Consider the following 71,420-nt stretch of genomic DNA (forward strand, 5'->3'; position numbering starts at 1 on the left):
TCTTGATTAACTTACGGTTATTTTCAAATTCCAATAAACCTTCTACTTTTATTTAGTATGTACGTACCCAATCTGATTCAAAGCCAACTTGGTAAGAAAACTGCATTCTGATCAAACATTAATTCCTTGCTATCGGTACAATATAAAACTAGTACAAAAATGACACCACAACGCAAAAACACAGAGAGCTAATTAAACTATCTACCTACCCACCATTCACCCCCGTCTTTTTGGGGCTTTGGGTGGAAATGAAAGAATTAGTTAGATGGAATTGATAGTTGGAGACGATATATTTTTCATTGTGATCAGAATACAGATGATATATCACACATTTTTTTATAAGTAGTGAAAAATTTTACTTTTTAAGTTATTAACTTTTTAACACATATATCTCACTATTTGCTTAGTGATACTTGATGTACCATCCCGTGTTCCGATCACATTGAAAAATCTCTCGTTAAAGACAATGCATTTTGGCCGCATGTTGCAATAATTTATATTCAATTAATTAGTTGTGTAAAAAGGGGGAGACCACAAAAAAAACAACTTACATAGAGCGGATGCATATTTTATTATTGTGTTGTCTTGTGGCTTATGTTAATAATACAATTTTATGCAGAGAAAAATTCACAAATATTAGTTTTATTATTTGCACAAAATACTAGGATAATGATATTACCCATATTAGATAAGTACTCTTTCTTGAGAGCTTAGTTGCAAAGGGAGACCCAATGTTCATTGATAAAGAGAAGGTGAGGCGGCCAATAAAGGACTCCTTGAATTGAGAGAGAGAGAGAGAGAGAGAGAGAGAGAGAGAGAGAGATGGAGTACTACTCCACTTGCTCCTTGATTATTATTTCTAGCTGTTGTCAGATGATTCAGATCGTCTCTGTCGTCTATGGAGGAATATACCACATGGGTTTGCTCACCCACTTAACTGGTAAAAACAATGCAGGCTCAGGCTAAGGATGTTTGCATCTGTAAAGTCAATGCCTTCCAATCCATTACACAGAAATATGAGAGAGAGAGAGAGAGAGAGAGAGAGATTCTATGAACACTACGATGCAAGCTAGTACTGGGCACATCATATATGATCTCCTCCATGACAAAGTACCAAAATAATACAAGGTCTTGATTCAAAGTAAGCATTATTGGAGGCTATAGAGTATATAGTAATGGAATCCTATGAAAAGCTCATCCCTTGATAAATTACAGAAGTTACAAGTGCATGATTTTTCAGATCTGAGTTAAATTATTTCTCAATGTCCAAAGAAGAAGAAGAAAGAATATGATGAGGGATCAAGTGATAAACTTGAACATCGAGAGATAAACCTAAACTACATATGGAAATGGATAAAAAAGTGCAGAGCTAGCACTGATGATCACAAATTCACTATCACAACATACGGAGAGAAATTACACGCCATTATATTTGGCTTAAAAAGAAATATATAAATTGCTTCACATGCATAGAGATCTCAGCTAGCTGATGTTATATTATATGATCGTGACCTTCACTTGCTTGTACTCTAACTTTCTTCTTCATGATAATCTTACTACCAAGATCTGCAAGAACACCATCAACCGGAGGAAACAACGATTCGATCTCATCACTTGAAAAATCAAGAAAAATTCTGGGGTCAAGTATTGCTTTTCTCTTCTTTAGTGGAAGTGATTTGGGTTTTCTTGGTGCTGGTGGACATTGCAGGCCCCCTTTGATTTTGTGATCCAAAGATGTTGGAGTCTTCAACCCATATTCCACGTCCCCATCATCACCAATACCTTCTTGCTGGACTCTACAGAATTCTCCAGCTGAAGGAACTTTGACCTTCAACGATGACACAAACATGTCGAAATTATCTTCTTGCTTCTCCTCTGAGCTATGTAATTGGCCGTCTCCATCTTCTTCTTCGTCTTCACAACGAGCAATTTGGCATGCATGATTATTGAAATTCAATGCGGGTCTCACTAAGAAATTGAATTCCATGGGACTACGACCATGATTAGCACCATTTTTCTCAGAAACCAACATTTGCGAGTGAGAATTAGTACTAATTTTGGTCTCACCCCCCATGGATATTATTAATGGAATTGACTTGGAGAAGCTGTAGCACTTGGTGTAGACAAAGATTTAATTTCAATAAGAGAATGAATGAGATTTTAATAAAGAGGAACCAAAAGGTGGAAAAGTACAACGAAAACAAGGATTTTTAAAGAGAGTAATGAGCTAGAAAGCTGAATTAAAAGACAGTTGATTTTACAGATCAAATAGCAGCTTCAAAATATTATCACCACCAAATCTCCATGCACCTTTTCTACCAGCTTCTTTGGATTTTAGCCCTCAAGATGTCAAAACACAGAAAGAGAGGAAGAGAGAGAATTTGGAAGTCTTTCAAAACCTAAAATTCGGCGAAGGATCCAATGCAGCGAAAATACACCCCTCTACACACCCTCTCTATCTCTCTCTCTTTATGTTCCTTTAGGTGGGAGAGGGTGGGGTTACTTTCTCTCAACTAGTATCCATAACAATCACATGATGTGCTATTTCACATGTTATAATAAGAGTGAACAACATAAATGATATAGTTCAGTTCTAAGATATATTAATAAAAACAAATTCACGCTTTATTATTTAAATAGAATAATAACATTATGTAATTGTGTTTTAAGCACTCATACATTTTGATCAAGTCGAGTTAGACATTAAGTTAAATCATAAAATCTTCTGATCTGATATTTCCTACGAACCTTGACGCATCTAGGCACGTGGTTTACTAGCAATAACCCATGGTCCATCATCCAGCTTTAACGTGTATGTTCTGATTTTCTTGGAAAGGATTCTCTTCGGATCCCTTCATCTTAATTCACTGAATTAGTGAATCTGTGTTATTGAAATTTATAATAACTTCAGTCGTTTGATCAAATTTCAATGGCATGGATTCACTGATTTAGTGGATTAGGAAGAAGGGATCTGGAGAGGATCCCTTTCCGATTTTCTTGGCCTCTCTCGTTTTCTCACGGTAATTTGGAAGAATTTGTGGCGATTGTTTGTGTCGAAAGAAAAAGGAGCTTTTTCTTGGGTTTTCTTTTTCTAACCTGACTTCCCCAAGAATATTTCTTTTTCTCGATGGTTGCTTCTGAAAGCCGGTTAATCTTAAAATGTCTGGTCGCAAGAATGAATACATTAATATTTCTCTGTCTGTATGTATATTGTTCGAGACTCAGTGTGTGTATATATATGTTAAGGTAATGCTAGAGAAACTAAAATTTAAACAAAATTTTATAAACCAAATAATGTGGTTGTTGATGATTAAATTATTACTTAAGTATTAAAGTATTTATTTCCTATTTTTAATATTTTATTTTATTTTCAAATTTAATTTGAAATTTTGATTTTCCTAACGTTATCCTAATATATGAACTGTTTTATTATCTCCACCATGCTTGGCTAAACCAGCTCCACCTGCACGTTGTACAGGTATAACCACCAATTTGATCTTTCCCATTGGGCATTATATAACTAACGTTTAAAACTTATAAAACTTCAACGACCACCATGTTCTAGAATGGTTTAGAGAAAATTATCACTATTTAGTCTATTTCGGTTTATTAATATATTTGGTTTAAGCGGATGGTGATAATAGCATACATGCCTTTACTGACATGTAGTCCCTTACCTTTTTTTTTTTTTTTTAAATAGAAAATTTTGACATTACCCGGAGAGTTTATTGATAACGAAAATAGAAGTTGCGCTTAGTCAGCAAAACATAAACCTAATCCCTTGTAATTAAGGTTCTAAAAAACACTAGACGCTAGTTGGGCAGCATGCAAGGGCTTAGCGCCCAAGCGGCCGAGGCGGATTTATGTAAATGTATTATATATCTTGTAAATAAGTGTATGTTTACACTTAAAAAAAATACTTGTATGGATAATAAAATAATGATAAAATGCAAAAATAGAAGTAGAAGAATACACAGAGTACATCCATCCAACAAGTTCGATATTTAAAAAACAATAAGCATATAATCATAATGAGGAGTATTTTTGGATGATAAACTAAATTCTTTTTGTTCATGATATTTGCATTGGATTGGACATGACTTGACACGCCCTGATCCCGATGTACGGATAACAGCAGGATGATCACGTGGTAGCCAACACACGAGGGTGACACAAGCCATTTAATGAATGCATATGCCGAGAACATGTGAGACATGCATATAAATTTCGCTCGAACTACATAATATAATATTCAAATACAAACCTTACCAAAATAATATAATAATATTCAATCGCCAATAAAAAGATAGTGATAATGCATGGCATGTTCAGAGCATACATCTAATTCAGAATACAAGCGGAATGTGTGACTAAAAGTATTATTTCAAGTGATGTCAAAAGCAGAGAGGATGGCACGATATCACTGATAGGAGAATACCTCGTAGGTCGGGTCATATGCCTTATTCCTATGTCCTGAGGGGGCGCAAAACAAACATGAGTGGACTAAGTTGATATATAAGTAATACTGAAATAATTATTCATCAACATACTAAACCCCCAAAGTTTTATGAAAACTCTATAGTAATAGGTTTTTTCGAAAAACCCTAGCATGCCATAAAACCTTCGTAAAACATATATCATATAGTGTGCTTAAATAGTGGTATCAGTATCGCCCGAAGGCATAGAGAACTCTTCATTTTTCCAAAGGTATATAGAACACTTCATTCGCCCGTAGGCTCTTACAGTACCCAATCGAAGGCATATATAAGTATCAATTGCCCATAGGCTCTTACAGCACCCACCCAAAGACATATATAAGTATCATCGCCTGTAGGCACCAAACAAATGCCTGGCCGAAGCCAATATAAGTATCTTCCGGCCAAAGCCACCAACCTATGCCTGCCGAAGCCAATATAAGTATCTCCCGGTTGAAGCCACCAATCTTATACTCACGATCCCTGGAATGTTGGTTTGCGATGCTCTTCTATCCATCTAGTGCCGCATTCATATTCCTCTTAATCAACTAGATGTTAATATTAGTGATGTTAACAATTTATGGCCCCACTAACACTCGTTCACCGACCTCCGTCTAACATAACGGTGTTCGACACGTTTTCCCATACAATGTCTCAAATGTTATTATGCTGATACTGGAGTGATAGTTGTTGTTGTAGGAAAACTCGATCAATGACAAATAGATATCCCAACTACCCTTCCATTGGAGAACAGACACTCTCAACATGTCCTCTAAAGTCTGAATCATCCTCTAAAATCTGGAGGTGAATCTTGGATCTCTGCCTAAAACAATGGTGACGGGAACACCATGAAGTTTAACGATATTATCAATGAACAATTATGCCAACTTCTCCAACGTGTAAGTCTGTTGAACAGGCAAGAAATGAACAGTCTTCGTGAGTCGGTCCACAATCACCCAAATAACATCAAACCTGGATCGTGTGCTCGGAAAACCATACACAAAATCCATGGTGACTTTGTCTTCCTGAAGTTGTCGCCCTAGAAAGATATAGTTCGTTTGGGTAAATGTGGAAAGTTGAGTCCTCGATATGCTGGTCCCTACAAAATTACGAAGAGAATTGGTGTGGTTGCTTACAGGTTGGAACTACCACCAGAGTTATCGCAAATTCACAACGTTTTTCATGTTTTCATGCTGTGGAAGTATGTACCTGATCCTTCTCACGTTATTCAGCCGAAACTGTTAGAAGTGAGTCAGGATGCGAGCTATGTTGAGAAACCTGTGGCGATCTTCGACCAACAAGATAAAACTTTGAAGAACAAAGTCATTCTATTAGTGAAGGTGTTGTGAAGGTGTTGTGGAGAACTCTGCAGTCGAAGAAGCGACGTGGAAAATAAAAGAACTAATGAAGAGTCAGTATCTATATTTGTTTATTTGAGATTGTAATTTCAGGGACGAAATTCTTTTAAGGGGGTAGATTGTGAAACCCCGTCCTAAACTAATTGTAATTTCATGTAACAGGAATTATGAAATTACCTTTTTGTCCTCTATCCATTACCCAATCTAATTTCCTTTTTGAATTTCCTCCAAATTCTCCATCTCTCTTTACTCGCCATATGGCAGCTCCCCCACCCCCACCTTTCTTTTCCTCTTCTTTTCTTATTCCCTTCGAGTACTCTCCGTCAACTCTCACTCTCGGATTTCTCTCCCTCTCCCCGAGCTACATAAACCCACACACCCAAAAATCAAGACAATGACACGACGGCAGCACCACCCCTGCTCGATTCTCTCTCTCTCTCTCTCTCTCTCTCTTTCTCTCTCTTTTCTGTTCTGTGAAGCACAGAAAGCCCAAGAAACCCTCTGGCGACCCCGTGGCTTTCGAGCAAAAATCTGGTCGATTCCGGCCAGCTCACAAAGTGAAATAGGTACGAAACTCTTATTCTCGTCCTACACTTCAATTTGGTACTTAGATCGCACCCTAGGGTTGAGAATCGGAGTTGAAAGAAGCTCGAGAAGCTCTGGTTTTCCCTTACGTCGAAACCAGGTCGAAATGACCCAAACCAGGTAACTCTTAAGCCCAAACCCAACTCAACCCAAAACCTAAATGAAATCAGGCTTCCAACTACATTAAGCTTTGTAACGCCGTGGTTACGAGCAATCTCCATATAAGTACGACTTGGCCTGCTACTACCAGGAAAACAAGTATTATACCAGAACAAGGTCATATAGGTATATTCCCACCAGTAGGATCCATGATTCTGATAAGAGGTAAACAAGATTTAGAAGAACGAAGGATTATGGCTACAAGAAAGTTTATGATTACCAAATGGAAAAATGAAGTCTTAAGTATACTTTGATACCAATCTAACACGCCCTGATCGATCCTGATGTCTGGAGGACAACGGGATGGCCACGTGTTGGCCGACACCCGAGGGTGATGCAAGCCATTTAATGAATGCATGTCTCACATGTTCTTGGCATATGCATTCATTAAATGGCTTGCGTCACCCTCGGGTGTCAGCCAACACGTGGCCATCCCTCTGTCCTCCGGACATCGGGATTGGAGCGTGTCATGACTAAATTATTTAATCTTGTTGTATCTAGTTTATTTCTTTTCTTTGTTTGTATTCGTTCAAAAATGCTCTAATTCATTTCCAATTAGATGAAGTTGTAGTCAATCCATCCCTTGCGAATTAGGTACACCATTTTCATAAGTATACCACCATGAAACTAAAAAAGAAAAAAAAACACACAATTAATTAAAAACAAATACCAAATTGCCTAGTACCGACTAGGCGGCCGCCTAACCCTAGATCGATTTTTCAAAACGATTTGCATTAAATCGCAGCAGGCCTTCACTGCCTAAGCTGATTTTTAGAACACTGCTCATAATACAAGAAATAAGGATAAACCCAGTCAGTCCTTACTACTAGTGAATTATTTAGAATAATGAGCTAAAGAAAAATGAATTGTTTCATACTTGTTTTTTAACAAACGATATTAGCTACACCAAGGGGGTGGAGAGGTGGGCTGAGCCTCACAATAAGCTAGCAATAATGTGGTTCCAATTCCCTTTGGCGAGAATTGAACCTAAGACCTCTCAGTTATCAGTGAAGAAGAATATCACTAGGCTGTAGTATTAAGTGACAAATTGTTTCATGCTTTGGTTTTGATATTTGTATACATCATATAATAAGGACATTTGTTGAATCTTACATCGATCGGTTACATACTATCGATATAAATTTTAGTAGATAGTGACAATTGGTTCTATGCTGATGTTTCGGAGCTTTAGAGCTACTGCAAGTGCAACAGAGGCTTGGTCTATTGTGTAATGCATATCTGCATGGGTGCATGTGGACCATTTGGAATAACACGTCTCACTAATGGCCAGTAGATCCTTTAGGTATATGGTGAGTCCACCTACAGGTCTTAATACCGACACACATGATGTGTCTAATCATATCAAATTTTAATGTTGCTTTAAAATAAACGTTTTAGAAGATTTTTACACGGATATGCGACAGTTATTTTCTGGACAAGAGTACACCCGCTCATTCTTAAAAACATACACGTTCAAAATTCCATTATCAATTTTCTTCAACTCTGAATCTCATCTGTGGACATGTTTAATTGTTTCAAGATCTAGAGTCACCAATTAATATTAAATTTTATGTTTTTAGTCTAAAATTAGTTAATCGATTCATGTTTAGGTCTTAATCGGTTCACGTTTAGATCTTAAGTCTTTAAATTTTGGATCACAACTCTAAAGGGTGATTGGGTAGTCTTTATCTTTAAACAATCAAACATGTCAGTAAATAAGATAAGAGTCACATAATACTGATCAAAGTCAAATAATACTGATCAGAAGTGTGATAATTATCTCTAAACATTCATCCTTTAGTGTTATTTATATAGTCATACATAATTCTTTCTATTTAGACAGCCTCTTCTTCAAACTAACCCTTGTAATATAGTAGTCATGTGATCAGTTTTGTTATAAAAATATTGTTGTACACAAGAATTTGCACACGTCCTTTTAAGAGTACGTATCACACATTTGAAGTCTTGTATGATCTGGTTATTTAATCGTTATATATACGAAAGACAGAGAACTGCACATGTATATGGACATAACTAAGGTATAGTATACCTATACAATACATGTTCATGAATTTTCTTGTCTTTTAGTACGTAATTTTCAAGTGTAGTTAAAGTGATTAATCCAAATTATACACTAACCAAAAATCAAATGAATCATTGACAAAACTAGTGACACCACCCCTTACCCCCCACCGCCACCCACGACGTTGTGTTTTACTCAGATTCATGGGCCAATGACCTTCACTAATATTGTAGGCAGCAGCAGAGACATCCCACTTATTTTGCTGCATCAGAGGAGCCTGCCGTGGCTGCATTATATCCCTTGCTCGCCACGTGGGTCCCGCCAACCAACTGCAGGCCATCTTCAACGGTTCATCTGGAAGTAGTAGTTGACAAGTTGTGGTTGTGGTTGTGGAATGCATGGCATGGCCGCATGGCAAGCATGCACGCATGCGACTGTCGTTGTTTGCTTGTTAGGGGCTTTGGATTCCTCGTTCAATTGTCAAATTTGGATCCACTGCCGGCCCCCTGCTGGCAGATCCAATTCAGATCGATTTGGTAGAATTAATACTACTATTTAAATCAAACCTTTTTATTAGTAAAACCTAAAGTAAAACACATGTGTGTTTGTTTCTGATGGGATTATACTTGAGACGATAATTTAACGACACATATGTCTGCAAAGTAGGAGACCCCAATTGGATTGCTTGGATTTCACCGCATCTTAGGACATATGATAAAGTCAGTCCAAATTGGAGAGCCAGGCTCGTGGCTCAGGTTTTGGAGATTTCTAGTTTAGCTCCCATTTTTGTCCAATTAATTACATTCTTTTGTAAGCATAAGTTTGGTAATTCTTTAATTACTAGAATTCCTTCTCATAAGTGGTGAATTTAGGACTCTAATTTAGCGGGATCTTATGATAAATATTCAAGTGCGCGCAAAGTGCAAAAACAATTCAATTTTTTAATTTAGGTATTTAGTTAAGTACTTGATGGGTGTGTTGTTATCTGCCTGAATTTATGGACAACTTCTAAGGCTTGCAACTTGGGTATGTCGACCACTTCCATGCCTGATGTTGAGGCCCGAGCATCACTCGCCAAGGCATGTCCAAGGCTTCTTGAACATCAATTGTCAAGACATGCATTAATTTTTCCAGAGAGGCATTTTTTTTTTTTTTTTGGTGAATAGAGGGGGTGAAGACATCCCAGACGAACTAACACATAAGATTAATAATAATAGAACGGCCCATATGGACACCTACAAGTTCATCCGTTAGATGTTACATAAGTCATTAGTGAGGAAATTGAAAAGAATACAACCCAACGTCCAAATTGTAGCTCCATTTGATTAGCTGATCTGCAACATTGTTCATTTCCCTGAATATATGCTTTAGCTCACAATGCTCAATTCATCTCATCAAATCCCTGCAACTCTGCAAAAGGGTAGCAAGGGGATGAAAAGTATCTTACACATACTGATTCAACAATAAAATAGCAGAGAAAAAGTCCATCTCAATGATTAATTTAGATATACCTTTTTCCAGATAGGTATTTTATCGAACAATATGTGAGCATACTTAGGTCCCATATCAGGTGGCCATAAGGTCCTCTGACAACCTTTCTTCCATCTTTTGCTACTTCCATAAGATCTCGGGACCCAGTAGGATCCCATAGATCTACGCCTGGTCATCGTTGAAGGATAGTCCAAGATAACAATTGACATTTTAAACCACAAAAATCAAGTTTCTTGATGAATTGAGTTATTACTAGGATATTTGTCACGTATCAAGACAAATTTCAGATATCACATTTTATTGTATTTACAGAGAAGCAAATATATATAGCAAGCTGGCAATAGATGAATTTGTTGTGTGGACATAGTGATCATTCTTAAGTATGATTTGATAATTTTTTTTTTTATGATATTATTTCTCGATTATAATTTGATATGTATAATCGAAGATCTTATTTGTGGTTTTAATCAAAGGCATCTATGACAAGTTTAAGGTTCCATATCTATATCTCATCTTGCATCTTTGTTTAAGGTTCAATTGTAAGTTTATAAAAATATATATTCGCATGAATCTTATAACCTAAGGGACATGTCAATGTGGTCAAAACTAATTGTTCCACAAGTACAACAAAAGGTTTTTATTTTTATTTTTCTTGGGTTTGGTTTTGTTTAATTTAATTATGCGAATCTCACTAGTTGTATATAAACTACTTTATTAAGTACAAAATTATTATGGGATGGAAAGGATTAGCATGTTATGATAACGTGGGGTATTAAGCGAAAATATATAAAAAGTTGTGTACACACACTCTCATGGCACATAATTGCTTCTCATGCTCATGCCTAATCATTTTGCTTCCCCCCATCTCCGATCATCATGTCCCCATCTCTAACAATCATCTCTCCCACTGTTTTTCAACCCTTTTTCCTGTTACTTTTTGTATACTCTGTACTAATGTGAAGGTAGAAGAGTCTCACACGGGTGAAAATAGAAACTTTGCAAGGACTTATAAGAGGTTGAATTATTTTTCATCTTGTCAATTGGTTTTACGGTGGAATCTCAACTTTTCTCATGATATCATAGCAGGTTAGTCCCACATGTGAAGCCCAACGAGTCCCACTTGAGGGTGAGGGGGCGTGTAAAGATGCAAAGGTAAAAGAGTCCCACATCGTGAAAAGAGAAACCTTGCAAGAGCTTATAAAAGGATGGACAGTTCCCCATATAGCCAATTAATTTTATGGTAGAATCTCAACTTTCTTTATATCTTACATGTGAAACCCAAGGGCCACACGTGCTCCACGTCACCCAATTTGTATTATCTACGTGTTTGGCTTGAAAATTCGTCACACTTGAGAGTGAGGGGTGTGTAAAGATATGAAGGTAAAAGAGCCCCACGTCGTGAAAGGAGAAACCTTACAAGAGCTTGTAAGAGGTTGAACTATTCCCCATATTGCCAATTAATTTTATGGTAAAACCTTAACTTTCTTTACGCCCACACTCTAAGTTTTTTATTTCTATTTGAGCTAACTAAGAGGCCATTTGACTTCTTTTTTTTCTTTTTTCTCTAGCTAGCTGGACATTACTATAAGAGTAATGCTAAGGAGACTAAATTTGTAGACAAATTATTTGCAAATCAAATGATGTGTCACCAATATAAAATGAGCACATTTATCAAAATTTAGGTAATAATCTAATCATCAACTTCTATGTCATTTAGTTTACAAAATTTTGTCTATAAATTTAATCTCCATAACATTACTCTTACTATAATACAAGTTAATTTATAAGTGTTTTTGTTTTCAACCTAATGCCTATTCACATGCGTGTTGGCGGATGTTAAAAGGTTAGCATTCCTTGTAAAATAGAGACTTAGGAGTGGATTTCGTCAAACCATGAGAGCTTAAATATTGCCGAATTAATTATTTATTACCTTTTTTTTTTTCTTTTCCCATGTTTATTTCTTCTTTTCAAGGGAAGATAAGTACGGGTGGAGATTAATGTTTGTTTAAGCTAGTTAGTTTGTGGGGCTAAAAGTTGGGTTTTTTCAGCCAAACCCTAGCACTAGAAGCACATATATAGAAGTTGGCAGGCAGAAGGTTTTAAGGATCGGAGCCACATTGTACAACTTGTGTACCTTTCTCCAAGGCTAAATCGCACTTTCATTTTCCACTTTGGTCGCCATTAATTAGCCAAGTTTTGACAATTTATTCCTATAGTTTAGTTAGTTTAATTTCAGTCAAATCTTAACGTGCGATGGAGAAGCATTTAGCTTGAAACGAGCCCCAGGAAGATATGGAGATGTCAGCCAAGTGGTTTGAGATGCATTAGTAATGTCAATGGCTTTGCTTGTGATCCATTCTCAAATGTAGTGGTATTCATATTTATGGTTTCTCGCATGGATAAGGCTAACGCTCTTAAGGGTTGAGAGATAAAAATGAAAACTCAAAAGTTGAATGGTTCAAATCGTTGAAATATCATGCAGAGTGAACAACAGTTATAAACTTATAACATAGTCCATCAAATAAGAGCTTAGTTATTCGAGATTATGATGGGGTTATAATATAAATTTCATCTTAATCCTAGGTAATCGTTTGATTATGTCATTGTATGGTCTTCCCTATCATATGTGTGTGCCTATGTACCACACAACTCACATGATAAGTGAGGATACATTACAGGGGTTGAACAATGAATTTCATCTTCTTGGCTAGTGTATTTGAATGTATTTTTTGTGCTTATTTCACTCCTCCATAAGGAAATAGGTAAAATTACAGAGATCTAAAGTGTGATTTGGCACCTTTGAAATTATAAAAATTTAGAAAAAAAAAAAAACCTCGACAACTATTAAAAAAATAAAATAAAATAAACCCTATCATCTGTCCATTTGTAACACTCAGATTGATTCTCAGTTGTGGAATTTCTTTGGTGTTACAAATGAGGTTGGAATTTAGTATTAAGTTTGAAGTATTTTTCAATAAAATGTAATGTTATCAAGAGTTTACATATCTTTTATTTTCTTTAGAGTGAGAGGATCGAATAAAATAACATGAATCTCAGAGCCTAGTTGGCTCGAGTTTCTATTTGGGCTCAAAACCGACCCAACTCTGCTCTTGCCAAGCTAGGCCCTTGAACCAGATGAGTGGGCTTCAGTAACTGTGCTGTTGGACTTTCTTGTGTTCAAGCTGAGGTTTGGGTTAATTTTCCAAAGGCCCATATCACAAGCCCAAGGCCCAACATGTGGTCCGTACAAGAAAACAAAGTATCAGGAAAAAGCATAACTCACTGACACCTGGATTGACAAAGCATTTGAAACAGCCTGTAGTTTCAGGAGCCCCAGATCAGAGGGGCACGCGTCGCCACGAACGGGAATCTAGTTGAACAATCGGACGGCCAGGAGCGAGCGCTGGGAGAGCTGTGGATTTAAAAGGCGAATTTCAGGTGGGGTTTGAGGTCTGAATTTTGAACCCAAGGGCGCGCAATTGAGATCCGAGGGCTCCTCCGTCCACGCCAAATCCAAGGTCAGGTTTCTCTTCCCCCCTCATTTTCCGAGAAAATTTCGACATTTTCCTTGCAACCGAACAGAGCATGTTAATCTGTTAATCTAATTCGACATTGCCGATCTCGAGTTTCGTGTGGAATTATTCGGTTTTGGATGTAGGATCGTTTCATTTTTGTTCTAGATTTTGTGAGTTTTTTGGTTGGATGTAGGATCAGGTACATTGTGAATTTTTGATCGTGAATGTGCGGGAATGGGAATTATTTTGATGTTTCTCTTGCATTTGTGCGGTAGCTATTGGATTTTGAATGATATTATGGGAATATTACTATCTGATTTTGTTTATTGTATCTGGTTTGTTTGTGATTTGATTAAATGTTGAAGATTTGGTTTCAATGAAAGATTTGATTTTGTAATGCGAAACAACTGAGTTTTGAGATGGTTTGGATATCTATGACATGAAGGAGCCTCATGAATCGCATAGATTCAAGCATTTGTATTAACTCATAACTGCCTTTTGAATAAGTCAAGTTGATCAACATATAACCAGAAATGGAGTGTTAGCCGGATTGAATCTTCGGTGTGGTTCTTTGTTTTCCGGTCATATATTTATTCCTGCAATACTTCATTTTGATTTGTTCTCTAAATGATTGTGCAATTTTGAATTTCTTTTCTGTAATTTATAATTGATGGGAAATCTGTATAAGGTGGGTGTTTCGTCGGGTTATGGTGTGATCATCATGTTGAATGAATGAATGTACACCTTATGGTTATGGTGTTACTATTTATGTTGAATGCACCTTATGCCTGTGTATGTTTATGAAATTGATGGGCGTTTCGTCTTTAGTTTTTCTATTTCTCTATTGTTCATATCATGTCATACTGTTTGCAGTTAATACGTCTCTACAGCTGGTATTAGAAAATGGCCGACGCTGAGGATATTCAACCACTCGTCTGTGACAATGGAACAGGAATGGTTAAGGTATGTTTTTATCTCCAATCTTGCTGGCTATATCTGATTCTTCTCTGCTTTTGTAATGCTCATCTTGTAAAGGCATACATTATCTCAATGGAAATCTCAATTTAATAGATCATGATTATGTTGGATTCTCATATTTTAGGCTGGATTTGCTGGAGATGATGCTCCAAGGGCTGTCTTTCCTAGCATTGTCGGTCGCCCACGTTACACTGGTGTGATGGTTGGAACGGGTCAAAAGGATGCATATGTTGGGGATGAGGCTCAGTCGAAGCGTGGCATCTTGACTCTGAAATACCCCATTGAGCATGGTATTGTGAGCAATTGGGATGATATGGAGAAGATTTGGCATCAACACTCCTGCTATGTATGTCGCCATCCAGGCTGTTCTTTCCCTCTACGCCAGTGGTCGTACAACTGGTAAGCATTTTGAACAATTTCAGTTGATGTGGATTCAATGACTTGAACTAACTAATACATTATGCAATACGTCTGAGATGCTGTTAGAAGAGCTTAGCTTGCAAATTGATTTGAGATCATTATTGAAGTGATCGTAAGATATAGCAGGAGCAACTGTTTTCTGGAAGCATTCAAAAGAAAAGTTGAAGTGATTTTTAAAAGTTATGGAATGATAATTATGTGCATCTCCAATGTCATTTAGACAATGTCCTTTTTGGAACTTCTGTGCAGGTATTGTTCTCGACTCTGGAGATGGTGTCAGTCACACTGTCCCCATTTATGAGCGATATGCTCTTCCCCATGCCATCCTCCGTCTTGACTTAGCAGGTCGTGACCTCACCTCACCGATGCCCTTATGAAAATTTTGACTGAGCGTGGGTATTCCTTCACCACCACAGCTGAGCGAGAAATTGTCAGGGATATGAAGGAGAAGCTTGCATATATTGCCCTCGATTATGAGCATGAGCTTGAAACTTCCAATACAAGTTCTTCTGTTGAGAAGAGCTATGAGTTGCCTGATGGGCAGGTGATCACCATCGGTGCTGAGCGCTTCCGCTGCCCAGAAGTACTCTTCCAGCCATCCATGATTGGAATGGAAGATGCAGGCATTCACGAGACCACATTCAACTCTATCATGAAGTGTGATGGCCATATTAGGAAGGATTTGTATGGAAACATTGTCCTCAGTGGTGGTTCTACCATGTTCCCTGGCGTATGGTGGTTATATTATAAATATGTGGCAATTGGACCCTTTTGATTATTCAGAAAATGATGAAAGGCGAGTGGTGAGTCACAATCCGAAGAGAATGACGGAATAACATTGACGGTGGTCATAGTGACGGTTGACCTAGTATTCAAGAAGAAAGTCCTATGTGGACGTAGCACAACTTTGACATTTAATCATTTGATGTTATTTGTATTCATATGTCATTATGGTCACTCACACGAGCTTCACAGCTTATTCGGGTTTTGCTTTGCCTAGTGCACCATTCCCATGGCGTAGGGTTATTTTGTGAAGTAACAGGTAGTAGTTAGAGGACAAGATTGCAGGTGGTGTAGCTATTGTGAGTAGCGCACTTGAGAGTAGGTATTGCCACCCTTTGTTGTAAGTTATTTCCGTTGAAGCTTTGATGTGTATTATATGTATGATTATAAGTGACTATGTATTTTATATTGTACTGCTACTGTCCTACCGTCATCGCGTCGATTCCGAGCGTATCTTGGGGCATGACAACTAGGACCTATTTGATGAATAGTTAAAAGAAACTAGAAATTAGTTTTTGCATTAGTATGAGTTAAACACAAATAATATGAAATAAAAATCAGGAATTTCTTGTTGTATATTAGTTGGGGATGTCATAGTATGATCATCATTCAGAGTTGGAATTTGTTGTCTTTTTTTTCTTGTGCTATTAGACGTTGCCGAGCTAGATATCTTTGATATTCTTCAAGACTCAATGATTGACGTCATTATCTACACTAAGGGGAGAGGATGGGTTTAACCTCAAAATGGGCTAACAATAATATGGTTCAAATTCGCCTTTGGCAAAAATCGAACCTAAGACCTCTTATTTATAAGTGAAAAGGAATACCGCTAGAGAGTAATACTAAGTGGTATCACAAAATACTTTTGAAGTGTAATAATTATCAGTGCAAGAAAATGACGGGTCTATATACACTTGCCGGTTGATGTTAAGCCTTGGATATAATTTAGCTTTCATGTTTTTTCCAATCATAAATTAGCATCGTTTATAGAGTTTTAATTTTTATGTTAACTAGGTGAATGGAATTTTAAACTTTTTGTAATAATATTGTATAGTTTCTATCACAAATGACGGATGTGAGCTCGACATAATATAAAAAGTTTTTAGAAATGTGTAATACCCGTAATAAGAGGTTAAAAAGACTACCACATGACAGACATGCAAATAAACAGAAATGTATGAAAATAATGAAGCTTAATGTGCATTTGTATTTTGTCTATCAACATTTCAGACTCATACAAATAGATAGAAATATATGAAGCTTTCAACTAATTTTTGTTGTCTTTTCTACAAAGTAATATGCGACATTTTGCAATGTTAACATCTCCTATTGTTGAGCCACCGGTGCAAATATATCCACACCCATCTAGCTCAAGTGAGATATGTGTTTGTGAATACTTGTTTACATTATTGGGATGTTACTTGCCCATTCATTATAGTCATATAAGTTTATGTTTTACCTGTTGGTTGCACACTTAGCATTATGCACAAAAAGTCTAAGTCCTTTTGCACCAGTGAGATACGTTTTCTATGGAGTTAGCTTAATGTGAATGCCTCTAATTTATACATGGAGATTATATAACTGTCAAATATTTAAAAGTTAAGCATTTGGTTGGAGGCTTGGAGCATAATTCGTTTATTATTATTATTTTTTTTTAAGGATTATAAGGGAGTGGGAATATATGAAATGTGGGATAGAGTTGGATACTGGGTAGCTTTTTGAGCATTGGTTTGGAATGAGAATACAAAATGGAAATTTATGTTCATTTAGAAGCGTAACAGTGTAAATTGAACGAAATAAAAATCATATTTGTATTCTCAAGTCTAACTATTCAACAGAATGAAGAAAACAAAAGGCCAAAAGCAAAAAGCCACCTCTTCCGCTGTTATCACCTTCCATTTTCTTCAAGGCTCACTGCCAACAGAAAATCTATGGCAAGAATACACTTTCCCCACATTCCTTTTTCTTCTAGCCTCGACGATGGGTCTGCAAACAATGAGTGTGTAAAAGCATCAAAAGTTTTGTTAGTAACATGACTTGCATGAGTTTTCAAAAACTTGGATTTACAAGAATTGAAAGAGAACAAAAAATTAAAACATAGATTACTAAAAGAAAACATAAATGAAAGAAAACCGGTAACCATTGGAGTTGAGGATTCTAAAAACGAAAGAAATGAACCTAGGGATGCATATGAACTTGGAATTGGAACTTAAAGCATATACAAAAGAGCACAGGTTGCTATTACAATTTTGAGTCATTAAAGAAACCAAGTGAAAGCAACAATTCATACACAATTGAAAAACATCGTTTAAAAGGGGAAGACAATGAAAATTGTAAACATGAATTAGGAACCCAAATGATTTAGTTTATGTTTCCATCAATTATTTAGCTCGATTCCAAATGGTACTTAGCTTAATTATCAAACTAAGAAGCACCCAACACACACCACTCCATTACAACAACAAAACCTTCTCCCACCAAGTGGGGTCGGCTATATGAATCTTAAAACGTTATTGCGCTCAGTTTTGTGCCATGTCTTCTGTTAGATCTAAGTAGTCCGAATCTTTTCTTAGAGTCTATTTTCAAGTTTTCCTAGGTCTTCCTCCACTCCTTTGCCCTGGGCCTCTGTCTCGTACACGCATTTTCTAATCAGAGTATCTATAGATCTTCGTTTCACATCACTCCATTACATAAAAAAATTTAAAAAAAAAAAACGGTGAGAAATATTCAAAGAATCAATTCCAACTATCTCTGAATCACAATACACAATACACAGCACAGAGCACACCACTCGATTCCAACTAAAATATTGAGCATTCAAGGAATTTAAACTCATACATGATTACTAACTTCCTTTCCACTCAACTAAATATGTGGTAAACTGCAAAAAAAAAAAAAAAAAAAAAACCCAAAACTTTAAAGTTGTACTGAAAAACTGAAACATGCAAGGAAGGCATTTGAGATAGATGAAGAGAAGTTAAGGAACACTTTTGAGGCCGAAGATGAAGACAACACATTAGGATAACACACACACACACACACACACACACACACACACATATATATATATATATATCATGCTCATTCATTGTCGTTCATCTCATGCTTCTGAAAGTTAACATGCCAACTAACCTTTCATATTACATTTTGCAAGTAATTTTCAGCATAAATTGTAAAGAAAAGGATGTCAATGGAACGAAGACTCTTCTAATCAACTTCCAACCAAAATAGTGGGAGTGTAATTAAGTTGTTGAATGAGGTAGAAAACATCAGATAGTTCTTATAACTATTTGCATGTATAACATAAGAATTTGTATCATAAAATGCAAACACATTCAGAAAGTGGTAATGCTAAGGTTAGGGGAAATTTTGGAAGTAACTCGGTGCCAAAAGAAAAAAGCCACCTATTCTGCTATTCTCACATTTCCTTTTCTTCAAAGCTCACTGCCAACAGGACTTCTACGACAAGAATAGACTTTCTCAACTTTCCTTTTCTTCAAGCCCCGACGAATGGCTCTGCAACCAATGAGTCTGTACAACCATAAAAAATCATGAAAATTTTGTTGGTAACATGAATTGTATGTGCTTTAAAAACTTTAATCAGATTTACAAAAATTGGAAGATAACGAAAAAAGAACATGTGAATCACTACAAACAGTAATCAAAATTATTTATTACTCCAGCAAAATTTCAAAACACCAATTTTGTTTTTTTTTCTCTTCGTGCTGCTTCTAGTGACATGGGAATCAAATGAGGATGGTGCTATGTTATTGTCGCAGTGAATCTGAGAGTCAAAACTCATTCTCCGAAATTTTCTTCATCCTCTATCCCTCCCCTTCATCAAGATTAGTAGATCAGATGTTGATTTGAAATGTCGAATCTGACCAAATTACTTTTCTGGAAAACGATGGCGAAGAAGGCCACCGCTTCAGTAAAAAGGCCTTGGATTTTCTGGATCTGACATGTATTAAATTGTACAGATGGCAAGGTTCTAGTGGACAACGGTATAATTTCCCCACGAGCGTGAGGACGGATCAGGAGGGGGGAATATTTTGCCCTTCACCTATTTATTTAAAGGGAGAGAGAAAGATCCGCATCCATTTAATTCATTAATGCATATGCAGGTCAATCATTTTCACGTTGCTCGTCCGGGTACTAGCAGGGCTTCGAAAGTGAAACGATTGGCGGTCTTATCCTCCCTGTCTTCCCGTATCCATCACGTGCTGACTTTTCTTACCATAGGTACATTTTCTACCTTTTACTACATTGCATGCCTAGTTAAAGAATGGAGGGTGCGTTGTTTAAGCGTGTACGTGACTACGTGGAGCTTAAAGAATGGAGGGTTGCATGGCACATGTAATGCTTATAAATTTGTATTTGTCCCACTGTAAAACCAATTGGTAATATGAAAAGTAGTCAAATCCCTTATAAGTTCTTATAAGGTTTCTTATTTCATCAACCTTCACATTCTCACAGTGCAAGTTTAGCTGATTATACTCTATCTTTTTTTTGGTTCTTTTAATCGCAGTTGAACGTGAAATACCATTGTCCGGATGATCCAAAGTACTTCAACATCAACTGAAACATCTACTTTACCATTACCCTTGTTTTTGTTTATTGTAATCCTCTGTGTACATATTCTCAAATATGCATATATCGTTGGTCATTTCATCTCAAATGACACTAGCCCTGTTCTACTTTTGCTATAAGTTCGTTTCTTTTCTCTCTTTCTTGAAAAGTCCCTCTCAGTTTGTTTCTTTTCAACGTCCCTCAAAGTTTTTTTCTTTTCTCTCTTTCTTGTTTGCTTCTTTTCTCTCTTTCATTTCGTTTCCCAGTCTGCCGCTCTCGTAGTTGAAGAATGCTGTCCAAGTGTTTCGAGTTTGATGGCATGGCATATGTAATATGTTGTATTACATATGTTTGTGACTTGTGAGCGAGTGAGTTTGGGAATGTTGAAATATTATATAGCTTCATGCATGCATGCATCTACTTGATGTTAATTTTGAAAGAAAATTAACCCCATTAGTTATTAATTATTAATTATTAATTCAATGTTTATAGAGTTACACTATGATTTAATAGTATAGGAATAGGATATAAGCTAGTTAGCTACTTAACAACTTCAATCAATGTGCGAGGCAACCTTGGTAAATATGAACCCACGCTTTACATATTTAGCACATCATAATATAAAAAGAAATGATCACTTGCAAAATCCCCACTATACATTTTCTTCCAACACACTCTCTATCTATTTATTTTTTACCTAACTAGTTTATACATCCCAATGCTTTTAGTGACAAATTAAACCCACAAACGTGCAAAATTTCGATATTTATCCTTTGATTTTTCTTCTTGTACAATGTAAAGTGGGGGTAATTGCAGTCATTAGAGCATCTCCAAAGGAGATGTCAAAATTGCCACATAGGCATACAATAGTTAAAAATGGCAGCAAACTCTCTTCAAACGAGCCTCTAGTTTCTTAGGTAGTGCTGAGTCATTTAAAGGCAAAACCTTTTGCTGTCAAATTTATTAAATGATATTTTAATAAATTAATATAATATATAATAAATGTTGTTATATTTTTCAAATATTTGATTGGTTGCTTTAATCAATGGACTTCATAAAAAGATAAAAAATTTATTAAATGACATTATTATTTGACATATCAAGTGAAACAAAATATTGTAAAAAATATTAAATTACCACATAAATTATCAACTATCATTTTATTGTTTAAAATTTAATATCTCTTTTAAATATGCTTTTACGCCTCCGAGCGCAACTGCAGCAATGGCAAACGTTCTTGTCATCTATTGGCCCGATTGTCCCCATCAAAATCCACGAGCCAAACGTTCTTGTCATCTTTTGGCCCGATTGTCCCCATCAAAATCCACGGGCCAAACGTTCTTGTCATCTTTTACCCTGATTGTCCCCATAAAAATCCATAGGTTCAGAAAGCCTGTTCTTTTCAATCGTGCGACGCCAAAAGTGATCTGAACCGACCCATTAATATGACTCGACCCCACTCCTTTGCTTTATTCTTGGGAAGGGATTCGGAGGAAATTCCTTCCTCATAATACACTAAATCAGAAAATTTGTGCTAATAAAAATTGATTAAACGGCTGAAGTTATTATAATTTTTAAAATGAATTCTTATTTATAATCGTTAGATCAAATTTTAACGGTAACGATCCTCTAATTTGATAGAGTACGAGGAAAGGATCAGGAGAGATGATTCCTTTCCTTTACCTATATATATCAACCTGATCCGTCCCCCTCCCTTCTTCCTCTTATTACAACCCAACTACATAGAGAGAGATAAGCTTCCTCTGAAACTGCAGGTGGTGTTTCAATGGAGGCAAAGGATGAGATTCATGACTTACTAACTCTGATGAACCCACCACCACCTCCTCCTCCTCCTTATCCTCGTCATCCCAACTCTTCTCTCTTCTCTCCTTGTCCCTCCCACTTCCCTTTCAATAACCTGCCCCCCTCTATCTGGCCTTCGTCCCACCAAATTCCTACCCATTCTCAGCCCCCTGCCACCCCCCACGCCTGCCGCGCTTCTTCTTCAACCGCAGCTGCAACTCGCAGCTTCCAATGCTTTTACTGCTCCCGCAAATTCAACAGCTACCAAGCCCTCGGCGGCCACCAAAGCGCCCACAAGTCGGAGAGAGCCGCTGCTCGCAGGTCTTTTGTAGGCGCCCACAAGTCGGAGAGAGCCGCTCCTCGCCATCCTCATCATGTCCCTACTTTCAACGTCCCACCTGCCCCTTCTCAGTATCAGATCATGCCCATCAACGTGCCACGTCAGCCTCATGACGTTGATGACCATGCTCAACATTATTCGTATGGGCCTCACCAATACCATCAGCTCCAGCAGAGCCACCACCAGCAGCAGCCAGAGGCAGCCGTACGCGACAGCAGCAGCAGCTTTTTAATAGAGACGGGGCATATTATGCAGCAGGACAACGAGCCACCTAAGTACTCTTGGGCGATGGACCTCTCCAACATCAGCACTACTAACTACCACCCCCACCACCTCATCCCCGCCGCCGCCTCCACTTACTCTCTTCCCCAGATGATTCACGGCCCCACCACCATTCAACTGCCTCAACCCCTCTTCTCATCTGCACCTCCTTCTTCCCACACCCATCAATATTATCATGGCCATCCTCAGAATGCCACCGCCGCTCATTCTCCTGTTGACAACGACACTCCTCACAGCCTTGACCTCTCCCTCCACCTTTAATCATCATTTCTAATTTACGCTCGCTGTCAGTGCTCTCTCCTAAAATCCGTCACCCTAGCCCTTTTCCTAGTTTTTTTCATTTATCAGAGAAGACCAAAAAAATAAAAGGATCCGCTCCGGACCTTAGTGTCCGGAGCCTATATATCAATTAATTTGGATCATTGATTGGTGTGCAAAAGAAGTCAGAGTTGTTGATTGTGTGTGGTGGATCAAAAAAATGAATTAATGGAAACCATTGGTTTTCATTTGTGCGGCCCAAATTAATTGATTCGTTGGCTCCGAACACTTAGATCCGAAGCAAATCCAATTCCCCCCAAAAAAAAAAACTTAATTGCTTTTGGAAATGGAAAGTGGATAAGTACGTGCTTATGTGTCCTTTCTTGTGTGTGTTTTTTTTTTTTTCTTTTATTTCGTTATGGAAAATTGAAATGTTGATTTGTTGATGAGTGAGAAATGCTGGGCTAAAGTTGATATGTTGATGAGTTTGATTTCTTGTTCAATCAAATTTTCAAGTTTTATGCTCTGCATTAATCTCTCTCGCTTTTGTAGTACTGAACTGATCATCTCTTTGTCTGTCTGTGGGATTTTATGGATATAATCTTAGATGATGATGATCATGCATGTCAAAATTAAATTTTCATCCCAAAAACAACAATGTGTTGTGAAAACAGGGAAGATATGAATCGATGTAATTTATGAGACCATCGAGATGGGATTAGATCATGGATGATATAATGTTTTATATTACGAAACTACCCTTCTGAATTCTGGAAAAATGCCCTGCAATGTGCGGCCCGCGCGATCGATTACGAATTTACGATATTGCTCATCATCCATGTAATTCTAAATTTTTTTATATTTTGTAAACTACACCTTGTTATAATTATTTATTATTGTGATTCAATATATGGATTACTTGTTGAGATATATAATATCGACAAGCATAGAATAGTGGGTTTTCAAAACCCTAATCGCGCAGAAACCACAGCTCTAAACCGCGCCACCGAGCCGCGAGGCCACCGTCGTCCAAAACCCTAAGCCCTAGCGAACGACGGGTCATTTTCAACATTTCAAGTTAGGAGTCGTTGCTGTTTTGCGTACAAGGATCAAGGATTGCTACAAATTATATAGTACTTCAGGAAATTGTATTTAAGTCCTAAAGGAATAAGGAAAAGAAAAGAAGAAAAGGAAAGTTTCCAATCTAGGGTTTTGAAGCTACAGGGTACACCGGTGCGTGTGTGGGTAAGTCAACATATTAACATTCCGAATTACGTAAGGATAATACCACATTATATCATCAATTTCACACTCTATGCACTTTTACATGATCAATTTCACAATCTATGCACCTTCGCAAAATTAGTTTCAAAATCCCAACAATCCTGCAAGATCATATTCAAAATTCCAGCAATTATGCACAATCAGTTTCAAAATTTGAGCACCTCTACAAAATTAGTTTTAAAATTCTAGCATTTTTGCAAGATCAGTTTCAAAATTCTAGCAGTTCTGCAAGATTTGTTTCAAAATTCAAACACTTTTTGTAAGATGTGTTTGAAAATTTTCAGCACTTATGCATATCAATTTTGAAATCCCACCATTTGTGCAAAATTAATTTCAAAAATCTCACACTTCTGCAAGATCATCTTTAAAATTCCAATATTTTACAAGACCAGTTTCAAAATTCCAGCACTTCTGCAACATTAATTTCAAAATCTAAGCACTTCTCCAAGATTAGTTTCAATATTTTCATCATTAATTCAAGATCAGTTTCAAAGTTCCAGCATTTCTGCAAAACCATTATCACAGCACCAGCACCACACCATCCTCATCTTGTTTCCACCTCTAGCCTCCCTTGGAACTTCCTTTAGCAGCAAAACGCGTCAATCCGCCAACCCAAAATCCCATAATCCAATGCCATTTTCTCAATCTTGTCCATAAGCTATGTATCTCTAGATTTTGTACTACTGCAACAAGTCACTTGCACTTGTAGCAACCATCAAGCAATGAAGGTCAGGGTAATAAAAAAAAAACAAATTAAAAAGTTAATTACAGCTGTGATGACGCTCTCAATCTCCACAACCATTCAAATTCAATGGAAATTGAAATTTAAGCCCCAAACGAGAAGTGACTTGCCCCAAAGGAGAGGAGCACTCCTCTTGCCCTTCCTCCACCAACACAACTTTGTCGTGCTCCTCCTGATCCTTTGTGCTTCAGGCTGTGGTGGTTGGTGCAAAAGCCGAGAAGAGAGAGATGAAACGGAACATAGAAATGGGGACGAAGAGAGACGATGGGGGAGAAATGGGGTAGGGGTTTAAAAGTCTTTTTCTAAAATTATAACATGTTATTAATACTTTTGAGATTTTTATTAAAATACGGATAGGAAAACAGGACAATGGGGTGAGATTATTAGCACTCTTTAACAAATTGTTTATGAAGATAAAACCAACGATAACTAAACTGATCACCAACTAACAGGTTTTGGTCACTTATGCTATTAGTTTGAGGCTTAGATGTTGTATCATTGTTGGTTCAGTGTGTAGTTTGGGACCAAACTGCACCATGCTCACTCCTAGCTCCCCTTTGCATGACATGTATACCACGCAAACTAGACAATCCTTTTTTCTAAAAAAATTCTAAAAAAACAAATTATTATTGTTATTGAGGGGATGAGAGGGTTCTAGACAATTACAATAATTTTTGTAAGTCTTGCCTGCAGTGCAGAACCAACACCAACAGCAGGACCCATGGCCCTCCTTCTTGCCTCAGATCTCTCAACAGCAACATCAGACCTTGTGTTGATCAACCTTCTGATCTGCTTACTATAATATCGACAAGCATAGAATAGTGGGTTTTCAAAACCCTAATCGCGCAGAAACCACAGCTCTAAACCGCGCCACCGAGCCGCGAGGCCACCGTCATCCAAAACCCTAAGCCCTAGCGAACGACGTGTCATTTTCAACATTTTTCCTTCCTTCAAACTTGGCCGCCGCCACCCTCTCCCCTCGGCTGAAATCGAGGGGCCACAAGGTTGCAAGTTGATCGCTGGAATTCGAGATCTTCTCTCCGCTAGATTCAACTACACTTGATGAGGATGGCGATTTGAGATTTCATTTTAACAATGCTGAAGTTTCCAACGTGTTCACAAGATCGTAGAAAGAAAATTAATCATCGAATCTTGGATGAAATAGATGAAATCTGGATAAAGATGTTCAAGACTACACTTTATCACTTGTAAATAGATGCTTTCTTAGTCAATATCAAATGATGAGCAGAAATAAATAAACAGACCTGAAAGTATCAGCGTTTGAGCTTTTTCAGCGTGGAGAAGTGAATTGGCATATGGAGATGCTGATCTAATCATTTGTAGCTTCCACAGAAGTGTAATTCTCTAGGTAGATATCAGCAAGAACCTGTGGCTTCAACCATTAATTCTCTCGGCTAGATTCAACTACACTTGATGAGATATAAGTACGCAGAAAAACATGAAAGATCAGAAGAGAACCAATCCTCTTCAAGTGACTTCAAGAGTACTCTTCCCTTTGTCAAAGACTTCAAGAGTATTGATTATACTAGTTATAACATATAATGGCAATGCTACATGACAGAACCTGGAAAGCAATGCTAATTTAGGCTTATTTTGGGATTTCAATTCTCTGATATTATTCTTTTCACCAAGGAGGCAAATATATATATTACAGACCTTATTTACAATATAAGAATATGGAATAATATTTACTCTAGTTATACAGACTAAACAGGGAACAAAATCCCCCTAATTACACATAAAAGTCAACTCACTCTAACACTCCCCCTCAAGTTGGTGTGTGAATATCGTTGGTGCCCAACTTTCCAAGTGAGTTGTAGAAGGCTTGACTTGCAACAGCTTTTGTCAGGATGTCTAACAACTGATCTTCAAACTTTACAAAAGGAAATTGAATAATATTCCCATCCAACTTCTTCGTAATAAAATGTCTACCACTTCCACATGTTTAGTCTGATCATGCTAAATTGGATTATGCGAAATAGCAATGGTCGCTTTATTGTCACAAAACGGATTTGATGCAGACGTCGATGAGTACCCAAGTTCTGCAATTCTCCAAAGCCATAATATTTCACATCCTCCTTTCGCCATACCTTTGTATTCCGCTTCTACACTTAACAAAGCAACCACTTTTTGCTTCTTACTCCTCCAAGTCACTAAATTGTCTCCTATAAATGTAAAGTACCTCGAAGTAGACTGTCAATCAGTAATGTTCCCTGCCCAATCCGCATCAGTATAACCAACCACTTGAAAATGCCCATTCTTTGAAAACATGATGCCTCTACCTGGTGTAGAATTCAAGCAGCCAAGGTTCATTCAACCCACACCCAGTGAGCTTCACTCAAGAATGCATAAACTAGCTTATAACACTTATTGCATAGACAATGTCGGGTCTAGTGTGAGACAAGTAGGTTAGTCACCCAACCAACCTCTGATAGCAATCTTTGTTAGTTAAGATTTGGTCAAGGTACATGGTAACAAGATGGTTTTGAACTGTAGGAGTGTCAACTGGTATACAGTCAAGTATTCTGGTTTTTGTCAACAAATCCAAAACATATTTCCTTTGAGATAGAAATATACCTTATTTCGATCGAACCACTTCTATACCCAAAAAAATACTCAGGTACAATGACCATGGTCTAGAATTTCACTTTGAAACCATTCATACGCATAGATGTATGCTTACATGGCAACGTATACAGCTTTCTAAGTTATATAATATTTCAATTATGTTTGTTCATATTTTGAAAGTAAAAAACGTAAAAGGAATACAAATTGTAGGAAATTTATTCCAACTAAATTCTTCATAAACTTTCTATTTCAATGAACTGACTCTTACCAAAGTTAGATATGGACCATGATCAGTGTTCTAAAAATCGGCCTAGGTGCCGGAAGGCAGGCAATCGCCGCACTTAACTCCTAATCGGCAACAACATCAGAGAGTAGATTAGGCGGGCGTTGGACAAGATTAGGCGGGAGTAGGCGGAGATATGCAAGTCTGGGCGGGGCTAGGCGAAGCTGGGTGAAGACTAATCGTGCTTATATGAAGACGCCAGAATCTGCAATTTTTTTTGTTGCAGAGTCGGCTCTGCGAAGAAGAAGACTGTTCCTAACTTGATTTGCACAATTCAATTAAGATGGTCCCACCATCTTTTATCTATAGCTGCAACGTTTTCTTTGAAATGGTCCCCACCATTTTTTTTTTCTCTTTTCATTACGTTTTCTTTTATACTCTTTTCCGTTACTTTTCATTCTTTTTATTTTTTATTTTTTTGTTGTAATGTTTTATTATTATTTTTTAAAGATCATACCATACGTATTTTTATTATGTACCTAAAAATTCTATCCATGAATTTCATTCAATTATAATTTTTTATAAGTGTCAATATGCACTTATTTACAAGATATACAAGAAATTTACCTAAATCCGCCTGACCCTCCTAGATACCGTCTAGCCGCCCTACTAGCGCCTAACATTTTTTAGAACCTTGACCATGAGGAAGAATGAAACTTTTTTTATTTTACTTTTCTTGATTTTGTTTACCTCTTTACTATTCAAGGATCAAAGAGAAAACAATTTGGTTATTACATGGATACACATTGGGAAACAACATAATAGTTAATTCCAATTGAAATGAAATCTTTAGGATAAATCAATGCAATTTAGGAGGACTCAATGAAAGGACATCAATTCAAATCATGGTCTTAGAACCAGAAAAAAAGAAAGAAAAGGGGTCTGAATCTTCAATTGAATTGAATCAAAATAAAATTCCAATCCAAACTCAAGTGCGAGCATGCATTGAATTAATTCTGCTACCTATAAATTAACTTCAACTTTTGAATTATATTGCCTTTAGGCTGCATTGATGGAACTTTCAAAGGATTTTGTAGTTATAAATTCGATGTATATGAAAAACAATAAAGCACTATAGAATTATGTCGTGTGGCTCATGATATCCATGTTAATTTCTGAGGCTATTTAAATTTTTTATTTTTTTTTATTTTGTTTATTTCTCATACGTTCAAATCGAAGTAGACTTTCTTACGCCGGAAGGTCACCTTAGTATGCAGCCCAAATTCTCCCAAGTCGAGACAAGGGAAGACTGATTTGAACTCAAAAGTCATAGAGAAGAAGGAAGTAGAGAATACGGCCGGAGTAGACATTGTACATACAACGTCTGTAGATCAGAAAACTGAAATTAGAAGCGAAGTCTCTAATTTTGTGGATCCATTGCTTCATTCCTTGTTGAAAAGAGCTTCAACAATGAGGAATCCCGAAGCAGCGATGGGAAGGAGCGCAAGTGTGCTGATGCATGCTATGGAACCGACAGGAAACATGTACATGGTTGTTCAAGGGTCAATCAAAACAGTAATGATGCGCTTCGCTATACTCTCCATCTCTGTTTCATATGCCCTTTTCCTAAAAAAAGTTCTAGGTCAGTCCAGAGGTGCAAATCAGATCCCCTATCTACACCACAAAGAACAGGCTTAGACATGGATGGGGAGCGCAGATTCTACCTGTACAGTGACTTGGGCTTGTGTTCCCTCAATGTCAGGAAAACTAATGAAAATTGCTTGAAAACTTTGAGTTTTAACGATAAGGACAAAATAAAGAATAAAATGAATAGTATCAGGATTGACTTTTTAGTATAAAAATATGGTTTTTCATTAAAATAAACAGTACCAGTAGTTTTTCGTTAAAGTTCCTGCCACTTAGCCGCTGATGAGGGAAAGGTAATGTCCATATTTACAATTGGTCATGCATACGCATCACACTCACATATCAAAACGAAAGTTCGCTTGATGAACTTGATTTTTTTTTAGTTGCATTGCTGCGCAAATATGAATGCTTATAAATTTGCATTTGTCTTTTCTTTGATTCTTTTTATCGCAGCTGAACGTGGAATACTATTTCCCGAATGATCCAAAAACTTCAACATCAACTGAAACGGCATTTTACCTTGTTTTTGTTTACTGTGTTCCACTGTGGACATATTCTCATATATACATATATTGTTGGTCATTTCATCTCAAATGACACTAACCCTGTTCTACCTTTGTCCAGATCATTTAGACTTTCATTTGGTTGGTTGGTGGTGATGGTGACTGATATTTTGCAATTCGGAAATTAATTTGGGCCGGGCCATAAGTGTATTATGTGGTCATTTGCGCTAACTTTGCTCTTTTTGGAGGGAAACCACATACGGTGTTTAAATTTGTGGGGCCCATCAATCACATATACATACAACAATAATAAAATAATAATTGGCGCAAAAGTGACGAGGGGATGGGAAAGAGAGGGAGACAATACAACTTAAAATTCATAAACCATTAGAAAATTCATTTTCTTGTTTTTCTTATTAAGTTGTCAAATATTTTAAACTTTTTATGTAAATTATACAATCTTGTAGCTACTATGCATTTAGTCCTCGTAGGTTCTCAAAATAAGGACTTTAGAAGAGCAGGACTTCCTATTTGAAGTGTATAATTAATAATTTCTTTTCATTTTGGTTAAGGGATCATCTGCGGAGTTGTGAAAATGGTAAAAATAAAAAATAGAAACATTTAGACACACCATTGAACTTCCTGTTGTTTCCAGAAAAATTACCCCTTTGCCGAAATGGCCTATTTCCATAGCTTACATAACCTGATCCACCTTGATATCTCTGTGTGTTTGAACTTGCTCCATGTTCAAAATTCTGAAAACCTCATTGAAACCTATTTGAACCTGATCCATCACCTTGTACATACATAGCTGCCATATAATTATTCAAAGAATGCATTCTTAATTCCATACTGGCTTCTGCTCCAAGTAATTGTGCCCAAAAATCCTTCAATGGCATAGTAGTGTATCGTGCAGATTCACAGTCTTGATCATCTCATATTCAGTAGGTAATACAGACAAAATTGCAACCATGTAATCATTATCTGAGACCTTTTCCCCCCGCAGACACCAACTGATCTTTGATTCCTTTCAGTTTAAGCATGAATTTATCCGCAGATTCACTGCCCATTGTGCAGTGTTGAACTCAGTTTTCAACTGATTAATACGAACCATAGACATTGAGGCAAACCGCTCTTGCAAACAACTCCATGCTTCTTGCGAAGTTTTGGAGAATCATCAGACAATGTGGCTACGAGTAAACTCAACAGAGCAAGATCATTTTTCACCCAATCCTTGTATGCAACTGTGAGTTCTTTTGTGATTCCAGATTTTGTAATAATCACAAACTTGGGTGGACATGGTGATTCCCCAGTAAAGAACTCAAACAAATCGCAACCTCTGAGCACAGACTGAAATTTATAACTCCACTTATTAAAGTTATCATCTTCAAGTTTCACAGTAAGCATTTCTAGTAATCCTTCGATTTTAACAGATTCAGCCATGGTGATATATCAAAGAAATAGACTTTCAATGAAATGAAAACAAGAAATCACAGAAGAAACTTTGCAATTGATATCAATCAAACCAACCCAACTGAATTCAAGAACTGCTCTTCGGCCTCGACCTTTGAGGATTACAGATTTCCAATAAAAATTTATCAAACCTCTCAGAGGAATGGCATTGGCCTTCTGTTCCTCAATTCTCGACACATATAACTTGGCATCGGCCTTGAGTTATATCAAATTACACATAAACTTTTCACTAACACATTAAAGAAAACAGAAGGTATGCACCAGAAAACCCAGAAATTGTAGAACATGATGAAAGAAGTGATTGCAACCCAATGAACAGAAGATCACCAATTACCAATCGAATTCCTAGAAAGCACAGTGGAAAACAGGCACCGAGAACCTTCCGGCGAGTGATGCCATGACAACAACACTGAATGTTGCAGAAAAAGTAAAGAATGCAGAAGAACAATCTCAGGAAGAAGAAGAAATTAAGAGAGAGAGAGCTTTCAAGATTGTATTTGATTGACTTGAATGAATTACACTCTAGCTTTTGCAATGTTATAGCTGGAAAACTAAAGCTTGGCACCTAAGTTAGCTAAGCTAACCGACTCAACATTATCCAACCATTTCTAACTGACAACGGCTCCAACTAACTCCTGCTGACATGGCTAACTAACTTTGCTGACTTGGCTTAACTGATGTGGCAACATTATCCAACAGTGATTTCGCCAAACCATGAGAGCTTAAATATTGCCGAATTAATTATTTATTACCCTTTTTCTCCTTTATCATGTATGTTTCTTCTTTTCAAGGGCAAAGTGCGGGTGGAGTTTAATGTTGCTTAAGTTAGTTATAAAGTTTGTGAGGCATTAATTAGCTAAATTTTGACAATATTAGCTAAATTTTGATCAGTAGTTGGTTCATTTTCCACTTTGATCGCCATTAATTAGCTAAATTTTGACAATATTATTCCCATAGTTTAATTAGTTTAATTTCAATCAAATCCTAACCTGCGATGGAGAAGCATTTAGCTTGGAACGAGCCCCAGCAAGACTCATGGAGATGTCAGCCAACTTGTTTGAGATGAAACATTAGTAACGTCAATGGCTTTGCTTGTGATCCATTCTCAAATGTAGTGGTAATCAATATTGATGTGTATGGTTCCAGCATGGATAGGGCTAACGCGCATAAGGGTTGAGACATGAAAATAAAAACTTAAAAGTTGAATGGTTTAAATCGTTGAAATATCACGTAGAGTGAACATTAATTATAAATTTATAACGGAGTCCATCAAATAAGAGCTTCAGTAACTGTGTCGTTGGACTTTCTTGTGTCCAAGTTGAGATTTGGGTTAATTTTCCAAAGGCCCATAAAACAAGCCGAAGGCCCAACATGTGGTCCATACAAGAAAACAAAGTATCAGGAAAAAGCATAACTCACTGACACCTGGATTGACAAAGCATTTGAAACAGCCTGTAGCTTCGGGAGCCCCAGATCAGAGGGGCACGCGTCGCCACGAACGCGAATCTAGTTGAACAATCGGACGGCCAGGAGTGAGCGCTGGGAGAGCTGTGGATTTAAAAAGCGAATTTCAGGTGCTGTTTGAGGTCTGAATTTTGAACCCAAGGGCGCGCAGTTGAGATCCGAGGGCTCCTCCGTCCACGCCAAATCCAAGGTCAGGTTTCTCTTCCCCCCTCATTTTCCGAGAAAATTTCGACATTCTCCTTGCAACCGAACAGAGCATGCTGATCTGTTAATCTAATTCGACATTGCCGATCTCGAGTTTCGTGTGGAATTATTCGGTTTTGGATGTAGGATCGTTTCATTTTTGTTCTAGATTTTGTTAGTTTTTTTTTGTTGAATGTAGGATCATTGTGAATTTGTGATCTGAATCCGCGGGAATTTAAATTTTGATGCTTCTTTTGCATTTGTGCGGTAGCTATTCGATTTTGAATGATATTATGGGAGTATTACTGTCTGATTTTGTTTATTGTATCTGGTTTGTTTGTGATTTGATTAAATGTTGAAGATTTGGTTTCAATGAAAGATTTGATTTTGTAATGCGAAACAATGGAGTTTTGAGATGGTTTGGATATCTATGACATGAAGGAGCCTCATGAATCGCGTAGATTCAAGCATTTGTATTAACTCATAACTGCCTTTTGAATAAGTCAAGTTGATCAACATATAACCAGAAATGGAGTGTTATCCGGATTGAATCTTCGGTGTGGTTCTTTGTTTTCCGGTCATATATTTATACCTGCAATACTTCATTTTGATTTGTTCTGTAAATGATTGTGCAATTTTGATTTTTTTTTGCTGTAATTTATAATTGATGGGAAATCTGTATAAGGTGGGTGTTTCGTTGGGTTATGGTATGATCATTATGTTGAATGAATGAATGTACACCTTATGGTTATGGTGTTACTATTTGTGTTGAATACACCTTATGCCTGTGTATGTTTATGAAATTGATGGGCGTTTCGTCTTTAGTTTTTCTATTTCTCTATTGTTCATATCATGTCCTACTGTTTTGCAGTTAATACGTCTCTACAGCTGGTATTAGAAAATGGCCGACGCTGAGGATATTCAACCACTCGTCTGTGACAATGGAACAGGAATGGTTAAGGTATGTTTTTATCTCCAAATCTTGCTGGCTATATCTTATTCTTCTCAGCTTTTGTAATGCTCATCTTGTAAAGGCATACATTATCTCAATGGAAATCTCAATTTAATAGATCATGATTATGTTGGATTCTGATATTTTAGGCTGGATTTGCTGGAGATGATGCTCCAAGGGCTGTCTTTCCTAGCATTGTCGGCCGCCCACGTCACACTGGTGTGATGGTTGGAATGGGTCAAAAGGACGCATATGTTGGGGATGAGGCTCAGTCGAAGCGAGGTATCTTGACTCTGAAATACCCCATTGAGCATGGTATTGTGAGCAATTGGGATGATATGGAGAAGATTTGGCATCACACGTTCTACAATGAACTTCGTGTGGCCCCAGAAGAACATCCAGTTCTGCTCACTGAAGCACCTCTGAACCCGAAGGCTAATCGTGAGAAAATGACCCAAATCATGTTTGAGACATTCAACACTCCTGCTATGTATGTTGCCATCCAGGCTGTTCTCTCCCTCTATGCCAGTGGTCGTACAACTGGTAAGCATTTTGAACAATTTCAGCCTGTTGTGGATTTGAGTTGATGTGGATTCAATGACTTGAACTAACTAATACATTATGCAATACGTCTGAGATGCTGTTAGTTAGCCTTTAGAAGAGCTTAGCTTTGCAAATTGATTTGAGATCATTATTGAAGTGATCGTAATATATAGCAGGTGTAACTGTTTTCTGGAAGCATTCAGAAGAAAAGTTGAAGTGATTTTTAAAAGTTGCGGAATGATAATTATGTGCATCTCCAATGTCATTTAGACAATTTCCTTTTTGGAACTTCTGTGCAGGTATTGTTCTTGACTCTGGAGATGGTGTCAGTCACACTGTCCCCATTTATGAGGGATATGCTCTTCCCCATGCCATCCTCCGTCTTGACTTAGCAGGTCGTGACCTCACCGATGCCCTTATGAAAATTTTGACCGAGCGTGGCTATTCCTTCACCACCACAGCTGAGCGAGAAATTGTCAGGGATATGAAGGAGAAGCTTGCATACATTGCCCTTGATTATGAGCAGGAGCTTGAAACTTCCAAGACAAGTTCTTCTGTTGAGAAGAGCTATGAGTTGCCTGATGGGCAGGTGATCACTATTGGTGCTGAGCGCTTCCGCTGCCCAGAAGTACTCTTCCAGCCATCCATGATTGGAATGGAAGCTGCAGGCATTCATGAGACGACATACAACTCTATCATGAAGTGTGATGTCGATATTAGGAAGGATTTGTATGGAAACATTGTCCTTAGTGGTGGTTCTACCATGTTCCCTGGCATTGCTGACAGAATGAGCAAGGAAATCACAGCTTTGGCACCTAGCAGCATGAAAATCAAGGTTGTTGCTCCACCCGAGAGGAAGTACAGTGTCTGGATCGGTGGATCCATCCTTGCATCTCTTAGCACTTTCCAGCAGGTATGTAAATTTAACATACGTGACACCGATTACGATTACATATCACTTGGCATGTCATCTTAGAAATGTGCATTATCTTTATCATCGGGAAAGCCACCCTTTTGTTCAATATTTTGGTTAACCCTGCTCGCATTAACAAATCATATGATATGCTGTTTTCCCCGATCTCTCTCTCCCAAAACCAAATAGCGATTTCTTCATTTTCTTGTGTAATGGAGTGTTATTGTTTATACTTGGAACTCAGATGTGGATCGCCAAGGCAGAGTACGACGAATCTGGCCCATCAATCGTACACAGGAAGTGTTTCTAATGTGTGATGGGAGCACTAGAAGCGTGATGTCTTGCCTGGTTTCGGAATAGCAATTGCAGCTCGCAAGTTTTTACTCTACCGTTGCCTCTCTCAACTTTCTGTGTCCAGTGTTGGTTGAAACAATGAACTACGAGACGCGGAGGTTATGGCGGAGAGTTGAACTCTTTAGCTGTTATTTTCTGTATTAACCGTTGAACAGTGTTCGTTCGATGCTAAAACCTCTGCCATTTATAAATTCTTGTTCCTCCCACCTCCTTTCTGAGTGAAAATCTAATTTTCCGTCAAATTCTTAAGGGCCTCTCTGTTTATTTAATAAATTAATGTTTCTCTATTTTTCTCAAGGGCCTCCTAAGTTTGATGTAAATGTTTCTTTTGCTTTCATTTGATCCTAATATTTCCTTCAGAATCTGCTCGCCTTGACGTGACTTCAAACCCTAGTTGGTGATACGGGTTGGACTTAAGTTATGAATTGTGCTTGAGTTAGTTGCTCATGCGCGAGCGGGAAGCATCCCGTTGTTTATGCATGTTGTGCTTACAGTGTGTCACTAGGTTTTTTATTTTTTCTTAAAAAGGAGACTAGCTGGTAGTTTCTATTAACTACATCGTAAAAGATGAAATGGTACAGAGGAAGAGAAAAAATTGGTAGAGAGAAACAAGAGACTGTATTAATTGATTAGAGAAAATGTATACAATTGAACTTAAAGAAAATGATAGCTATACAATCCCTTATATAGCTGTATCTCCTAATTACAATGATACCCTTCTAACTATATTAACAAACTCAACCATTAGAATAATGCCATGTGGCATTTCTGTTATATTAGTTATTCATAGTAGTCTATCATTTCATAAGTAAGAAGACTCACAGAGACATCTCAGCCTTTCTTGGTCATTATCGTGTGATTTACCACCGTCAACAATCAAACTCAAAACGTACCGTATAAAATACAACCTTATAATTCGTTCTCTACCATTGAACCGTCGTGTGGTGGTTCATCACTCGTTTGAGCTTGTTAATTGGCATGTGGGGTTGCCCTTGTCAAAGTAGAGACATTTTGGTAGAGCTCTCTTCCTAAAGCAACTTACTAGCGCGGAATCTGCTGATATCAAAATACAAGAGTGATCTCATGCCTTTTATAAGGGATGCACCGTAGAAATGACGTGGTCATTGGTCATTACCTAACTTTATCTGGCAAAAATCCTTTCAGAATTATTGATTAGTGTGATCAATCTCAAAATATATGAAAGAAAAAGAAACGTGATTAATCACTACCGTTGATCAAATGTGTTCATACCAATAATCATTTTAAACCTTCACGAAAAATCCAGTTTTCAAAATAATTAGCGACATTCACGCACAAAATAAGAGACTTAAGAAGGTGGGCCATTGGTTTTACTTTGGTGCCTTGGGATATTAGCCGTTATAACCCTTTAAATATTATGCATGTAAAGCATTTTCAGTCCATGAAAATGGTTAGGTAACCTTAAAAGTCTCACTCATAAGAAATTTAGAAAGAAATGAATCGTATGATATTGACAATTGCTTTGCATTTTACGGCTAGACAAATTTTTTTGTATCTGAAATACAAGATGATATATCACGTGTTATAAAATTATTAAACGCTAAATTTGATATGTCTCATATTTGAATATATTTTGTTAATATTTCTCTACTTATATCATGACACGTAGTTTACCGATTTGTGTTCTTTGGTACATTGAAAGACTAAATGCTCCAACGGCTGCAATACAGATTTAACTTATTAGAAAAAATTTCAAAAAAAATTAGGAAATAAGTATCAAGGAATGAGTCGTTTTCTTTGTTATAACTTCCAAACACTATAATTGACTAATACTAGCACATGGGAAATTAAGCAACTACTTGGATTTTCATGTGTGACGACAATTGCACTGACATCTCCATTTCAAACTTTTCAGGTTGCAAATCATAACTCAAAAGGAAACTAAAGAAGATTAGGGATCATAAGATGAAGGAAGACGATAATGTGAAATCTAATCCATTGTTGGATAACTATTTCGGTTTCAGTTTTTAGATTTTAAATTCATTGTTTTAAATAAAAACTTGTTTGGTAATTATTTTTAATTTCAAAAAATGAAAACTAAGATGCCAAAATTTGAAAACTTAAGAAAATATTTTTCACTTTTTTTGAATAAAACTGAAAATTTGAAAGCAGTTAACAAATAAAATTTTAGTTTTTAATTTTCATAATAAAAATAAAAAAATAAAAACAAAAAACAAAGTGTTTATCAACACCCTTTACATTTTCCAGAAACCTCATATGGACGATGTTATTTCTTTCAAACTTGGCAACTTGTAGTCTTTTACTAAAAAGAGAAAAGAGGGAAGAAAGTGTAAGTCCATTTGGTGTAAGGTGTTTCCACGTGTTCCTAAACGGTCTCATTGCATGAGAAAATGCACAAAAACAATTGAATTATGCAATGTTTTCTTACAAAAATTTGGGTTCCTCTTAAAAAATTCTTATTCACACTTTAAATTAGTCATCTTGTATTTTTGGTTTTCTGATATCTTTTTACTAGCGATGTAAAATGATTATTTTGAATTGTTAATAATGCCTCCTAATTTCATTTGATTTGTTATTTATCTTTGTTTTGTTTTTGGACAATATTCCTTTAACATTGATCTATTTAAACTGCATTAAAGAGAGTACTAAATACATACATGCCTTAGCTATCACATCTTGAAATTTAATTTATTCAACTACTAATGTAGTTTGTTTGAATTCATATAATTTTCATTGAGAATAATTACGTCGCAAAAGTAATATTAGTAGCTACACTTCTGTTAAGTAATAACCTTTTCATATAGTAAAACTGATTTGATCATAAAATTATGAATATAGAGGTTTTATGGCGTCAAGTCATCATATCCGTTATGCCATGGGCGACACACATACTACAATGGTCAGGACAAGGGTCGCAATCCCCCGAAGGTGAGTTTAACTCCAAACTGTTAAGTAATAACCTCTTCATATAGTAAAACTGATTTGATCATAAGATTATGAATATAGAGGTTTTATGACGTCAAGTCATCATATTCGTTATGCCTTGGGCGACACACATACTACAATGATCAGGACAAGGGTCGCAATCCTCCGAAGGTGAGTTTAACTCCAAAAATTCAAAAGAATAAAAAAGATGCCATGAAGATGCCCTCATGGTTTTTTCTTGTGTTTTTATTTTTTAACAATCTTGACCGAAAACAGAGGAAAAATTAAAATCTAATTCCTCCCTCCACCGTCAACATTTTCGAGTGTCACTATCAAGTCAGCACCAATGGTCAAGCCTCCTTTGGAAACAAAGAACTCCAACAAATCCATACAAATTCCACGAATTCTCACTCCTGTAATCATCAATTCCAATCCCCACATGCGCCCCTCCCACTTGCTTCCCAACAGCACCAACACCCGCAAACCTCAGACCCCAACTCCGCCACCACCGGCGGAGCTGCGTCCACCTCACCCTTCCATTTCCATGGAGCTCGTACAGCCTTCGCACCCGCACCATGGCTCGGTGGCTGTATCCCTTTCTGGGTTCTCTTCTCCGGTGAGTTTCCGACGTGGGTTTGACCGGCCGGCGACTTCCTCCACTCGGTCGCCTGAGATTTTTGAAGAAGACGGTGGTGGTGGTGGTGACAAGGTGCACGTGGCGGTTGGGAAGTCTGTGGAGAAAGCTCTGAGCTTGCTTCGTTGGACTTTCAAGCACTTTGGGTGTAAAGAAATTTGTCTTCTTCATGTTCATAAGCCTTCTCAGCACATTCCAACTCTCTGTAAGCTTCTCTCTCTCTGGTAAAATGGTTCCAAGTTATTCACTTATGGCGAAAAGCTTCTAATATTTCTTGATTCTATGAGTTTCTCGTTGAAATTATTTTACTTGTATGGTTTTTGAGGAATTGTACTTCAAAAATGTTATGAATATATGTGTTATGAATGGAAAGTCAATCATCTTCTGTCTGCTGCCCTCCATTTTGCATCCGAGAAAAGAAAGGGGTTCTTATGATCTACCATTTTCAGTTCTTATTTCAGGCGTCTGCTAAGTGATCTGAGACCTTTTTCTTCTTTTTATTCTTCTTTACTTCTTCTTTGATTTGTTTGAAATTGTATATAAATCATGATTACATCGATTGTGCAGTAGGAAAACTGCCCGCAAGTCAGGCAAATGCCGAGGTGGTGTCGGCTTTCAGGAAGGAGGAGAAGGAGCGGAAAATGAAGCTGTTGCAAAATTATTTGAGGGCTTGCTCTATAGCAAAGGTGTTTGCTTTGTTTTTCTTTTATGATTTCTTAAATCAATCTTTACGTTTTGTGTTTACTTTCATAGCATGTATAAAGTTACGCAGTTCGTTAGGGAAGAATTGAACATAGTTGCCCTCATTTGATGTTCTTCATATTTGGCAAAACCTTTTAGTTCACTTATTCAGCTCTCTAGTTTTTTGCTTCATGAACAAAGTTTTTGTTGCTTTACATATTATCTTTTGCTCCATCGGTGCTGAAAACAGTATGCCTTGATAGTTCAGCTTCGATGTTAAATTTTTCTGAAAAACTAAGAGGCAAATTCCACATTTCTTAAAGGGTAGTGCTATCCACACACCCTTTTTTACTTCTCACACACCCTTTTCAATTTCTGGCAGTCGGATCGAACGAATTGAAGATGAATGGCCAAAAATTAACAAGGGTGTGTCGGAGGTAAAATTGGGTGTGTGAATAGCACTATCCTTCTTAAAGTGATAATTGCATGATAACTGATTCGAAATTGCATATATCGTGCATAAATAAATTATTCGAAAGAAGTATATTAGTGTAACCATTTACTTTACAGGTTAAAGCAAGCATTGATATGGTTGAAGCTGATGAAATTCAGAAAGGAATTGTAGAGTTGGTCAACAAAAATGGTGTTAGGAAGCTTGTTATGGGAGCTGTACCAGAAAAGTAAGTGGTGCATAAATTGGATAAGTTTCCACTTGAAGTCTAATCTTTGCTTATGAAAGTTAACCTACTTATAAAAAAGCACAATTAGGTCGTATACTGTGGTCTGCATAAAATTGCTAATCACTCAGACACGAACTTGGCTGTCCAGCTTATTTGTACTGCAATAAAAAAAAGGGGATATCGAAGAGCTTCCTCAAACATTGGTAAACATGTATTTGGGAACTGATTATGCTATGGTCCAGTGGTCGTCCCTCCTCCCTTAGGGTAGGCAAATGAGGCCTACAAATATTCACCCTCAGCAAAAGCCCTGACTTCAGTCCAACCATGAATGCATCATCTTAGAAAAGAAAATAAAACTATGTTTACTTAAACCCCAATGCGTAACCTTGTTTCAAGTGCTTTAATACAAAATGCCAAGTATAAATAACCGTGGACATGTGGGGCTCAAGTGTTTTTTGTTGACTTAAGATGTATATATATCCAAAATCTTTGTCTTGTGAGTACTTTTGTTTCGTTTTTTGTTTTTCTGTACACATATCGAATTATTATTCTGTCAAGTTTTATGTATTAGCTATTAAGGGACGTATTTAAGAATTCACCTTGTGCTCCCAAACTCTCAAGGCCGGTTCTTACCAAGGGAGTGGTCCACGGGTCAACTCCTACCCCACTAAGTAGGAGTTGAACACACCCTGGGGGAGCAAGTAAATTGACTAAGCAATAAACAAAATGAAATGTAGTTGTGAAGTTTTATTTTCTGAAGTTTTCTTTCTCGGTTAGGCAATGAAATTTACGTTTTCATGGTTTTGTTCTCATGAAACTTGAATGCTGTATCTTTTGCAAATACATAATTCGTTATATTTTTATTAATATTGCATAGTAGCTGAGTTGTCTTTCTAATATTGTAATATAGTTGCCTGAAGGTGAAAAAGAGCTCCAGCAAGGCAAATTACGCAGCCAAATGTGCTCCATTGTTCTGTGAAATATGGTTTATCAACAAAGGGAAACATATCTGGACGAGAGATGCTTCAGAAGGCCAAAGTTTTCCAACCTCATGTAGGCAACTGCAGGTTGCATCTGCAGAAAGTTTGAGGTCTAGATCGTTTGAAAATAGAGAGAATACGAACCTCCGCGAAGCATCGCCAACTTTAGCTTGTCCTACAGATACGTGCTTACCCTACAATATTCATACTTCAACGAGTACAAGTACTAGCTCTGGTTCTGGATATATTTCTGCTGAGGGAAGGACGTCTTCAGATTCTGATTTAACCATTGAGGAACAGAGCTTATATCGTATGCTTACGGAAGCTACAACAGAAGCTGAGACCTCAAGGGACAAGGCGTTTGCAGAGCTATCGAAGTGCAAAAGTTTAGAATCTGAAGCAATGAATGCTATCAACAAGGTAACTGCGAGTTGATGTTGCCTCTTAAGGACTAACATTTTGGTTTGTGATTCCTAGAAGTTACGGTACATGATCCATTTCAAGAGTGTTACACTCAAAATAAATTTGTTTGATGTAATCAAGGGAACTTCCTGAGTACTTTCAAGTTTATGACTATGAGTGTGAAGATAAATATAAATTTGTGTTACGCATTGAAGGGAACTTCTCAATACTTTCAGAAGATTAGTAAGCACAAATTGCTGATTAAGAATTTCTTGGCAAAGAAGATATTTGAAACATTTTATATGTGGGTTATTACGACATATCTAATGATCTTGAAAACTATGTTGTAATGAAATAATTTATTCATGAATCTGGTGAGTTACTCCTAACTCACAATTGTTTTTCTCCGTTTCAGGTCAAGGCATTTGAGTTAGCCCGTGCCCGAGAAGTTAAACTTAGAAAAGAGGCTGAGGATGCCCTGAGAACCACGATTGAGGAAGAACAAAAACTCTTGGAAGAGAAGGAAGAAATTAGTGGTGAGATAAGGAGGGTCATGAGAAATATTGCCCTTCTAGACATCCGAGCACAGGAAGCAAGTCGAAGGGTTGATGAAGCTTCCGGGGAAGTGAAGCAAATTCAGGCTTCGATTGCAACTCTTTGGCAGGAAAAACAGAGTATTCAAAGACAGAAGATGGAAGGCCTTCGCTGGATTGAGCGGTGGAGAAATCATCGACAAGCTGGAGCCGCAAACTGCAATGGGCTCATTGGGTTTGTTGAAGAACTGCCCAAGTTAGCAGAATTCTCATTGTCAGATTTGCAGACTGCAACATGCAATTTTTCTGACAGCTTTAAAATCGGGCAGGGGGGATATGGTTGTGTTTATAAGGGAGAAATGCTGGGCAGAACTGTTGCCATAAGGAAGTTGCATCCACATAACATGCAAGAACAAGCCGAGTTTCAGCAAGAGGTCTCTCTCTCAATTATATGTCAAGCTGATACAGTGATTAATGTCAACGGCACTTCAAAAGATGCTCATATTTGTTTTTCTCTGTGCATTGCTTGCAGGTGCAAGTTCTTGGAAAATTACAGCATCGTCATCTTGTGACCTTGCTTGGTGTGTGTCCAGAAGCATGGTCGCTTGTATACGAGTACCTATCAAACGGGAGCCTGCAAGACCATCTTTTTAGGAAAAGCAATATATCTCCAATGACATGGAAGACCCGAACACGGATAATTGCTGAAATCTCTAGTGCCCTTTGCTTCTTGCACTCATCTAAACCTGAGAAGATTGTCCATGGTGATTTGAAGCCGCAAAACATACTACTAGATTCTGAACTCAGATGCAAGATCTGTGATTTCGGGATTTGCAGGCTGGTAACTGAAGACAATCTTTACACGCGAAGTTTCCCCCGGGGGGCTGAGCCAAAGGGTGCTTTTCCTTACACAGATCCAGAGGTGCAGAGAATCGGAGTCCTGACGCCCAAGTCTGATATTTATTCCTTTGGGCTGATCATTCTGCAGTTAGTCACCAGACGGCCGCCAGTTGGCATAGCTGGTGAGGTGCGCAAGGCAGTTTTAGGTGGAAAGTTGGCTTCAATCCTGGATTCTTCCGCTGGAGAATGGCCTATATCTGTGGCAACGCGATTGGTGGATCTTGGTTTGCAATGCTGTGAATTGAATATTAGGGAAAGACCAGAGCTTACACCAGCTTTAGTGAGGGAATTGGAGCAGTTGCATGCCTCGGAAGAGCGACCAGTGCCATCTTTTTTCTTGTGTCCGATCCTTCAGGTGAGTTATACTAATTACCCTCGTTTGCTAATGTTCCTAATTCTATTAATCCTCGGATTCAATTGATTTTCTGTTTATTAATTCATGAAGGTGCCGTGAGGCCTTAAAACCGAAATTTTGTTTGACATGCCTTAGGAACTTATCACAAGAAATATTGAGATCAATGATTTAGACTCAGGACTAAGCTAGTCAATTGTAACTTTTGCACCAAAAAGCTCCAAGCTTTTAACTTGAATATAAGAGCTAGGGTGTCAAACAACTTTCAACTTAATGGCTGACGCACATTGTTCGTCGTTTTCAGGAAATAATGCATGACCCTCAATTGGCAGCTGATGGCTTCACTTACGAAGGTGAAGCTTTGCGTGGATGGTTACAAAATTGTCGCGAAACTTCTCCGATGACCAATTTGAAATTGAGTCACTTGCATCTCACTCCCAACCACGCCCTGCGGCTTGCTATTCAAGATTGGCTTTGCAAGACTTGAAATCTCAGTCCTTTCATGTAAGTATGTCGTCGCTATGTCATTCATATCGACATTCACACGTGTAGATTTTTGTTGTAACGATTGTATATCATGCAATGATTGGGAAAGTGCTTGTTTTATAAAAGCTACCAAAATTTGAAAGCATTGTAAAGTTAACGAGATACAATCACACTATGCAAATAGCCAGATTAGTTTTCTAATGTTACGACTGTATTAGCTAAGCATGCTCCAAGACATGGTTTAATTGTAAGTTTACTAAATTGGGAAACATCAAGATGGAGTATATTTACTCATAATCTCAACCGTTCACTGGTGTAAAAAAATATGCGGGTTCGGGTTGCACACTATCAACGCTATTTGTAAATAACATACTCTTCGAGTTGCACACTTTAAACGATTAGACTAATAGTGTATACAATACTTGAATTCTCGATGTAGATATTACAGCTGGTTCTCGTCCTTCAGAGATTACGAGCGTAATAGGAGCATCAGTTGACAAATGGTCTTTTTTATACGAGTGCATTAACTTGCAGCAAGCAATGAAGCAGCACTTGGATTGTGTGTTTCATTGAAGGGGTGTTCATTCTCAGCTGAAACTTCAAATCCAGACACATCTTTCTCACCTCCCAAAAGTGGGTTAGACTCTCCCTTGCAGTTACACCTCTCTAACTCTTCCTTCTTTGGAACCAAGTTTTCTTTAAAACTAAAAGTTTCGGGTTTCTCTGCTTCGTCCTTGACGGCCTCAATGATCGCAAAGCTTCCGTTGCTCCGCTTTGATTCTTCAACTTTCTTAGTAAAATCTTCGACGTCAGATGATGGAAACTGATTCTCTTGGTTTTCATCGTCGCTGGAGAGAAATTGAGAATTCGACCTTCCATACGTTTGAAATGATGATTCTCCAAGAATTCCTTGTAATGAAGAACCAGATGATCTTTGGCAGAAGCTTCCAAACCCTTGGATCCCTCTTGTTAGCTTCCTAGCTCTGTCTCTCTCCTCTTTGAGAAGAGGCCCTTTCTCTAGCAGTTTCAAAATTCTCCCCGACTTCTTTCTAAGAGCAAGGCCCCAGTTGAATCTGCATCATAAATATTTAGACATCTCACAAATTACTCCTTCTCAAAGTCATGCTGCACTCCTCCCATTCAAAAATGAACGAGAAGATGTTCAGAACGACTATGTTTTGGAGTGTCAATAGCAGTTCTCGGAAATGATACCAGAATTACGTACCCTTTCTCATCTATATGCTGAAAGCTTCCCATCTGTTCAATAACATCTTTGTCTACCTCAAACTCAACTGCAACACTTTCCGGTCCATGAGTAAGTAAATGCTCAACTACAATCAGAGAATTGTAGGATACCCTCCAGTTCTTTCTGTCAAAATTCACTAATCTGATACACAATTACAAAAACATAGATTAATCACCAAAGTTACATAAATACTAAATCTCAAGTGAGCGTAAAAGATAGTGATTTCTACACTCATTTTTCTCCTCATACAATCCTCCCTGTTTTTCTAGCCGCCGGATTGAATAAATCAAACAGTAAAAGATGGGAGGAGAAAACCGTACCAAACAAAACAGAAAGAGAAAGTGAAAAAAAGTAAAAACAGATACCTTTTGTGCAAAATCTCCACAATTCTTGTGTAATCATCCAGTTCAAAAGCAGCCTTTGAAATTGAACCCAAGGTCCTTGTGTCTAGTGACAATGGATTCCCATTTGTAGCTTCTTCAGTCAATCTTCACACATTAAACACCGATGAAAAAGTTCATCACATCAGAATCCAGAGTCACAAGGAGTTCCATGACCAAAACCAGACCAACAAAAAACCACCAAATCCCATCTCACAAAGTTCAGCTAATAAATCAGAAAAACGAGAGGAGGCGGATATTCTAATCTTATCTAAACTATGAGGAGACGGATTCAAACTTGGCTGCAGAAGGGAAGCGGGAGCACGCTGCTCTAGCCAACTTAGCTATGCACCAGAGAAAAGATTGATTGAAACTTACAATTGAGCTGGTGTAACATCTGTGAGGACTAGTCTTGCAGTCTTGATCTTCTCCTTGAAGAAGAAAGAAGCTTGTTTCTTGAACTCATGAAATGAAGGTGCTCCATCGTTGCTGCTGCTATTGTTGCTTAAGATCGACATTTCTGAGTTTCCGAGTTGAGAAACATGAGAGGAAAGAGAGAAGAAGAAGAAGAAGAAGAAGAAGAAAGTCCTGTAGACCAGTTTGGCGTTAGATTAGATACAACACCTATTTTCTAACAAATAAAGGGCGGTGAGACTTCCTTTCCATATGTAATCATATTGGAAGAATGAGACACCAAAGTCAATTGTTTAAGTTAATTAATTGGGGAGAGTGTTTTTTTGGGGGAGAAGATTTCAAAGTTGAAAAGTTTGAGTGATGTAGCAACCGACGTGAGGAGGCTTTGAAACTTCCAACTTGAAAGCAAATGTTGTTTAAATTAATTTTGAAGACGTGTGTTTTGTTAAGTTGGATAGAGCCGTGTACTCTGCTCACTGCACTCAAATTTAAATTTCTTTTCCGTAGGCAAGGTTTTAAAAGACACTAGGTTATAGTTAGGCGGTGAGCTGGGGTCTGGCGGCTAGGCGGGACCAAGGCGGATTTAAGTAGATTTATTATATGTTGTATAAATAAGTCTATTTATACTTAAAAAAACACATATAATTATATTGGGATACATAAATTGCAAAATAAAATGATATATATGTTATAAAGTATTAGAACATGTTGAAAACAAGGGGAACAAGCATATAATGATCTTTCATCTAAGTATTCATTAAGTCTTACATTTTATTGAAAAATCAAAGTGCAAAATGAAAGCTATCAATTTTTTGTCTAAGTGAAAGTCGTGACCTAGGCAGTTTATGAGGGCGGGTCTAGACACATTTTCCTAATTTTCGAACGCCTAGGGACTAATTGGGACGGTGACCAACCACCTAGCGCCTAGGCGGAGATTTTTAGAACAGTGCCTGTTAGTAAAATGAGTGGAGTTGCCCTAACAAGGATGTGAAGTCACCATCTGATTTGTCTACGGACAAGGATTGTCTCCCCTCCCACTTCCAGTGCCCTCCCGTGCCCTCCTATTTATGTGGTCACGATTAAGTCACGTCAACATTTTATATTACTATTCATTTTTGTCTTATTATCTCTATAAAAAAAACAATATAAAATGTTGTCGTGGCTTAACCGTGATCATACAAAACAAGAGGATACGGAAGGGCACGAAAAGTGAGAGGGCAGACAACCCTTGTCCTTTGTCTACATGCATTAGTGCAGAACGGTCGGTGTTTTGGTTTGAATTTGAAGTGGACCGCAAAGAAATTTGAATCTTGTGGGCAATTTTGCCCCATATTTAACGGTGTAGCTGTACACCTCTTGCACTTGCCACTTTCATGCACTGTGTGACAATAACGTTGCTAAAATATCATTTGAACTCCGGCTTACCACTTCTATTTAATTGACAAATCATAGGTTGCTTATGGTTGGGAATTGAAGATTAGGAACATCTGATCTGTCGATTAGTATAAAGTTGACATCGTCAAAGTGACCAATCGATGGCTACAGAGCTGATTATTCTCCTGAACTTTTGTAATTAGCTAATTTTTCCGACATTAAATTTGAAATTTTTCATCCAATTTTCTACCTATTTTTGGTCACATGACAAATATTTGAAGGCAATAAAGTAATTTTATCCTTAATGCAGACATCAGATTATTTTTTTTCCTTCTTATTCTCTTTCGCTAGTTTACTTGGCACACTTTCTGTTTGAATTAGTCATGAGAGTCCAATTAGCAGAGGTTAAGTGTTGGCTTAGCGCCCAATCTACCAAAAAGAAAATATGTTTTTGCCCTCGTATAGTTGTCATACATTTGTCCATGTGACAAAATGGATAGAAAATATGATGAAAATTTTCAAAATCTACCGTAGGGAAAAATTAGCTATTTATAAAAGCTCAAGAAGTAATCAGCTAAAATTACAACTCAAGAAGAAATTGATAATTTCATACAAATTAAGGAGCAAATCGACAAATAAAAAGTCAAATCTCAAGCAATGTCCATGAATTAGTTATAATATTTATAATTTGAATAAATTCGTTTGATGACACTAGCAATGACTTGTTTTTTTTCTTCTGAAACTCACTAGCAATGACTTTAGCAATGTGGAAGTCCCAATGACTACTCAGTACTTGGAAGGAGTCACCAATAAATACGTCATTTGCAATGACTATACAGTGCAGTGCATTTCTAATTGTCAGTTTATTTCTTCCTATTTTTTTAATATAACGATGTTAATTATACAAGGTGATGGAGTATTGATGTTAAATTACATTTTGACCAAATGAAAAGAGAAATATCACATTCATAAAAATCAAACTCAAGATGTCCTATTTACAAATGAAAAGAGAAATATCACTAGTCTCTAGTACTAATTGACATTTTCTTCTCATTGAACATGACCTTATTATGTCACTTGGTACGATCTGGTGGTATTCCTCTTTAATCTCTTCACTTGTAAGTAAGAGGTCTTTGATTTGATTCTCTCAAAGACGAATTTGAATCACATAATTACTAGTCTATTGTGATGTTTGGCTCACACTCCACCCCTTTTTCGCAAAAACACTTGCATCCCACATCTTTAATGTAAAGAATATCATTTATTACGAAAAAAAAAAAACTTATTATCATGTTAAAGCCCAAACCAACCCAATGTAATGTACGACACACAAAGTTCAGACGGAGCCCATTTTCTTGATTGGGCCGGTTCAAGTTTCCAAGCCCCCATGCTCACTAGGAACCTCGACTGACCGCCATTATTCCTAAATTTCCAAAATCTTTCCTCTTGTTGTGGGGCGTAAAGCAAAAAACCTTTCAATTGGCCGCACAAAAGCTCTGCACTTCTGTCCTCTCAACGAAGAAAGTGAATGGGATAGGCTGAAATTGCACTAACTTAACTGCAGCGGTGGATTCAGAATAGGGTTATTAGTTGTCGACGACTTTTACAACTTTATAAATATTATATGTGTAGTTGATCTTATAAACAGTAGGGTAAACTAAATTACATCTACTTACTTTTTATATTTGTTTGCCATCCATTTTTTTGTTCTTTCTCTTTTCTTCTGTGCGAGTCTAAATGCCTCGGTTGACAAGTTTTGGTAGTCTTCAACGTTACTGTGCAGTTTTTTATAGTCATCATTGACTAGACTTACATATCATAATAGTTGTTGACATACGTCGGCAAGAATCGACATGTTCGTACTAGCTACTCAACGAAATAGTCCAATAAAGTTTTTTCAATTGAAATTATGACCCATTATTTAAAAATCTTAACTCAACCGCTGCAACCGAAGAAATATTCAGAAGATTTGCAGTTTGAAACTTCAATGACACAGATATATGGTGATGGGTAGCCTTATTACATCATTCATTAGGGAGCGAGTCTCTGTCTGATTCTGGCATCCACCTTTCCCCAACTGCGTTGTATTTTGCATTTACTATGGATTTCAGAAGTGGATAGCGGTTAGGAGAACTATAATTTCTAATTAAAGCTCCAAACCTATGAGCAAAAGTCCTGCATGTCTTGGCGCTCTCCATTTGCTGCGTGGCATCACCAAAATACATATATACAATTCAACTACACTGTATGGCATGTTCAAGAACAGTTGATGGTTGGATATGCGATCAATGATTCAACAGTCAAAGATCTCAGTATTTATATACTATAAACGGGTGCAAATAAAAAAAAATCTCGTATGCGTGTATGAATAGAAAATGTCTGACTTTTTATGTGTAAAGAGTCATTTTTTTTACTGTAAATGAATCAGTTTGATCAAAAGATATGTAAGATGCATGTGATAACTGCTATTCTGACTCTCTTACCCTTACACCTGGAGTTTTATAATACTATTTAAGACACAAAACTGCCTAATGACTACAATGTTGACATACTCTCGAGTATTTGCGAACCCTACTAGAGTACATAAGACAAATATACTAAAAAAATATCAACAATGTAATAAATTTTGAATGACTGGATAGTATTTCTCGCCACTTAGTACTACTGTCTAGTGATATTCTTCTTCACTTGTAAGTGAGGGGTCTTAGATTCGATTCTCGCCAAAAACGATTTTGAATCATATTATTGCTCGTCCATTGTGAGGCTAAACTCACCCCTCTCTTTTTCGTTTCATTCGTTAAAAAAAAAAAAAAGCATTGCTCGACTTATATTTCTCACGTGCATGAAATAGTCAAAACTCAAAAGGGCTGTGGATTCCAATTGGCTAAAGGAACTGGATCCCCTCTAGACCCAATAAAACTAAATCTGCTAAGCAAAGAATCTGTGCCGTTGAAATTTGATCTAATGGTTACAAACAGGAAGTCCTCTAAAAATTATAATAATGATAGCCGTTGCATCAAATTTTAATGGCACGAATCCTTTACACGACAATCTCAATTTTATTGGGTCCGGAAGAGATCCGGTTCCTTGGCTAAAACTTAGAAACAATGGTTTGGGTTTTATGCACATGGTCAATTAAAAGGTTGACGTATTCGCATTGACCTTGTGATGATTCTTCATTCAGAATAAAAGAATATGTTGGAAAATAAAAAGTGGGAAATTCTCCACCAAACTACCGTAACCTCTGATTCAGTACATGATGGTACATTGAAGTTGCACAATTCAACTTTTGGTACCACACAAATCTCACAGAAATCTCACAAAGAACATATACCCTAAAGAATAAGTGCAACACAAATAAAGAGCTTCACTTTCTGTGTGTGGAACCAATATATATCAACTGATGGTGTTATTTACACACCTCCTTTTACCTCCCGGATACCTTTTCAATTTCCGATTTTCAATCATTTTATCACCCCACGCACCCTTCTCAATGTCCGGCTTTCAGATTGAATGGATTTAGGAAGATTAGAAGATAGAAGTTGATAGAAAGTGTGTAAGAGATAAAAAGGGATGTGAAGATAGCACCCCTATATCCATGCATATGCTGAAAAGGGAGCACAAATATCCAAAACCTAGTATTTGTAACGGCAGAAGAACATTTGGAAAGCCAACAATGCAATTGCTCACAAGAAAAGCAGAAGATGCAGATGCTGCTGAGATGAAAAGTTGCATAAAAAAAGATGTACAGGAAAGCGATGGTAGAGAAGACTGCCAAACAAAACCCTTTTCGCAAGGAACGTCGCTTATTCGAAAAATTACAATTTTGTTTTTCTATGACAAGTTTATATAATCAACTGGAGAACAAGATTTTATATCTTTACAGTCCTCACCACCCAGAAAACTGCACAACCAAGTTCCTCCTCAGGTACTTCCTGAAGCTTAATTGGTATTTTACAGAGGTGATTAGGGAAAAAAACGAAGAAAAAAATGTCGAATGAGGAAGGAAAATGCATGACTTTTTCCGGGATTCTCTATATTTTTGCCTGTTTATCTGTTATTTTCTCTACTTATACACATGATCTCCATATTCTTCCTTCTAATGAAATAACGATGATAGAAACATCATCGTGGTACCGCCTTCGATCCCCTTGTGGTATTTGGAGAAGGTCGTGGAAGTCCATTCCTGAGAGTCATGTAAACCAAGTTCGTTGTGTTAGTGTTCTGAGAATTACACTTTTCTATTTTAAGAACAATGTTTTCTCTAATTTTGCCAGCAACTTACCGGCCCTTTTTGCAGCACGAAACAGCACTTCCTCAACCAGATGCTGCGCCGGATCTCCTTCAGGTTGCAATGTGATGAAAAGTTCGACTTCAGAAACAGCTTCTTCGTTGGTAAAGTATTGATACAATCCATCGGAGGATAATATCAAAAACCTGTCCTTGGGACCTAATCTGTGGTAGTGGAGAGACGGAGAACAAGTGATGTATGGGGAAGTCCCTATGTAGTCGATTTGGAATGCCTCTAGAAGTGCATTGTTCCATTTAGGCTGCACGCAGACAGGGAAATACTGGATGTCAATACGCGAACAATCTTGTAACATAACATTGTAATCCAAAATCACAGAGATCATTGAATGTGCAAAAATTGGTAAAGCCTCCATCTGTTGCATCTAAAATCTCAAAAGTTTATACTTTGCAGCTCAAATATTTCTCTAATTTATCGAGCAATGATAATTCAAGTGCTTCCTAATCTTCCTGTGAGTCATTCGTGCGGTTGGAGGTTACAAATCACAATGGCTGTAATAATCATATGCCTCTATTATCTACAAGCACAATTGCTTGAGATGTAATGGACTACTAAACCAAAGAATGCTAACAAAAGGGCTGAAGAAAAGCAATAAGTGTAGAATGCATCAATACCTGTTTGAGAAAACCTGCACCGAAAGCCCGAGTGACCTTCAAGGAGCCCTTGACACGGTCATTCATCACAGCGCAAGCATCTTTCGGGTGTTCATTTCGGATTCTCTGAACTTCCTGAAAAGAAAAATGCAGCATACAAACACATGAATCAACCCTCTCAAAACCAACAACCCAAACACAAGAAACAACACGAAAAATGGAACACAACACACCTCTTCTTCACTTGTGCTGTGATCCGTGGTCAGCTGAAAAGCAGTCAAATTGGGAATCGCATTGCCTCTCTCGCCGTCACATCCTTCCATATCATTCAAAGTTTCCTCATTAATCCTCTCCAAATCCTGCCTAATCTTCCCTAACCAATAATCGGGTTCCGCCTTCTGCGCCAAAACCACGCGACTATCACCCACATTCATCACATAAACATCCTCACCCTTCATCAGCATCACAAGAACACAAGAACCCATCAGAGCCAATTCAGGATTTTCCAAGAGCATCTCATCAGCAACTTCCAAATATGCCTCCTCTGTTTTTCTCAAGGCTTCAGACAGAGCCTTCAAAACATCCGAGTGATTCGCACAAGAAGCTCCGGGGGATGCATGGGAGCCCGAAAACTTACTCATCTGATCCTTCAACCTCCTATCAAGCTCCACTCTCTCTCTATCCCACTCACACCTCCACCTCCTCTGATTATCCTCCCAATACCTCGCCGTGCCGCGGTACTTTGTTTTCAAATTCCTCCCTTCTTTTCTCCTCGAATTCGAATCCAAATTCCCCTCCCCACTTGCACAAGGATAATTCTCCTGCTCATCCACCTCCGGATTCCTTCCCAAGTCACCATCACTCTCCGAATTCGAATCTTCGGAGCGAACAGGGGAGGTTGCAGGGGCGGCCACTGCACCCGGTTCCGCCCTCTCATCCCACAACAACCCCTTGAGCTCTTTGTTCACGGCCGTGTACAAGTTAGACAACAAGTAATCCGGCGCATCCGGGCCGTTGAATCCGTCGTAAATCCCGACGAAAACCCATCCGTCCTCCTCCGAAACGACGACGTGCACCCGATCCTCCCCAGCCTTCCCCTGCGCCCAGTGGAGATTCTGACACCCTAACGACTCGTCGTCTTCCAAACTTCCCTCGCTGCTGAAATTCACGCTGCTAACGGTCAAATTCTCGTTGTGATTAATCTTCTCCTGCCCGCCGCCGACAACCCAATCCTCCTTCACCGAAACGACTCGGCTTTTTGTCGGCAAAGCGATGGCGTTTTGACCCCGGTACACCGTTTTCGATATCGCCCGCCGTAAAGCCCCAATCAATTTCCCCTTCCGGGATCTCGATTTAAGTCCGAGACCGCCGATAGAGAAGCTCCGCGGCAACTGCTCGGAGTAACCCTTTTCCATCGGACCCGAGAAGATGCCCCGCTCGAGTGGACCCGACATGAACCCGCGCTCGATAGGACCCGAAAGGAACCCTCTTTCCAGAGGACCCGACCCGGGAACTCCAGCTCCAAAATTGCTCGAAATCGGACCTGAATTTATCAGATTTCTCGGGATGGGTTGCAGTGGAATCGAAGCGAAAGAGGTGGAGCTCTCGAACGCCGCCGCTCGATCGATGCTGTTGTAGGAGTAAAGATCGAGTAGGGAGGTGGAGAGAGGGGTGGAGGTATTGGCACTGACGGAAGCACCGGAGATAGTTCTGAAAGTGGTTGCTTCTTCGGAGTGGACTTTGGAGGATGCGAGCCAAGTAGGGTCGGGTCGGACGTAGCAGAAGGAGTGCCCGAGTCCCTCGTCGTATTGGTCCGATGCTAAAACTGACACGTCTTGTCTGCCGTGACGGCGGCGTTCCTCGACGCCGGTGAAGCACTCTCTTACTTTCCCGAAGCCGTTCCCCATAATCTGATAAACCCAAATCAAAAAATTAAAAATTTAAGTGATAGATATCGAGCTTTTATCTTTTGATTTAGCTCTCATGGCCGATCGGTAGAGTGAGAGGGAGAAATGAAGCTTCGAAGAAGAAGAGGGAGAGGCGTTGACTTTCTGGACGAGGCTTTTTGAAATGTGAAAATAAATAAGGTTTTGTTGGTGCATTAAGTAAACTCGTGGGTTTAAAGTCTCGAGATTAATTTTATCCTTACTTCTTAGAGGAACGTGGTTTAAACGCGCGGTTGCCAGTGGATGATATTTGCACGCCTTGGTGGGCCCGGAAAGAGAGAGACGTGGTTGAATTTTGCTGTGTGTTAGGTTGCCTCACGCGCTCGTGTGAAGCGTTGACATGACGTGGGGGAAATGTTTGAAGTATCCAAAAAGTCAAATAGCAAAAGCCAATAAATAGTGCTGGAAAACGTGCCACGAGCGGCGTTGGATCGGGACGAGGGGGAGTCAGAAGACGCGTCGGATGGGAACACGCGGCACGCGTATTACCCGCGGGATATCTCTTATCAACTCGAGAACCGTCCGCGGTTCACAGTTTGAGTGCTTGATCTCATTTAAAACGGATTTTATTTTGATAAGATCAAATTTATAAAATATGTAATGTTACCGATAAAAAATAAGTACATTAAACAGTTAAACTTCATAGCATATTATGATATTGGTTGATAAGAAAAATGAACCAGTAACAGGATGTATGTAGTGAGTCAAAGTCTGCAATCGAATTAAAAAGAACAAATATGATTACTTTTAAAATTAGATCAACCGGCTGAATTTAAATACTTTTCAAACTAAACAATCTCTCAACCCATAAATTTTTTTTTTGTTTTTTAATTTTTATTTTGGTTTTATTTATTGGGGGAAGTTTTTAGTTGGATTTGGATTATTAAATTTGGTGAGGTGGGGTGGTTGAAGATTACTATTTAGGTTAAGCATTTACTAAGTTGTACTGTGGGAGTTTTAAACGGGGCTTGACCATTGGGGGACTTTACTTTTTGTTGACCTTTGAATGTATTTTGACTATTAAATATTGATGGAAGTGGGGAGGGAGGAGAGAATAATGTAGTATGCAGTTCCAAGTCGGCTGTGATATTTTAATTTAAATAAAAATAAGGAAAACTAATAAAAAGTATGTGAGAATTTTGAGTTTTAATGATAAGGACAAAATAAAATGTAAATTAAATAGTATCATAATTGACTTCTTAGTGTAAAAAAATAATTTTTTCGTTAAAATAAACAGTACCAGAAGTTTTTTGTTAAAATTCTCATAAAGTGAACAAAATTGACTTTTTAGATGATGATGTTTAAGCTTAAAACCATTGACTTCAGGTACAAGCCAATTAAGGCTAAGCCAGTTTTTAAATAAGTCTCATTTATTTCTTGATTTATCTTGTGGGTTTGTAGCTTACTCCACCAATTACTTTCTACACCAACTAACAATCTTTTAAATTTAATTGTAGTTGTTTTAAACTTTTAAGATACTTAACTAGATGTCTAGTTCGAAGATCAAGTCTCTATGTGTAGTTTGTCTTGTCTAATTACTGACCTTTATTCCGAATGTATTTTATCCCAACTTTCTCTATTTGTACTAGAACTTTTATTTTATCTAATAAATAGTATCGTTTCGGCTCAAGCAACAAAGATACCTAGATTGAGAACTCTTTTCTTTTAATTGATAAATTAAACAGTACAATTTTAAGGAGAACACCGAAGATAAAACTTGGAGGATGGCCAAACCAAACAAAATATATATTGTGCACTAGGGGCAATTTGGTCAATTTATGCGTCACAAAATTCACACTACTTCGGACATGAATAATATGAGACTTAGAGAAGGATCTCCAACAAGCTTAAACATCTCAAACTAGCTTTCACACGGTGAGGAGTCTTATTTAACGTTGCCTGCAGAATGAAGAAGTTGAAGAGAATCACATTTGAGTATAAATTGATCATAAGACGATATATATTTGTATTGAGTTTGATATCTATGACTGATTTATAATGATGTCATGACTCTATTTTTTAAGTGAATTATCTCATTATGAAAGTTGTGTACATTATGTGTTTGAAAAATGAAATTGGCTGAAATAATGAAATACAAATCGCAGTTGCTAAATGATCACTTTTTAAAAAATTTTGTCAATATGGTCAATATTTAACCAGCATGTCATGTTAAATAATTTTAAGCATTTCAATGTCAACCAATTTCTGTAAAAAAGAAATTGCAAGCAGTAATAAAGTATCACAATTGAGTTTGGTTTAGCCTTCTATTGAACTACAAGTTTAGAAGATACACAACTTTAGACATTGAAAGAAGAATTTTGAAGTTGTTGAAGTACACAAGGGGTTGGAAGAGTTCAATGAGAAAGGAGGATTTTGGTAAAGAGGTGTGAGTACAGTGGTAAAGCCGCGTAGGACAGTATTTTTCATCTAAAAAAAAAAAGACTAGTACTAGGCTTTGCCACGACAGTCTATTTTTTTTTTAGGGTCGGGAAGACTCATATACACGCCAAGTACGTTGAAATTCACTCTAATTTTAGTCACCAACATTGTCAAACATGTATGAAACCTAAACGCTACCTCCACCTTCATTCAAACGTTAATTCACACTAATTTTGGAGGGTGAAGTGTTAACTTGGTTTTACTTTGACCTAGAGGTGCTAGCTTTTCCTACTTGACATCAAAAGATTTGTTTTTATAAGACAATATACTAATTAAACTACTTTAATTTACAAGGAGGAAGATTCGAATTTAAGTGGTCTCACATTAGAAAACTTTAAATCCCTACTTGACGTCAAAAGATTTGTTTTTATAAGACAATATACTAATTAAACTACTTGAATTTACAAGGAGGAAGATTCGAATTTAAGTGGTCTCACATCAGAAAACTTTAAATCTAAGTCATTTATACCAAAAGCAAGTGAGGCTATATGAACTTATTAAGCAAGAATCATATGGATTTTAAGGTAAATATGAAGTTAAAGTCAATGTAAATGATGTTTTGGAAGGGAAAAAAGGTGGTTGAAGAGATTGAACAAGGCAAAAGGAAAACGGGTGATAAGTCTAAGTTAAGAAGATGAGTTATTTTTGGTCACTTATATCTTTTGTTCGTATTACAATTATTAAAAAAAAAAAAAAATTATATCTAAGAAAATTAAGGTTCCATTATATGAAAAATTGTCAAACTCTTAAACACATATAAAGTTCATTATTTTTTTCTAATATAAAATTCGTACTCTCGACATTTTAGCTTTTCAAGATAGTCATCTTGCCTTACTTTCTTACCTCCTAAGTGGTTGCTTCCCACGCTTGAGAAAGATCTAAACATTTTAAGATCTGAACCCTTTGTTTTTTCCTCTTTAGAAAACATCTTATTCAAAACATTCATTTCAACCCTAAAATTGTCAAACCTCCATGTCAATTTGAATCTTGATTTTTTAAACAAATATTTGGCAAAGACAAAAACCCTAACCGTAATAAGTGTGAGAAGAAAAATGTGATCAACTCATTTTTTCCATCATTTTCCTATATATATTATTCCAAAAAGGACTTATTCTAAGTTCATTTCAACATTCTTGTCGACCATGGGATAGACACAGCCATCGATGTAGAAATCACCACCACAACCGAATACAACGCGCAAATAAATAAATAAATCGCATCCAAGCCAAATGGAAATCTTAAGACATAGTTGACATTGATCCAAAGCCGAAATATGGATGGTCGATAAAAAAAAATAAAAAGGTAACGAAACCCTAGCTAGATTATATGTGCTTATGTTGTAACGTGTGAATTCGTTAGTAGTAAAGTTTAAACTTATGTTTTAGAACATGTGAATTCAATATCTCGTTGTCATAATTTCACAACTACGGTGGTAAATCATGAGGCAAAGGTAATTGTTTTTTGGTTGAATGATTGCATTCGACACTTGAGAAAAATAAAGGGTGGATTTGGGAATATTATTGGGAGTTTTAATGAAAAATCCGCGATACTGTTCACTTTAACGAAAAACCACATTTTTACACTAAAAAGTTAAATCTGGTACTATTCATTTTACCCTTTATTTTGTCATTATCGTTAAAACTCAAAGTTTTCAAACCATTTTCATTAGTTTTCCTAATATTATATGCCTTAACCAAGCATTCAAAAGTTTATATTAATAGTGTAAAGACTCATTTGTAAGTGTTTTTAAAATAACAAAAAGAGTTTTTAGAAAAAATGTTTCTGCTTCTAAAAGCAATTAAAGTCCTTCGTGCAAGAAACGTCATTTAGATACTGCTTGGAGGAAACACTGCAAGTGCTTTTCCATAAGAGCAATGTTTGTCTACTCAACGATGAGTATGAGCTTCTACTAAAAAAATTTCGTGTCTCATTCATAAAACTTTATACTTATATCAGAACCATTAATATTATAAATGACTCGGTAAAGATCATGTCTGGAAAAAAAAAAAATTGAAACTAAAGTCATTAAGTCAATCAACTGTAGTAAATAGATAGACATTTTATAATGCTTTTACTATTTCTGTCCATCTGTTCTGATACAATTTAATGATTAAACGACCTTAGTTTTAATTGATTTTTCGCAGATATGATTTTTGTAGAGTGATTTATAATATGAATGATTCTGATCATAAACATGAAGGTCTATGAATCAAAAACAAAATTTTTTTAGTAGAAGCTCAACTTATCTTTTGAGTAGCCAAATATTATTCTTTCCATAATTCACTTACATTTTCTAAAAAAGAACTTTTAGTTATTTTAAAAACAATTTCAAACTAGCTAAGCATCAACTTAGGTTGTTAATATAATTCATTAAACAATACAAATCCCATCAATTGCCACTTTGTGAATTCTATCCCATTCATAAATTAATTCAAACCCATCATCATTCCAATATTGCAAGTGGAGTAACCTTCCAAAGCCACCACCACCAGCACCTATATACATACATTTGCACATCCATTTGCTTCACTCCTTGACCCACCCACTCTTCCCCAACTTTTTTCTATTTTATCAGCACCCTGATGCTTTTATCTTAAACTAATCCTACCTAACATATAACCAAATAGGCCTTAATTTATGTGCAAATCTGCATATGTAACCAAACCACACACTCCCATTATACGCATATTACCGTATTATATTATTAACTAGTTAGATTATGAATGCTTTTATATATGCCACAAATTCAGTAAAATTAATATTCCACAGAGTAACTTAGGCTTGACAAACGGGTCGTGTTTGTCATTTTCGTGTTATATCCGTTATCTTAATGGGCTCTTCTTAACAAGTGACCCAAGAACGACCCGATTTGTTCAAGTGTTTCGTGTCGAGTTAACGGGTCATGCAAAAATTTACATGCCTAATGTCAAGATCTGGTAAAGATATCTTATCGAGTGACCCGATAACGATCTTACTCGTTAACAGTTGACCCAAAATCTATTATTTTCATGCTGAATTAATGGGTCATATAAAAAATTACCAAACCTATGTAACCTTTTAAATTATTAAGTGTTATCTCATCATTTAAATATGGTGGATGTTTTAACACTTCCAATGTAAAATATATTTTTAACCAAGTGAGGCTATGAATAAGTGAATATTTTATCCAACGAACTTTTGTTTACTTATTATTTTGTAAGTAAAAACTCCACCCATATTCTGGAAAAGATTTCACAATCTTGGACTTAATCTTCAAATGCAATTTCCTATTTATGCAGAAATATATTAAAATGTCATGTAATGAAGCCCCATAAAGTTGAATATCTTCATATTTGAACAATGACTTGCATGCATATCCAAATTAATTTTTAGGGGAGCACAATTAGTGTGGCTTTTAAACAACTCTAGAAGAAAGAAAAGAAAGATCATAGCATGATGCATTGATTCACCAACTTGAAGATAAAAATAACCATGCCTTGGATCCTTAAATCATTTTTTGGTTATTAAAAAGATACATCCAATGGGTTTCAACTTTTTTTTTTTTCTTTTGGTTTGTTGCAGTTTGATGAGTTTTTACTTAGGGTAGTGCTTTTCACATATGAACTTCTACTTTTGTTTCTGTTCATTTGTTCTCATTTGATTTATCCAATTATACGACTAGAAGGTAAAGATAAGAGAATAGAGTGTGAAAATCGCTTCTCTTTACTTATTACCGTCTCAATCCTTTTGTAAGTTTTCTGCCACCATGTTTGTTGACTAATGGACTCCTAATGCTATACACTTCAGCTAAGCCTTTGTTTAAGCAAATAAGGAGAACCCAATAATGTGCATGTCATGACATCTTTGGCAATCAATCTGTGTTTTTTTGTTCTTTATTTTTCTTTCCCTTGATTATTAGAATAAATTAACAACTGTATGGCATTGTTTAAACCCAATAAAATACATATTAAGGCTTGATCATGGTGCCTTTCAACTAAGTTATGTATTTTAAATGTTACCTAATTTGAGAAATAAAAAGGGATCCCTTAAAAAAATGTTAAGGATCAATTATGATTCAGCACACCAGTCAATCAAATGATAAATTAATGAAGAGGGTTAAAACAACTAATCTTATTTCTTGACTTTCATTACAATTTCTCATTTTCCAAATGCACATAAACAAACTTGAACCTTAAGAATTCTTGTTAATTAAGATAATTAATCCAACCTGCAAAAACAATGTTAATTTTATTGCAAAGTCAAGAAAACTTGATTATCAAGGAATTTAGCAGGGTAAATGAAAAATTCTCTCCTGCAACTATTTCATAGTTTCAATGGCATCATCCAATTTATCAATTCACGAGTTAAAAAAGTACATTAGCCATCAATATCATTATCACGTAGTGAAATAATTGTAAAAGAAAATCTCACAAAGATAAGATATTGTATATTTTGTGCAAGACAGATTTTAGTTTTAGGAGTCTACCAAAAAGGAAAAAGAGATTTAAATTTTCATAAATGCCAGCCATAGAGCAAACACAATCTAGAGAGTTTGACTGAAAAGGAATTCATAAATATAGACACCATGCTCACTGTGATTAGGCTTAAGCTCCACCACCACCCCCACCACCGCTGCCCACCACTAATTACAACCAGCAGTGCATATTTATGTTGTTGTCAACATTCTATGCCACCACATCTTGGCCCTAAATTTGGCAATTTTTGACAGGAGAGGGTTTGGCTGAGATTTCACCAACATTTAGTCCATCGTTTCCTTTGTTTTCCCCTTCCTCAAATTTGGGGACAACACTTTTGTTTCTTTATTTTTAAGTAATGTTACATAAATTTGTAGCGAATCGCTTTCAAAATCATACGCTTCAATCTTTGTAACCAATCTATTTCCTTAATCAATATGCATGAGCTAGTTACTCTTGACTCTCAATTCAAAAGAATATTTGGTTCTTCATTTTACTTCACCAGGTGATGACGAGATTCAATACATAAATTACATAATTGTTAAGGTTATTATTTGTACTTCAAGATTAACTTGGTGCACTCGCATACGTTGAACGCCACGACGCTAGGTTTGTAGTGCATTCATAATTTCCTAATTGATAACCAAATTATAGAACTATTTGTTCTTTTACTTCTTCAAATGAGAAAAATGTGAATGGATGTTATAATCATTTGCAGTAATCACGGACTAGACTTTACATCAGTTGTATTGATCAATGTTTTTTTTTAGAAATCCAGTTCCCACATGGAACGAAGAATGATCATGTGTTGTTTGAATATACCAACAATGTGGATTCCATAGTTCCATTATATATTTCAACGGGAACGAAGTGTGGGGAACGAATTCTATACAAACATAGAATTATTCTGGTCATCGTTCAATCAAGAAAAGAATAGACAGGTTGTTACACTAATTTGGCATGAGCCAAAAGTCTTTGATACATATGTTAGACTCAGTAGATGGAATGACGGTGCATACTCTAGTTTCTTGGCATAAGAGCAGTTACCTCTACACGGCGGATGGTCATGGTCTTATTGTAAGGATCCAAGTGAAGAGAAGTTAAAGGTCAAACTAAATGACACTTGATGTAAGGATCCAAATGAAGAGGTTAATCCAAGTGAAGAGAAGATCAAGGTCAAACTAAATGACGCTTGATGTAAGGATCCAAATGAAGAGAAGATCAAGGGTCAAACTAAATGACACTCTTTCAAGCTCTCTCTCTCTCTCTCTCTCTCTCTCTCTTCATTCTGTGAATCTCTCAATAACACATTCATCAATATGTACATTGTTGTCAACATTCTATGCCACCACATCTTGGCCCTAAATTTGGCATTTTTTGACAGGAGGGTTTGGCTGAGTGCCTGGTAATTTTTTACACGACCCGTTAACACGACACATAAATGACACGAAAATAATGGATTTTGGATCAATACGATAACTAATCGGGTCATTATCGGATCACACAATAATAACCTGTTAATAACGGGTCCTTAATAGGTTTACATGAGAGTGACACGCGGGTAACCTGTTTCGACACGATAAGAAAAAAGTTATTTTGATGATTTTAATTTTTTAAACTACTAAAAAAAACTTACTATTAAATATAATAGATATAATGAATATGTATATATTGTTTATTAATCATTATTCTATATAAATTTTAAAATTTAAGTTTTATTTATTTATTTTTATAGTATATTATAGGCAAAACACTGGTAGTCGCATCCTAGCTCTACGCTTTGAGGATGGGTATATGATCGTTTGAATTTTTAAAACCATACAAACTCTCATGAATAGTATTTTTAAGGGAGTTCAAAATAAACAAAATTCATAATTATTAGTGTATAAGTCTGAAAGATGTGAATGCATAATAAACGTTCATAATTGCATTCTCAACGCTTAGACGATGGTTAGATGGTCGTTTAGATTTTTGAAACCTTCCAAATCTCATGAACAATGTTTTTTTATTTGAGTGCAAAATTAATAAAATTAATAATAATTATTGTCGAAGTGTGAAAAATGTAATCACTCGTAATGAAAAGTTTTACAACTTTCATGAAAGAGTCAACTCCGAAATTTAGTACATATATACTAATTTAGTATTATGTTTTACATTTTTTGGGGTCAAATTATGTTTTTCATTTTCATTTTTATTGATTTAAAATATATTTTTCTTAACGGGTAACGGGTCAGGTCATATTACCTGATAATATTAACGGATTGATTTCGTGTCGGGTCATATTACCCATTTACTTTAACGGGTATTACACGAAATGACCCGTTAAGCTATCGGATATGACACAAAAACGACACGAACACGAGAAACACGACACGAATGCCAAGTCTAGATTTCACCAACATTTAATCCATTGTTTCCTTTGTTTTCCCCTTCCCCAAATTTGGAGACAACACTTTTGGTTCTTTATTTTTAAGTAATGGTACATAAATTTGTAGCAAATCGCTTTCAAAATCATACGCTTCAATTTTCATAACCACTCTATTTCCTTAATCAATATGCATGAGCTAGTTATCCTTGACTCTCAATTCAAAAGAATATTTGGGTTTCAGCTTCTTTTTTTTCTTTTGGTTTGTTGCAGTTTGATGAGTTTTTCCTTAGGATAGTAATTTTCACGTATGAACTTCTACTTTTGTTTCTGTTCATTTATTCTCATTTGATTTATCCAATCGTACGACTAGAACGTAAAAATAAGAGAACAAAGTGTGAAAATCGCTTCTCTTTACTTATTACCTTCTCAACCCTTTTGTAAGTTTTCTGCCACCATGTTTGTTGACTAATGGACTCCTAATATGCTATACACTTCAGCTAGCAAATAAGGAGAACCCAATAATTTGCATATCATGACATATTTGGCAATCAATCTGCGTTTTTTTGTTCTTTATTTTTCTTTCCCTTGATTATTAGAATAAATTAACAACTGTATGGCATTGTTTAAACCCAATAAAATACAAATTAAGGCTTAATCATGGTGACTTTCAACTAATTTATGTATTTTAAATGTTACCTAATTTGAGAAATAAAAAGGGATCCCTTAAAAAAGTGTTAAAGATCAATTATGATTCATGAATGTTGTTTGACAATTTATATAAGGCAGCACACCAGTCAATCAAATGATAAATTAATGAAGATGGTTAAAACAACTAATCTTACTTCTTGACCTTAATTACAATTTCTCATTTTCCAAATGCACATAAACAAAACAGGAGCCTTAAAAATTCTTGTTAATTAAGATAATTAATCCAAACTGCATAAACAATGTTAACTTTATTGCAAAGTCAAGGAAACTTGATTATCAAGGAATTTAAGAGGGTAAATGAAACATTCTCTCCTCCAACTATTTCATAGTTTCAATGGCATAGTCTAATCTATCAATTCAAGTGGTTAAAAATTACATTAGCTGTCGATAAGGACATTATCACGTAGTGAAATAATTGTAAAAGAAAATCCCACAAAGATAAGATCTTGTATATTTTGTGCAAGACAGATTTTAGTTTTAGGAGTCTAACAAAAAGGAAAAAGAGATTTAAATTTTCATAAATGCCAGCCATAGAGCAAACACAATCTAGAGAGTTTGACTGAAAAGGAATTCATAGATATAGGCACCATGCTCACTGTCATTAGGCTTCAGCTCCACCACCACCCCCACCACCTCTGCCCACCACTAATTACAACCAGCAGTACATATTTACATTGTGGAAACCTTTAAGGGAAGGGATCCTCATCTAAAAAAAAAAAAAATGGGGATTAGTTGTGGGGTCCACACCACATCAAACATTAACGATCCAAACCGTCTATTTTTTAAATTACACCTCATCAATCATCCTTGCAAAAATATTAGCCAAATTGGAATATTTAAGACATCTAATTGGGTTAAAAAAATTACTTTGTTATATAAGAAACAATGAAATTTTATCTTGATAATTAAATAGGCAAATGGTTTCGGATCGAATTGAATTTTTGTAAGGATGATCTATGAATCGAGACTTACAAAGAAAACTGTTCAGATCGTTGAAGTTCGATGTGGAGTGGACCCCACACATAATCCCTATTTTTTGGAAAAAAAAATAGGAATCCCCTTGCATAAAGCGTCTGTTTACATTGTTGTCAACATTCTATGCCACCGCATCTTGGCCCTAAATTTGGCAATTTTTGACAGGAGGGTTTGGCTGAGATTTCACCAACATTTAGTCCATCGTTTCCTTCGTTTTCCCCTTCCTCAAATTTGGGGACAACACTTTTGTTTCTTTATTTTTAAGTAATGGTACATAAGTTTGTAGCGAATCGCTTTCAAAATCATACGCTTCAATCTTCGTAATCACTCTATTTCCTTAATCAATATGCATGAGCTAGTTACTCTTGACTCTCAATTCAAAAGAATATTTGATTCTTCATTTTACTTCACCAGACGATGACGAGATTCAATACATAAATTACATAATTGTTAAGGTTATTATTTGCACTCCAAGATTAACTTGGTGTACTCGCATACAATAAACGCCACAACGCTAGGTTTGTAGTGCATTCGTAATTTCCTAATTGCTAACCAAATTGTAGAACTCTTTTGTTTATTACTTCTTCAAATGAGAAAAATGTGAATGGATGTTATAATCATTTGCAGTAATCACGGACTGGACTTTACATCAATTGTATTGATCAATGTTTTTTTTTCAGAAATCCGGTTCCCACATGGAACGAAGAATGATCATATGTTGTTTGTATATACCAACAATGTGAATTCCATAGTTCCATTATATATTTCAACGGGAACGAAGTGTGGGGAACGAATTCTATACAAACATAGAATTACTCTGGTCATCGTTCAATCAAGAAAAGAATAGACAGGTTGTTACACTAATTTAGCATGAGCCAGAAGTCTTTGATGCATATGTTAGACTTAGTAGATGGAGTGAAGCTGCATACTCTACCTCTACATGGCGGATGGTTGTGGTCTTATATAGTAGCAAGTTTGAGCTTGAAGGTGTTTTTTTAGAGCAAGTGTGGCATTCTGGTGATTGTCTTATTTAATTTTTATTTTCTTTTTTTTTTATCCCGCTAATAAAGTCAAGTTATTTCACTTTAAGAGACATGACAAAGTGCATTAATTAAGTGTTCTGTTTACAGAGGCCTCTTAACCATATCGAATATCATGTTTTGCGATTGGGCCACGATTATATGGTTTGTTATCTTGTTTGCTAATCTTGCAGGAACATTCCCTAATCAATGCAAATGACTTCAACGACCCTGCCAAGTTCATGGGTCAAATCATCAATAGGCGGTATATTTTGATCACCAGATGAAACTTTACTTAATTTGGTTTTAATTTTGACAACAAGGGGAACAACTATTTTCCTGTTAAAATTTGAAGACCAACTTATACATCAAGACATCACTGGCATGCATAAATAAGTAGGCCCAATATTACTTGATTGTCGGTTAGCCATGCTGTGTTACAGGTTCAATAATGTTTGCCAGCCCAACACGTACGGTTGTCTCGCCAACGCCATTCGTGCAATGACTTCAACGGCCACATTGTGTCTCCTCCGTCCAACCAACCGCCACGCGCTAGAGCCCCAATCCGGCATATATATGGAAGGTCCAGGTCCTGCTATGTTTTGAGAAACTCAAAGGGTTGAGCAGCAAAAGCTGGCTTCAGAAAATAACGTTAAAGCCCTTGACAAGGAAACCATTAAACCATCCTCTCCAACGCCTCCCCACCTTAGAAATCAGGCCCTCTCTTTTTTTGACAGTTTGAATTTGAACAATATGTCCCAGCCCCACTACTCTTCTTCAAGAAAGTTGAAGTTCCACCATAAAATCAAATCAAATGACAATATAGGAAGTAGTCCAACCTCTTATAAGCACATGCAAGGTCTCTTCTCCCATCAATGTGAGATTCATTCTCAACACGCCCCTCACGTATGGCGAATTTTCAAGCCTAACACATGGACAACACAACAGAGTGACGTAGAGCACGTGTAACTGTTTGATTTCACACGCGGGACAACTTGCTCTGATACCATGAAGAAAGTTGAGATTCTACCATAAAACCAATTAACAATATGAGAAGTAATCTAACCTCTTATAAGCCCATACAGAATCTTTCCTTCCATCAATGTGGGATTTTCATTCTCAACATTCTATCCCAAAAAAAACTGGGGTTGATAATATTTTTGAGAGATCCACCTTTCTAAAAACGTCATCAATTGTCTGAAGCCCGCACACGCTTCTACCCCTGTGCAGGAGAGCTTCAAATAAATGATTCAATCCGTTGCAATGATCATGGGGTTGCATTTCTTGCGGCCCAAGCCAACTGTCCCGTATTGAAGAGTCAGGAGAAGCCAGATGTTGGGGGTCTTAGAACAATTGCTTTGATTGGGGTGGGTTGGCAATTGGAGTAAGCTTTGGCCATAAGATCTCCGATGCCTTCACAATAATTAAGCAAATTCATTGAAGCCTGGGCCGCATTTGCCCTTGGCTCGGCCAGTTCTACTACTAATCATCACGTCGTGCTTCTTGCAGGGAAATTTGTTGGAAAATATTAGTATTTATGTTTATTTTAAAATTTAGGTTTTCCTTGTTAGTTTAGGAATTGGGTCTAGCCTATCCAAGTTGGGTTTTTTAGTTTTAGTTCTCTATAAATATAGTTTGTAATTTAGATTGAAAAATAAGTTAGTTACAATGTAATCTCTTAGGGTTATGTAGCCGTTTCGGTATTTTTTTTTGTTTAATAATATTCCTATTAGTTTATAGCACATTCGTTGCGGCACTCTGATATTCAACTTGGTATCATAGCAGATTTGATAATCTGCTTCTGTTCAGTATCAGTTTGTCTGTCTCCTTCGTTGTTTGTTTTTTTTCCAGTTTCCATCCGTGGTCTTGAAGAAGGAAAAAAAAAAGTTCTGTTTTTTAAAAAAAGAATTTGGTGAATTTGTCTCACACCCAAATTAGAAAATGCTCCACCGCACCAAGATTTCTGCATCCCTCCAGCCCCACCGCTGCATCACCGCATCCAGGCCTGCCTGGACCACTCCTGCACCAGTACAAGATCCCCTGCATCTGCACCAGTTCGACTCGCCCCACCTCGCCTGCATGACTCACTGCCGCTGCACCCAGAACCTGTCTCTAGCCTAATCCTTCCCCACAATTGCAATTCGCAACGATCCCCACCGCCTGCTGTGCTTGTTTTGCAGGTATGAAGAAGACTAGACCTCCGGAAAGGGAAGTAAGAAAAAGGGAAGAAGAAAAAAAAAAAAAAAAAAAAAAAAAAAAGAAGAAGAAGAAGAAGAAAAATAGAAGCAAAGGAAGTGAAGGGAAAAAAAAAATATTTGGTTGTTTGCCGTTGCTTTAGGCCCACACGGGCAAAGATAAAAAATGGTTAAAGTTTGTTTTAGGCCCATTCAAATTGTTGGCTTTGTTTTGAAGTTTGGGGTATCTGCCAGAAATTTTTTTGGCGTTGTTCGTTTGTTGGTACAATTGAGATATGAAAATCTCATCAGCCTAGTGACGGGGAGCACTCATGTGCTTTGTTTTCATACTCTCACATTAGCATGTAAGAATCGGAATCACAATGCTAGTTAAGTCAAGTTTACCAGTCAAGTCAAGTCAAATCAAGTCGCAAGTTCGCCAGTCAAGTCAAGTCAAGTTTGCCTGCCTGCCAGTCCGCATCTGCTTGTTTGCAAACTCAGGTCATATACCGTCATGAGTTTGACGGGGTGTGTTGAAAAATATATGTATTTGAGTTTTCCTTGTTAGTTTAGGAATTGGGCCTAGCCCATCCGAGTTAGGGTTTCTTAGGTTTAATTCTCTATAAATATAGCTTGTAATTTAGAATGAAAAACAAGTTAGTCACAATGTAGCCTCTTAGGATTATGTAGCCATTTCGGCATTTTCGTTTGTTTAATAAAATTCCTTTTAGTTTATAGTCTCATTCGTTGCACACTTTGATATTCAACTGAATTTGGTGTTTCAGCTTCTCTTTTCCCACCTCTAGATTTCTTCAACTCAACCCAATTTGCACTGCTGCCAGTGTCTACAAAAAAAGGTGTATAACAAGGAGACTTGTGTTTTGATGCCCGCAAGATTGCTGCTTTCAAGTCCAAAGCTACCAGTACAACTCCAAACATGACGCTCGTTGATGTAATGTCAGCACTTATTTGGAAAGCAATGAGATCAAGTTCGGGTTTTTTTAAAGCCATCAATGTTGTCTCCGCTTGTGAACATGCGAAAGAGATCGGGGCAGGCCTTGGCAGAAAACATATTGGGGAATTGTGCGTGGTCCTTTGCACCAAATGACAGTGGAAAGTGAGGAGGTACAATTTGAGAGCTTGGTTGCTAAATTCAGGAAAGGCATTGAGTACTGTGGTAACTTCCTAGAAAGGGACATATGTACACTTGCAGCAGTTGGTGCAGGTTTCTTTCGACGTAGCCAATTTCGGATGGGGGAAGCCATCGTGAGTTAGCGTTCGTATCGCATTCAAGAATGGCGATGGCATAGAAGCTTCCTTGACTTTCACGAAGAAGACATGGCCAGATCTGAAAGCAATGAGGAGCTGCTTGCATATGCGTCTTTGAATCCAACTGTCATTCTATATTCTATTTCTTTGTGCTATCGTTTGATATTCCCCTTTCCCAGGTCACTTCAGTTGGAGTAAACATTCCACAAAAGATCATTGATGTTTTTTCTTTTAGCGAAAATAAGAAAGAATTAGGCGAGGTTATCTCTTCGTCAATGAAAAAAGATCATTGATGCTTATGCACTCAGCGAGTTCAATTTTATATAGTTGTGTACAATTGCCCTTGGCTCTTCAGTATTGCTACGTACGTACTATCCTCCAATTTTGGCAGGAGGGTTTGGCTGAGATTTCACCAAATTTTTTTCTTTGGCCAATAGATTTCACCAACTCGAGTCCATTGTTTTCCTCTTCGTCTTCCTTAAATTTGGGGATTACACTCTTTCATTTCTTTATTTTTAAGTAATAGAAGATAAATTCAAAATCAAAATCATATGCTTCAATTGTCATAACCACTCTACTTTCTGAAGCAAGATCTACATGTTCTAGTTAACCCGTCTCTCACGAATTACAAGGATTTTGTGGATGAACAATGCTAAGAGAGATGTTGAAGTATTGTACATACATTCATCTGAAAAATGGTAATGTATACACAACGAGAGCCAAGAAGTCCACAAAATGAAAACCAAAAATCCAAAACTACCCGAACTATTTACAAAATTAGAAGATTTTGTTTCATTCTTTCATAACCATTCTTGGTCATTCTCCACTTTTTTCGTATTCAAGCCAAGGTTCTAAAAGACGCTAGACCCTAGTCGGACGGTCGACTGAAGCTTAGCGCCTAGGCGGATTCAACTAAATTTATTATATTTCATATAAATAATGGTCTTCTTATACTTAAAAGATAAATAATTGTATTTCTAAGTGAGAATCGCGACCTAGACGAGTTTGGGCTGGCAAGACGGGCAGCTAGGTGGTCAAGGTGGGCTCCTAAATAGATCTAGAGGTCATTTCTTAATTTTCAAACGTCTAGAAACTAATCAGGATGGTGACGAAACTCCTAATGCCTAAGTTGGGCCTAAAAACTGCTTCACCGATTCAGTCAGATGGACAAGTCTGGATCATAGTGCACGACTTTCAGAAGGCTTCAAGGGAACGAGAGAATTTCTCGTGAAATCAATGTGTTGTCCTTGTAGCATCGACGACATAAATT

At 37.0% G+C, this 71,420-nt stretch overlaps 6 protein-coding genes and 1 pseudogene across 7 annotated transcripts; 4 read left to right on the forward strand and 3 right to left on the reverse strand.

Annotated features, from left to right (window-relative positions):
- Window positions 1–1,168: 1,168 nt before the first annotated feature.
- Window positions 1,169–2,463, reverse strand: LOC103933451. Its single transcript, XM_009343148.3, has one exon. The coding sequence runs from the start codon at window positions 2,072–2,074 to the stop codon at window positions 1,493–1,495; it is 582 nt and encodes a 193-aa protein (XP_009341423.1). The 5' UTR covers window positions 2,075–2,463; the 3' UTR covers window positions 1,169–1,492.
- A 10,963-nt stretch (window positions 2,464–13,426) lies between these two features.
- On the forward strand, window positions 13,427–16,200 carry LOC103935761 (annotated as a pseudogene).
- Window positions 16,201–22,142: 5,942 nt separating this feature from the next.
- LOC125470362 (extensin-like) lies at window positions 22,143–23,042 on the forward strand. Its single transcript, XM_048569323.1, has one exon. It carries the CDS (start codon window positions 22,143–22,145, stop codon window positions 23,040–23,042), a length of 900 nt encoding a protein of 299 aa, XP_048425280.1.
- A 9,966-nt stretch (window positions 23,043–33,008) lies between these two features.
- Window positions 33,009–36,196, forward strand: LOC103933450 (actin-like). Of its 2 annotated transcripts, XM_009343147.3 has the most exons (5): window positions 33,009–33,154; window positions 34,019–34,108; window positions 34,249–34,642; window positions 34,942–35,555; window positions 35,800–36,196. In XM_009343147.3, exons 2-5 carry the CDS (start codon window positions 34,049–34,051, stop codon window positions 35,863–35,865), a joined length of 1,134 nt encoding a protein of 377 aa, XP_009341422.1. In that variant the 5' UTR covers window positions 33,009–33,154; window positions 34,019–34,048; the 3' UTR covers window positions 35,866–36,196. The 2 variants fall into 2 exon arrangements, with proteins under 2 accessions (XP_009341422.1, XP_048425374.1); XM_048569417.1 differs by lacking the exon at window positions 34,019–34,108 and having other exon boundaries at window positions 33,019–33,154.
- Window positions 36,197–39,136: 2,940 nt separating this feature from the next.
- LOC103933448 (U-box domain-containing protein 33) lies at window positions 39,137–44,704 on the forward strand. The gene is made up of 7 exons (XM_048569140.1): window positions 39,137–39,673; window positions 40,036–40,154; window positions 40,720–40,829; window positions 41,740–42,229; window positions 42,627–43,178; window positions 43,277–43,999; window positions 44,301–44,704. Exons 1-7 carry the CDS (start codon window positions 39,181–39,183, stop codon window positions 44,481–44,483), a joined length of 2,670 nt encoding a protein of 889 aa, XP_048425097.1. The 5' UTR covers window positions 39,137–39,180; the 3' UTR covers window positions 44,484–44,704.
- Window positions 44,705–44,719: 15 nt separating this feature from the next.
- Window positions 44,720–46,895, reverse strand: LOC103933447 (epsin-3). Its single transcript, XM_048569141.1, has 4 exons — window positions 46,487–46,895; window positions 46,094–46,216; window positions 45,708–45,869; window positions 44,720–45,555 (listed from the first exon to the last, which is right to left on the reverse strand). The coding sequence occupies exons 1-4, from the start codon at window positions 46,624–46,626 to the stop codon at window positions 45,006–45,008; spliced, it is 975 nt and encodes a 324-aa protein (XP_048425098.1). The 5' UTR covers window positions 46,627–46,895; the 3' UTR covers window positions 44,720–45,005.
- Window positions 46,896–51,668: 4,773 nt separating this feature from the next.
- Window positions 51,669–54,889, reverse strand: LOC103933446 (probable protein phosphatase 2C 23). The gene is made up of 4 exons (XM_009343144.3): window positions 53,032–54,889; window positions 52,820–52,933; window positions 52,182–52,446; window positions 51,669–52,082 (listed from the first exon to the last, which is right to left on the reverse strand). The coding sequence occupies exons 1-4, from the start codon at window positions 54,703–54,705 to the stop codon at window positions 51,967–51,969; spliced, it is 2,169 nt and encodes a 722-aa protein (XP_009341419.2). The 5' UTR covers window positions 54,706–54,889; the 3' UTR covers window positions 51,669–51,966.
- Window positions 54,890–71,420: the final 16,531 nt, after the last annotated feature.

Source organism: the organism of the source record quoted next, unplaced genomic scaffold, assembly GCF_019419815.1.
Source record: "Pyrus x bretschneideri cultivar Hongxiangsu unplaced genomic scaffold, Pyrus_bretschneideri_v1 Contig5, whole genome shotgun sequence".
In the NCBI taxonomy this organism is placed as follows: Eukaryota; Viridiplantae; Streptophyta; class Magnoliopsida; order Rosales; family Rosaceae; genus Pyrus; species Pyrus x bretschneideri.

What these genes read in the sequence shown, in the direction of transcription:
- LOC103933448 (XM_048569140.1), top strand. Translation starts at nt 39,181, where the DNA reads ATGGTCAAGCCTCCTTTGGAAACAAAGAACTCCAACAAATCCATACAA. An exon ending in TCAGCACATTCCAACTCTCT is followed by an intron (nt 39,674 to 40,035) that starts GTAAGCTTCTCT and finishes TCGATTGTGCAG; the next exon opens with TAGGAAAACTGCCCGCAAGT. An exon ending in ATGGGAGCTGTACCAGAAAA is followed by an intron (nt 40,830 to 41,739) that starts GTAAGTGGTGCA and finishes ATTGTAATATAG; the next exon opens with TTGCCTGAAGGTGAAAAAGA.
- LOC125470362 (XM_048569323.1), top strand. Translation starts at nt 22,143, where the DNA reads ATGGAGGCAAAGGATGAGATTCATGACTTACTAACTCTGATGAACCCA.
- LOC103933450 (XM_009343147.3), top strand. Translation starts at nt 34,049, where the DNA reads ATGGCCGACGCTGAGGATATTCAACCACTCGTCTGTGACAATGGAACA. An exon ending in ATGGAACAGGAATGGTTAAG is followed by an intron (nt 34,109 to 34,248) that starts GTATGTTTTTAT and finishes CTGATATTTTAG; the next exon opens with GCTGGATTTGCTGGAGATGA. An exon ending in CTCTTAGCACTTTCCAGCAG is followed by an intron (nt 35,556 to 35,799) that starts GTATGTAAATTT and finishes CTTGGAACTCAG; the next exon opens with ATGTGGATCGCCAAGGCAGA.
- LOC103933451 (XM_009343148.3), bottom strand. Translation starts at nt 2,074, where the DNA reads ATGGGGGGTGAGACCAAAATTAGTACTAATTCTCACTCGCAAATGTTG.
- LOC103933447 (XM_048569141.1), bottom strand. Translation starts at nt 46,626, where the DNA reads ATGTCGATCTTAAGCAACAATAGCAGCAGCAACGATGGAGCACCTTCA. An exon ending in GATGTTACACCAGCTCAATT is followed by an intron (nt 46,217 to 46,486) that starts GTAAGTTTCAAT and finishes TAATGTGTGAAG; the next exon opens with ATTGACTGAAGAAGCTACAA. An exon ending in GTGGAGATTTTGCACAAAAG is followed by an intron (nt 45,870 to 46,093) that starts GTATCTGTTTTT and finishes ATTGTGTATCAG; the next exon opens with ATTAGTGAATTTTGACAGAA.
- LOC103933446 (XM_009343144.3), bottom strand. Translation starts at nt 54,705, where the DNA reads ATGGGGAACGGCTTCGGGAAAGTAAGAGAGTGCTTCACCGGCGTCGAG. An exon ending in GTGCAGGTTTTCTCAAACAG is followed by an intron (nt 52,447 to 52,819) that starts GTATTGATGCAT and finishes GTCTGCGTGCAG; the next exon opens with CCTAAATGGAACAATGCACT. An exon ending in TCGTGCTGCAAAAAGGGCCG is followed by an intron (nt 52,083 to 52,181) that starts GTAAGTTGCTGG and finishes CATGACTCTCAG; the next exon opens with GAATGGACTTCCACGACCTT.